Source organism: Anas platyrhynchos, chromosome 1 (genome assembly GCF_047663525.1).
Source record: "Anas platyrhynchos isolate ZD024472 breed Pekin duck chromosome 1, IASCAAS_PekinDuck_T2T, whole genome shotgun sequence".
Taxonomy (NCBI): domain Eukaryota; kingdom Metazoa; phylum Chordata; class Aves; order Anseriformes; family Anatidae; genus Anas; species Anas platyrhynchos.
The window spans coordinates 184571060-184630000 of record NC_092587.1 but is presented as its reverse complement, the minus strand read 5'-3'; the positions used below and the strand labels follow the sequence as shown (position 1 = coordinate 184630000).

General features: G+C 46.4%; 1 protein-coding gene and 1 long non-coding RNA gene across 2 annotated transcripts in view; one reads left to right on the top strand and one right to left on the bottom strand.

Annotated features, from left to right (window-relative positions):
• ALOX5AP (arachidonate 5-lipoxygenase activating protein) overlaps nt 1-5778 on the top strand; it is a 6589-nt gene extending 811 nt beyond the window's left edge. The window contains exons 2-5 of the mRNA XM_038174752.2: nt 2972-3071; nt 4151-4221; nt 4649-4730; nt 5353-5778. Coding sequence (XP_038030680.1) covers nt 2972-3071; nt 4151-4221; nt 4649-4730; nt 5353-5515 — 416 coding nt within the window. The 3' untranslated portion in view covers nt 5516-5778. The remainder of the gene's footprint in view (nt 1-2971; nt 3072-4150; nt 4222-4648; nt 4731-5352) is intronic.
• Nucleotides 5779-40221: 34443 nt separating this feature from the next.
• On the bottom strand, nt 40222-43852 carry LOC119715636 (uncharacterized). The gene is made up of 3 exons (XR_005262895.2): nt 42872-43852; nt 41502-41592; nt 40222-40551 (listed from the first exon to the last, which is right to left on the bottom strand). It is a non-coding gene; the product is annotated as an uncharacterized lncRNA (long non-coding RNA).
• Nucleotides 43853-58941: the final 15089 nt, after the last annotated feature.

Sequence of the window (58941 nt, the reverse complement as noted above, 5' to 3'; positions counted from 1 at the left end):
TTTTGCCCCGGGTGCACTGAGATTGTCCGAGTTCAATGCGAACCAGAAGCACGGTGGGGATCTGATGCAAACGCTAGAAATCTTCTGCCGAGGCTTCTTGGTACAAACAGGAGATTTTCACCGCGGGCAAACTTCACAATCGGACCTAGGAAATGGGCTGTGCTGCAGGGAGGGGAAGTGGTGGGAGCTCAGCGTGAGCCTGGCTGCCACCGGGCGGAAAAAGAGCGAGGACTGGTGAAGTTTTGACGTAGGCACTGAATGCTGCATCATTCAACCCAATCCTCTTTTCTGGTAAATGCCCGGTGTGCAATGTCAGGGGTGGCACAATAGGGTGTCACAGCACACACCACAGATAGAAAGAGCTTCCAGATGTGTTTGTCTGACCGGATGCCTGACCTTAAATGCTGCTCTGCCCTCTCCCTCTCCGTGCTGGCTTTGCCTTATCTTAACACCCACCCAGCCGCTCTCTCACTCCCCTCCTCAAAGGGACAGGGGGAGAAAATGCAATGAAACAGCTCGGGGGTGGGTAAGGGCAGGGAGATTGCTCACCAGCTCCCGTCATGGGCAAAACAGACTCAGCCTAAGGGAGAGCAATGTAATTTAGTGCCTGTTGGGAGCGGACTAGCGGGCTGTGCTCAGCCCATGGCACGTTGTCTCCAGCCCCCCTGCTCCTGCGTGGGCTCCTCTCCACGGGCTGCAGCTCTGGCCCGGGGCCTGCTCCTGCGGGGGCTCTCCATGGGCCGCAGCCTCCTCCAGGCCACATCCACCTGCTCCACCGGGGGCTCCTCCACCCATGGGGGGGCTGCAGCGTGGAGATCTGCTCCATGGGGGACCCATGGGCTGCAGGGGGACAGCCTGCTCCACCAGGGGCCTCTCCACAGGCCGCAGGGGAACTGCTGCTGCCTGCCTGGAGCACCTCCTGCCCTCCTGCTGCACTCGCCATTAGGGCAGCAGAAATGCTTGTCAAGGGCTTGCAGTTGTGCTAAACTCTTGCTGTGGTTCCCGTTCAGCACAGCAGAAAGAAAAGCCGACCTGGTGAGCGCTGCTGCTCCAAATCCGGGTGCAGGCTGCGGTGCTGCTCCCCACCCTCATTTTTTGCCATCACCTTGCTCATGTCAGGAGTCTCCGCATCCTGCAGAATGACTCGGGTGGCCGGAGGTCTCTGAGTCATGCCTGTAGCTTTGGTTTTGTTCTTGCATCACTGCGATGTTGCAATCCAGCAGCTCTGAGGGCAGAGCAGTGCTCGCTGCCCAGCACATCAGGGCAGAGGAAGCCACGTGAAGTGGAAGGAAGGGGCAGCCTTGTACGCTCGCCAGTTTTTGCAGCCGTGCATCGTGCAGACGAGCCAAATTAAACCCTTCGGCCTCCTCTCTCCTCACACCTTCCTGCTCTCCTCACTGGCCTTGGCTTGTGAGAAACCGCCTTCTCACCTTGGCAGCCAGAGAAGAGCAGGAAATACAACTACAGTGTTACGAGCTGCTTCACACCGCAGAGTCTCCCATTTCCCCAGCCTAACAGGAGCACGATGCTGCTGTTCGGTGTTTTGGGTTTGGTTCTGCCAGCCCAAAGCCACTGCAAGGGCTTCCTCTGGGTGGGACCTGCACATCACATCAGAGATGTTGAGAGCTTCCAGGAGAGATGCCTGGATTTCCACAGCCCAGGAGACCCAGGACCCCCAGGCCTGTGCAGCCCTGATGCTGGAGGCTGGGAGTGGCTTCCCATCACAGGAGCTCTGCACTGGACAACAAAAAAATGTCATTTGTCTTTGACCAGGTCCTCCTAGACCCCATAAGAAGGTTAATAAACCAAAGATTGGGTCAGCGAGTGGAGGGGGACACCAGGAGCTCTTGGTGGCTGTGCTGCTTGATGGGGTCAGCTCTGGGCTCTCCAGGGCCAGGTCCTCCAGGACACCGTGCTGGTGGCTTTTAGTGAATGCTGACTTAAAGCCCTGGGGGTTTTTCCGGAGGAAGGCTGTGCATACTCAAGGAATCACTCAATATTGGAAAGCAAATATCTCAGAAGCTTTTACTGAAGGCAGTAGCAGTACAAAAGACACACCCCCAGCATCCGTGAGGGGGAAAAAAGAAGTAGCTCATTAGATTCCAGGGAAAAAATCCTATGGATTATCAAATCATCCTCCTATTGTTGCGATATTTATTTATTCATTTTTTTTTCTGCTGTCTTCTCTTTTATACGCATCTTCGGCTAATATTCTAAACCACGGGGTGCCTTGGGTGCACTGAGATGGGGCGCGTGATAACACAACGCTTGCAGCTTGTAGCCTGCCACAGCTCTGCCTGCTGTGTTTAGACCCGTGATGGATGGTCTCCGTTTTCGTGGCGGTAGATAAAGCAGGTTTGTCAAGCGCACCAGACGTTATCTCGAGGCACGGCGTTGTTGCAGCAGCTAACATCCTGACACCACACCGTTGCTTAAAAGTGGGAAACACGACATGGATGCGCAGAGATCTGTCACCCAGACAAGGTTTTCAATGAGCCCATCAGGGAAATGAACAGGTCCTGTAGGATGGCCTTGTTTTGGGAAGTGGGTGCCACTGATAGGGAAGGGAATCTCTTTTCTCCCTGCTCCCTTAGAGAGTGAGGATGGAGTTTGGTGGCTCTGCCTGGGAAGTTTTTCCCCCGGGGGCACAAATGCCTGAATTGTACCTCTGCAGGTAAAGGAATTGAACAGGGCTCAGGGCTGCTGGTCACATGTGAGAGCATGGGGACCCCTGAGGTGACAGCACATGAAACCCTTGCACAGAAGGTGATGTTTCACCATGGTAAAGTGAGTGTGCCAGCCACATCCTGCACCGCCGCGCATCTCCTGCTGTCCAGGCACACATGGGGATGCTCACGACAGCAGAACCGAGCCCACAGGGACCAGCTGCAGAACTATCTCCAAATCACATCTCAGATCAAACAGCTTGTGTGCTTTGTGGTGTTTTTTTCTTCTTTTTTTTTCTTAACAGCTTTTTTTGCCAGCAAAGTGGAGCATGAGAGTAAACACTGCAACGGCAAAGGGATCCAGCGGCCGGGGTCCTCTGCTTTTGACCGTGTCTACACTGCCAAGTGAGTAGCAAGCTCATCTCCCTCTTCCTTAGGGCTTAATCCAAACCCTTTTGGGGTCCAAAGGTGGGTTCCCAATGCCCTCAGCTTACGGCTTTGCTCTGCAAATTGCCGGGTGCCTTGCAGCAGCGCTCAGACCCGCAGCTTTTGGTTGTGTTTGCTGGTGAATGCAGGACTTGCAGCCCTGGCGTGTAGGGTGTCCTGTCATTTGGGAAGCCCCAGGAAGCACCTAAAGCTGGATGGGTGCCACAAGCACATTGGTGTCCCCAAAAGCTCAAAAGGGAAGAGATGGTGACTCGAGGAGCAGGGGGGTGGCGGAGCTCCTAACAAAGCCCTGCTCCTCTCTGCTCTCCACTTCCCTGCCGCACTCAGTGCATCTTGTCTTTGACATCCCTTCAGAGGGAGCAGGGGGGGGAAATTAATTCCAAACCAGAGGAGAAAAGAACATAAAGTATTTTTTATTACCCGTGAAGTGGTGGCATGGTGCTTGAAAAGGCACGGGACATCAAAATGCTGCCCTTCACAGCTGTGTGACCTCTGCAAGAGGAGAATGCCTCCCTCTGGAAGAGCGTTCCCAGCTGACGGAGGGAGTTGGAAATAACTCCTGTGCACATGCAAGGAGACACATTAACTTTGTCAGAGCTCCTTTCTGCCATGCAGCGCTCCTCTTGTTGTTTTCACTCGGCTCTCAGTGCCCTTAACTTGATTAATACGACTTAAGCACGAGGATTTCCCGAGCTGACAAAGCACACATTGTCTGTTACGCATGCTAGAGGAGGCAAACGCATTTCCCAGCTGCCAGGCACATTCGTGGGGCGGTTTGTTTCCCCGAGCAGGCAGAACAAAGGTGTCCATTCTCTGCAGGAGGAGGTGGCAGGTAAGCAAATCCGTGGGCGAGGTGGTGATGGTGCTGGGGCACCGGCATGCGAGGAGCTGCCTGCAGCATCCCTGTGCCTGCGTGTGGCCATCGTGGAGCTCACACTGCCCAAATCCACCTCACCGTCGCTCGTGGGTGAACCAAAATGATTTTCTTTCTGTTTTCCCCGTGTTCTGATTTTTCTCGCTCACAAATTCCTTCCTAGCCAAAACTGTGGGCATGCCTACCCTACGTTCCTCGCCGTGCTTTGGTGCGCCGGACTCCTCTGCAGCCAAGGTAACACTTGTTTTTATTCCCCCTTCTCCCTGGCATGACTTCCAGCAAGGGATAGAGGGCATTTTGGTGCTTCGGACCATTCCCAGAGGGTCATTTCCCTCTGCTCAGGGTGGAGGGTTTGGTGCTGGCTGCTGGGCATGCCACCCTATTCACCCTCAGAGCTGGAATTGCCTCATTTGATTAAATCACCAGAGCTGCCCTGGAGGGGGCTGTTCTTTCTGGAACAGGGGAGCTTCATGGCCAGGGGATGAGGTGTGGGGAAAGCCGTTCCATTCATTCCTGGGTTTCTGATGGGACCAGGTGCACCTTTTGCATGGCTGAGGGCAGAATTACACCCAGAAAGTCCTCAGGGAAGGGGGAGTGTGGACAGTACACACGGAGGGATCCAAGCTGGTGTTGGTAATGTGTTCTTCTGTGCTTTATGCAGCTCCTGCTGCTTTTGCTGGCCTGATGTACTTGTTTGTGAGGCAGAAGTACTTCGTGGGCTACCTGGGGGAGAGAACGCAGAGGTAAGACTGTGCAGAGCCCTTCACAAAACCCAGGCTGCTTCAGCAGCTCCTGCTCAGAATCACAGAGCCACAGGGTGGCTGAGGCTGGCAGGGCCCCTGGAGGCCCCTGGTTCCCCCTGCCCAAGCAGGGACACCCAGAGCAGGCTGCCCAGGCCCACGTCCAGGCGGCTTTTGGAGCTCCCCAAGGAGGAGACCCCACAGCCTCTCTGGGGGTCACTGAGCAGAGCCTGGCTCCAGACTCTCTGCACCCTCCCGTCAGGGATTTAGGGACATGGATGGGATCCCCCTGAGCATCCTCTTCTCCAGGCTGAGCAGCCCCAGCTCTCCCAGCTAGTATTTGCACAATATCTTCCTCTCATCCTAATCAAGCAAATTAAGCACATGAAGAATAAAACTGTTCCACAGCCGTTGATGGCTGTGAAGATGGACCAGGTCCCTCTGAATGGCCTCTTCTAAGAGCTTGCAGGTGGCAGAAGTGCAAGACAGAGCAGGAATTCTCCCCCTCTGTCACAACCCCTGGGCTGCACCAGCCGGCCTCAGCCACAGCAGCTGGAGGCCGAGGCCTCCTTGAGGTAGGTGGCCCATGATAACCAGTTCCCTCCCTCCCTTCCCGTCTCCCCAGCACTCCCGGCTACCTGTTTGGGAAACGCATCATTTTGTTCCTGTTCCTCATGTCCGTGGCTGGGATACTCAACTACTATCTCATCTACTTCTTTGGAAGTGACTTCGAAATGCACATCAAGACGATAACCAGCGCCATCTCGCCGCTGCTGCTCATTCCCTAGCTCCCTGCAGGACGGAGGGGGGCAGCCTGCTTCACGTATCGATACCCAGAAGCAGCTATAATTCAGATGTTTTAAAAATGAACCTATAACCCTTTCAGATTGCTGTAAATCTAATGCTCAGTGGGCTTCGTAGTTTGATTTAACCTTGCTTTTTCCTTCAGGAAAAAGATTTATTGTGAGCGCTCAGCATGCCCAAGGAACGGTAACAACTTCCAGTTAATTCTTCAGAGGTTTTTTTCTATAAACTGAAGCTTGAAAGCTGACTGCATGACTGTAAGGGGTATTTTATGCTTCCATTGTAACCGTGCTGTCCTTAGCTCCTGTCATGAAGAGTAGGAGCTTCTCAGCCTCACCCCTGAAGGATTGTGCAGCCACAAACATCTCCCACATGCATGCAGGTTTTCAGCATCCTCCTGCACCCAGCTGCCCACACAAATGCACAGGGCACCCTTTCCCTTGCATTTGTTGGTGACTGAGAGCAGGAGGACAGCCAGCTGGCCCCTGTCTGGTCTTCTTTGGTCAATACACGTGTGTGTAATGCTCCCAGCACTGATCCCATCCACGCCTTGGCCTGGGCCTTCTCCCAGAGCTGTGTCTTGAGTCAATGAGCACCAGGTATATTGCGAGGGGTGGGTTTGTTTAGCTTGGCTTATTAAAGCAGCCTAAAAGGATGAAACCCCTTCACTGCCATCTTTTCACTTTGTGGAAAGTACCCGGAGGCTCGGCAGGACGCGGGCAAGCGACACAGCCCCGGGCTCTTGCAGGAGCTGCTGGTGGCCGTGAGCAGCCCTGAGGGACGTGTCTTTCTCACCTCCCTCGCTAATTAGCAAGCTCAATTTGCCACCTCCGTCACTAACGATGTGCCCCTGCATGCCCATGCCAAGCAGCAGCCTGATGAGAGAAGCAAAGCGAGGCGGGCAAAGAGCCCGGCACAACCTTTTGTAGGCACTGCTGCCATAAGAGCGCTTAAGCTCTTAAGCCCGTCTGATTACCACATGCGGGACGGGTAAAGCTGCATTTTATGACTCCTTCGGGAGGGACGGAGTCGTGGCTACGTGAGAAAAGGGCTTGCAGAGCTGCGTGCTGAAGACAGCAGCCTGCCTGCTTTGCACCACACTCCTCTCTCCGTACCTCAACAGCAGCCACCCACCCTCGGTGGTGGCCACCACCCTTCCAAGGGGCCAGCTCTTCCACCAGCACCCCCGGAGAGAAGGGGCACCTCCTCGAGGCCTGGAGCCAGCACTGTGGCAATGTTCCCGCTGCCGGCACCGTCACTCGGTTCAGAGGAGGGGATGCTCTCAGGGGCTCCACCAGCACCACGGGCCTTGCTCTCCAGGCTGCCTGCTCGCCCTGAGGTCTGAGTCCTGGTTATGGAGGCCATTGCTTATTGGAGGTGGCTCTCCCAACCCTATGTGTCCGCCCTGTGGGTGTCAGCAGCCCGGTGAGGCTCCCCTGGCGTTCTTTTTGTCCTCTGCAGCCCACTTGAGCTCCTTCTCACAACTCCCCCTAGCATGGAAAGAGAAGCACCACCACCTTCCTGATTCTCTCAGCTATAAAGGGTAAAAGATGAACCAAATGTCTCTTTGGGGTCAGAAAAGCCACCCCAGCACTCTCAAGGTTCTCCGTAAATGGCTAGCTTCCACACACCTGTGTGTAGGTGAAATCATTTCAGGTCTAAGTTATTTTCCAAGGGAACTAAGTCAGGCCCATCTTCTGTAAGCATTTATTTTGCAAGAATGTCACCTACTTACTTCCTCAACGCCTTTCTGATAACAAAAGAAATGAAAATGTAGGCAAAATCTATTTTCCATCTCTCTATAAATGGAAGCGATGAGAGCCCCAGACACACAAACAGGTGGTGCACGAACGGAGCGCTATGCAAATCCTCCGTGAATGTCACACTCTGTTTTCTGTGCTGCCAGCAAGGCTTGTGGTTGCATTTGCCTTTTTGCTCTTTCTATGAGGAGAGGCCGCTCCGGCTTATTTGGGCTTTCCCTGCCGCGCTGCACAGCTCCAGTTTTGGCTTTCTGCAGGCAAAACCACCCCATTCTCGGTGCTGCAGCCGCCAGCGCGTTGCACACCGGCACGCCAGGAAGATGCAAGCGTACATCCACCTGCAAAAATAAATATATTAGCATAAAAGTCATGTGGGTGCATATTGGGGTCATATAGATGTGGACCTACAAGGACTTTCTGTGTGGGACATGGTAACAGAGCCCTGTGCTGGCTCTACGTGATGTGTCCATATGCAAAGGCACAGGGTGTTTGCTTACTACATCCATATGGACATATATAGGAGCTGCTGAGTCACACAAATGCTGTTTTTTTGGGAAAGGCAGGGAAAAGGGTCGCTCGGGCAGCAGACCTCCTCCCACAGCTTGCAGGCTGTGCACATCAGGGACTGCGGAGGCTGCGGGGAGCTGGGCTATGGCAGGATGCTTTCCATCTGCTGACAAAGCGCCGGGGCGCACGCAGTATTCCTGCCACAGCAGCGCATCCCTTTCCGTACAGCACTACAACCCTCTAGTGGAAACTTGCTCCTATCGGCACGCAGGTGCTTCGGAGCTGCTCCTCGGAGATTTCCAGCCTGACAGTGATGTAACAGCACCTTACAGCTGTGAACTGATGCATTTTTACTACTGAATGCTGTTTTTTTATTATTCCACCACATCAGAACCCCAGTCTTGAAGCAGGACCCCATCCTACCCCTCACAGAGCAAGCAGTCTTGCTCAGCATCGAGCCCAAAAAAGCAGGTAGGATTAGAAATCTGTATGCCACCCACAAGAGTTTCCTGCAGCATTTGCCAGCTTCCCAGCAAGCACCCTTTCAGTCTGTGTTGTGTCTGCGCCGGGTTTCCAAACACATTTCTGAGGGCTGGGAGAGAAATTCTGCTGGCACAGAGCAAACACTGACCCTGGGCAGCATCTTCAGCCCCGAGATTGCATTTTTCTGGCAGAGAAGCTGGTTTAGCACCCACAGACACCTTTCAAAAAGCAACCCAATGCCTTGTCGGGGTGTGATGCTGCCAAGCATTTAGGACTGGCCTGGCTTTGCCATGCCCATGGCAGTGGTGCGCGTTTTGTAGCCCACAGCGGGAGCAGGATCAGGCCATGCAGGGAACGCTTGGCAATAATAGTCCATCCTTGATAAATGAAAGGCTAGCACAGAATGAGACTAGTGGTAAAACCATCCCCTGGGTTGTTCTAAACTGATCTCATGCTCCAGCTGGAGTGTATGGGGTGAGCATTCACATGGAGAAGCTGCAGATCCTGCCAAACCCCACAGAGCCCTTAGAGGACATGCTGGCACCCAGGAGGGTGAGGGACCTCCCTTTGGGGCACCCAGGGGACGTGCATGGGCTTCACCATCCCTTTGGGTGACAGCTCCTGTCCCAAGGCTCATCAGCAAGGTGCAGGACACCAAAGGGCAAGCAGCCTCCACAGTGAGCTCCTTTTATATAATAAATAACTTTTCAGTTCTACCTGCAAGGATCTTCTCGCTGTGAGATGATTTCATCAGGCAGATGAGCTTCTGGGGCTCCTTGCTGGCTTTTTATGGAGCTGCTCAGATGCCACCCACAGGGGACATCCCACATGTCCCCAGGGGCAGGGGACTGGACACCAATGGGCCAGCTACAATGTGATGCACAGGGAGCAAGCATGGACTTTTTTCACCTAAATAAATAAACAAATACATGAATACATAAATAAATAAAGGACTGGTGGTATCGCAGTGGGGGTTGAAATCTGGGTTGTAGCAACACCAAGTCCACCACAGTGTTTGTCTGCACACTGGGACCCCTCCTAAGGCCAGAGGATGCTTCATAAGGCTTAAAAGAAGGACTGATGCCTGCGGTGGTGCTGCTGGCCACCACTTGTACGAGCTGTGGTTGATTTGTTGTCCTTGTGTTTTCTCAAGAGCACGCCACCCCAGCCCCCATCACCAAACAATGTTATTCTGCGTTTTTGGCACCATCTTAGTCCTTGAAGGGGGGACACGCTCCAGCTCTGGGGTGAAGCAGGGCAGCATGGTGTCTCCTGGCCACTTGCTTCATGCTCCTCCTGTGCCACAGCACAGGAAATTCTTTTCCAAAGGCAACAGCAGCCCTCCACAGACAGGAGGGTGGTGCTTGTCTTCACCAGCAGCTGTGGTGCTGTGGTTCCACCAGCTGCTATGTCCTTGTGTCACCTCCAAGGAGGCCCCAAGTCCTCATGGTGGACGGATTTACTTCCTTCCATAAAACAAAATACCCCATCATTCATCAAAGTTTAGGTTAGAGCTTAGTCTTGAGCTATGCTCAGCGATACTGAGGTGTCTTGAAGCACGTCTCACTCCACATGCCTTCAGCAGACACTGGTGCCGAAAACAATTTTTGTGGCATGACCCCAACACTCAGCCCCACTCCAACCTCATTCCCCAAACCTCCCATGCCCCTGTCCAGCTCTCATCACATTTCCTAACCATCCCCTTTGGTGCCAGCCCCACTTTTCCATCCCTCTCCCACACTTGATCTCCCCTCCCACCTGTCTGATGGGTACGGACAGGTCCCTTGGTAGATCTGCCTGGTGAGCCAGTGCAGGAGCTGACCTGACTGAAGACAACATTTTTTTTCCTTTACTAAGTTATCTTCAACCCAGCTAAGCTCTCTGATCTGTCACAGCTGCAGTCGCACAACCAAGATGCCCGGGCAGATAGGAACCCCACAGAAATACGTGTGGGGTTTCTCCTCTGTCCAGTGTAAATGCTGTCCTGATGTTTTAGTCTCGAGGCACTCTGTGTGGGAGAAGTTTCCTTTCCCTGACTCACACAGAGAGTGGCCAAGCCAAAACCCTACTTCTCCCACCTCACCTAGTCCATGGGATTCACACAGAAAATACGATTGTGCCTGGTTTCTGCTAGCCTTTCCCTGCTGCTGGGCCAGATCTCCAGCAGCACCAACCCCACACAAGGCATACAGCTAACAAATGGAAAATAGCAGCAGGAAACTGTCCGGGCATGTTATGGGCACCAAAAACCCCGTGAGTCACTGCTTGTCCCACCCACTGTTGGTTTAATGGCTCCTGGACTGCTTGCTGTATTGCAGAACAGGACTTTCTTTTCCACAGCAGGGACTTAAGATTGATTTTTTTTATTATTTTCTTTTTTAACTGAAGTAGCAGGATGTAGCCCTTATGATGGGACCTGGCTGGCAGCAGCAATGTCACGGTTCGAGCTTGCAGAGGTTGCTAATGAAACTCGAGTTCTCTGGCAAACACAGCTGAGCTTTTCCTGTCCCCATACACGTCAGACTGCCTGTGAAACAGTGCTTTATTGAAAGGGAGAGCTGAAAAGCAGGAAGGCAGATAAACAGGGATGCCTTTTTAGCAGAGAAACACCTCGTGTAGGATTGTTTCACACATGTCCACCACATCCTCTTCACCTCCTCTTCTCACAAGGTGCCACCAAAGCCCCTGTGGGACATCCCTGAACCAGGCCCCACTTGGTTGCTGCTGACCCCGAGCACAAACCTCACCAGGGCAACCTGGGGTGCCCAGCTCTGGCATTTCTAAAAGCTGTTTCCAGGAGACTGCCCTGTCCCCTGTGGTTTTGGGGGCCCCACATCATGCTTTGCCTCATGGTGGGCTCCTTTCATGGGGCCAGGCCGCTGCTGACCTCCCAGGCCCCATGAGGCGGCTCCTGGTTTCCCCAAGCCATGTGTGGTCTCACAAGCTGCCAGCCAGCCGTGTGTGCCCTGTCCTAACTGGAAACAGCACAAACCCACCCCAGCCACATTCCTGGTATTTATCAGGTGCTGGGCACAGGGCGGAGATGGTCACCCACATGGTTGTGGGCCCACTGTAGGCACCGGTGTACATGGGGTAACCCAAAGGAGGCCGTGAGGGGTCTGGTTGGGACTTCCACGTGCAGCCACCATGCAAGTGATGAGTAAGGAGTGATGGCTGAGATGTGGTAACACCGCACACAGAGAGGCAGCAGTGTCACAGAGAGCATTTGGTAGCTTGCAGACACCGGGAGGAGACGGCTCTCAGCTCCCTGGGCTTTCCTGAACCCCCTCCAGCTCTGGGGACGGGGTTGTCTCACCCCCACCTTTACATAGACACAGACAATCCCTGGAAGTCTTTAAAAGACGTTTAGATGTAGAGCTTAGGGATATGGTTTAGTGGGGACTTAGCGTTAGGTCAGAGGTTGGACTCGATGATCTTGAGGTCTCTTCCAACCTAGAAATTCTGTGTGTGATTCTGTGATGGTTTCTCCCTCAAATGGCACAGGTCTGCCCATTTCTGCGGGCTGCAGCAGCCTGCGGAAAGCGTCTGACAGAGGCCAGAGCTGTTGCAAGACAAATTGCAGGAGGGGGAGGCGCAGAGTGCAGCCTCTGCCCGTGGCTGGATAGTTACGGTGCTGGAGATGAAATTAGTGGAGTCACTCTGAGCAGGTTAAATGCTGCTTTTAAATACAGCTGGAGATTATAGGAGGCCTGGGGAGTATTGCTGTGTTTACCCTGTGCTTGCACCCGTTCACAGGGATCTATCTGCTCTCATCTGCTGTCAGAGGCAGGATCCTGCCTGCAAGCATTTCTGGTTTGACTCAGTACAGCTGATCTTATGTTTTTATGCATTTCTTCTCGCTTATTTTGCAAAGCACACCATGGCTCTCCACCAAGGTGAGGGGAACAGCGCGGTGACACATGCTGGAAATCAATTAAGAGACACCCTGCCAAATCTGGTCCTTTGTCAAATGATTCAGCAAGCAGCTATGGGATGGTACAAATGGGTTCTATCAGCATAGCATGAAAAAAATAAATAAATCAGCACTGCTAATGAAAGAAAGATTAGTCCACGGTCCCTCTAGACCATAACTGGGCAGGGCTTGCTCTCTCCCTTCACCAGCAGATGACCACCTGAGACCTGAGGTGCTGGACAGACGTCCCCTGCTCCCAGTGACATCCTGCATTCTCCACTGAAAAGGGATCCCACATGGGTGCTCAGGAACATCACCCCATCCTGGGGTCCTCCATCCACTGCTGCTGCACGCACTGCTGGTGCTCAGCATCCTTTGGCTGCACCTAGACCCCATGGCACATGGTGCTGCCCTCTGAATCTTTGTCACCAACAAAAAAATTAACAATGCAGACAGTGGCACCAGCTCCAATCTGAGCCTGTTTTCTTCCAGGGTGTCTGGAGTGTGTAGGAGTCAAGCTGTGCCCTATCTGCCACTTGTAGGACTGGTGACACCTGTGAACCCACAGCGCTGGACCTTCTGAAGCTTGCACAAGACACTCAGTGATTCTGGGCGTGGGTGGGCTCATTTTTGGAAGAAGTGGCACCCTGGGCTTGTCATGCTACCTTCACCCAGGTGTCTTTCAAGCAAGTATGACAGGAGCAGCCCAGCAGGGAGCCGTGCAGAAGACACGAATGAAAAGATGAATGCCCCACCATGCCACACAGCACACCTACACCGCTGCACCCCCAGCATCCCATGCTCAGCCTCCTTCAGCAGAAATGCCTCCGAACGCAGGCTCAGGGCACACCTTGAGGCAAACACCTCCGTAAGAACCAGCATGAATTCAGCACCAGCAAATGCAGAAGCACAGCTCAGGGCAGCACTTGGCAGGCTGCTCGCTGCCTCCTCCCTGCATCCCTCCTGGGCTGAGGAAGCACAGAGGGTGATGCAGCAGTTGTTTTTCCAGCACAGTCAGTGCTGCAGCTCTTTATTTTGTAGTGGGGGTGTAGCAAGCCTGGAAAAGCGTGTGAACAGCCTCAGAAACCAACTACAAACCAGCTTGCAATGGTCAGGTGCTCAGGAGTTCATAAAAGTTTTGTTCCCTTCATGACAGCGTGCTTTATCCTTGCTGTCTGGAGTTTTCTAGCCCAGATGGCAAACGCTAATTGGCTTTTTGCTATGGGTGACTACTGTACCATGCTTTATCCTAACAAGGGCTCTAAAGTTCCTTACCGATCCGGTTTCTTGGGCTTTCATTACGCACAGCAGCAGAAATCTGTGGGAGGTATGCTAAAGATACCCCTACCCTAAGTGTCCATTTGTGGTATAGCCCTGCAGGAGCCACGCAAGGGTACATAACTCCCTCTTTATGTTCACCGTCAGTATGGTTAAAACCAAATTGATGGCACACAGAGCCAGGCCAGCTTGTGGCATGCATCCAAAACTCTTACACTGGTACCTCGATCGCCATGCCAGGAGACCCCACAGAGGTTATTGCCTTGCTGTGTGCAGAGGCAGCCTTGGAGCTGGGGTAGGGTAAGCTGTGAGCGTCTGCCTTGCACGCTCTTTTTCTGCCTCAGCACATCTTATATCACTTAGGCCAACGCTCTTCCAACAGGTCTGAGGATTTAGTGCCGTTCGTATTTGATCAGGCAGATCCCTGAGGAACCATTTGGATAGTGGAGGATATGAGCGCAGAATATGAAGGGAACACCTGGGTCATTAAACCCCGTTCCCTGTCGTCCCTGGCAACCATATAATAGACATTTAATCCAGCAAGGCCCAGCTACCTCCTTTCCTCCTCCCCTGTGTGGCCGGAGCCTGAAACATGATATTAAAGCCATCGCTGAGAGCACATTTCTTGCTGCAAAAAGGCAGCGCTCCCAGAAAATGGAAATTCTCTGGTGTCTTTGGTCATAATATATCGGCAGGAATAACACCGCTCCTAGCAATAGCATTTCACACAGCCAGACTTGGCGTCTGCCCAAACACTTTCTCAGCCATTTTAGAGATTTATAACTAATAATTGCATAGCTGGATAAATAATTAGACTCTGAGGTTTTGTCTTAGCTTTTTCTTTTTTTTTTTTTTTCCTGATAAATAAATCCCTTATTCACAAGCTATATTAAAACACCTGTCAGTAGTATAATGGACCCTTCATATTGGTGACTTGCTTATTTCCTGCCTGGGTACATTGATTTCATTTCCATTATCCGTCCTATTTTATTCATGTAATTATCAGGCCTATCTTCTGTCAGAAATACATCTGCTGTGAGTGTATAGGTGTCTGAGTGTCCATAGGGATATACTATATCCCTATATGGGATATATATGGGAGATAATTCCCATACACAAACACACACTTGTGGTTACAGAGAAGCTGGTAGGAACCCACCAGGAAATGGTGGAGCCATTGTACATTAAGCCTGATCTCCACGTGAATGCCAAGATATGGTGGAGATATGGCAAAGAGCCAGTTGAGACCTGGCAGCCACGTTGTCCCTTGAAGGGGGACACAAAGCATCCCTCAAGCTGCACCGAGGAGCTCTTGGATGATGTCTGGAAATAACTCAGTGCTGAGAATAGATGAGCACATCACCTTTTGGTGACTGGAGGCAGGTGTGTTGGAGGGAGGATGTGGGGGCTAGGAGGGGTGCAGCATTACCATCTTCTTGGGGAATGTGCTGGTAGTGAGAAAGCAAGGAAAAAGCTGTCTAGCAGTAGACTGCCTCCTACCAAAAAAAAATATGTATATATATATAAACTCTGAAGACCCAGAAGATGCTGGAGCCAAAGCCTGGGTTTTGTCTGCACTTGATTCCCTTTGCATTTCAAGCCAGCTGGGTGCTGTGGTGAACCAAAGCTGATGGTGCTGCAGCAAGGGGGGCAGGAAGACCTGCGGCCATTGCTTGCGTTTCGACCTCACTACAAACCTGTGTGTAGCCAACATGGACCACCTGAGCTCATCAGTGAAAACTGGGCTCATTTTGGGTCTGATCAGCTTGATTTCATGGCTGTGTGGGGACACAATAATAAGTAAAGGCACTGGCTTTGGGCCCGGCATCTTGTGCCTCAGAGGGTGAGAGTTTATGTGCAAGAAGTATTTCTTAGTGACAGCAATTGCCTTTTGTCCACCTGGGAGCTTCTGGCACAACACCAGCAAGTGGCAGCAGCCGTGAGGTGGATAAACATTGCTTTTTCCATTTTTATTCCAAGGATGGACAAAGTTTGCATCATGCAGCTATAAAAAGCAAACCCTGATGGGTTGAGTCAAGCAAAAACAATCTACAGGATCTTACTAATTCCTCATAACCACTTTCTGCTTTTCGTCCTTGGGCCCAGGCCTTGCAGCAGGAGTCATGGAAATGCTTTTTAGACAAACCCTCGAGGCAACTCTGCAGGAATGCCACCAGAAGTGAAAGGGCTGAGCAGAACCCCAAGGACTTTTCAGAGCTCTCCTTTAACGTTGTGTTTTTGCTGGAGGTGCCTTTGCCTTTTGCCGAATGTCAGGGGTGAGCTGCCCACCCCTTGACAGCCATGGCAGGGTGATGGTAGGTGGCTGGCTGCTGGACAGGGTCCAGGAGAGTTTCAGGAAAGATATTGGTCACACCACTTCCCAGAAAACTCGTCAGTAACCACCAAGTGCTCTCGCAGCCCTAAGGGGTTTTCTTTTCATTTCCTTGGCCTGTTGGGTTTTATTTTTGATATTACCTTGTGAAAACTCCTGCCCTTAGCAGCTGAACCTGTCACCACCTCTCAGAGCGGGCAGATTTGCCCCAGTGCCCTGCAGAGGGATGCTCTTCCCAAAGCCGTGGTGCAGCATCACTCACAGAGTGCCCGGACACTGCAGTCACATCCCTTGCACTCATCTTGCCTCTCAGAACAGCAATTTTGTGCTGTTCTGATAAAAAATCAAAGTACTATTTCAGCCACTAGTTGACCTCATGGGTCTTTTCCCTCTACATGTAGACAAGAATGAGAGGGATCATGTTAACCTGGGTTTATCATAAATTTTCACATAATTAGGACTTTCCAACCAGGCCTCCAGAGGCCTGAGCAGCCAGATGTAGTCAGAGAAGCGTGGTGAGAACAGCCAAGATCTTCTCTAATGAGGTGAACTGTGGGACCTAGAGGCTGGAGCACACTTCGTACAGGGCTACTGTGTCCAGCTTTAGGGAATTGCACTGCAAAACCTACATGGAAAACATTCCCAATGATGCCATGCCACGTTCTCTCTTGGATGGGATGGAGGTGGAGAAAAGGTGGAGAGGAAGAACTAAAATGATGAAACATTTTAAAGTAAGAAAAAGCTAAAAAAGCTAAAAGCTAAAAAAGAGGTATGACTGACACTTGCAAAATCATAAAGGCAGTAGATGAGGTGAATGCAGAACTGTTATTTGTCATATCCTGCGTACTAGAACTTGGAGGGGGCATGATAAAACTAGTAGTAGATTGGGTTAGGATAGATAAAAGGGCTTCTCTAAATAGAGTAGTGAACCTCTGAAATTTGAACATGAAGGGAAAGGGGATAGGAAAAAAGGGGACTAAACACTCTTATGGACAACAGGTCCATAACCTATGGTAAATGAAATACGGAGGGATGCGCCATCTACCAGCCCTCATACACCAATTGCAGCTGCTGGGGGAGAACAGGGGAGAAGGGCTGCAGAAAATCTCTGGTCTCACGTGTGCTCCCTTAGAAGCATTTCTTACTGTCATGGTCAGGGACGGGGTCCTTGGCTAGAAGAAACGTTGGTCTGAACATTCAGGACATTTCTTGTGTTCTTAGAGAGAAACATGTCAGGGAAAAAAATTAAAAAAAAAAATTAAAAAAAAATAAAGAAAACCACATTTCTCACTGATGTTTAAGAATGACTCAGACAGAAAATGTTTCCCATATGCTTCTGTGCAGAAGCTGATTCTGGTCCAGACAAAGGGAAAGAAAGGGCTAAGGCACAATGGCTTTGAAAGGGGGCAATGAAATTAAAACCTGCTGGAATTGTGTTTAAAAGAGTGTCTACAGGGAGTCTGACCTGATTTGATCCAGTTTGTTCCCTCTGAGCTGTCCCCAGAGACCTAATTGGGCTTTTTCTTGGAGAGAGCTACCTGGACCACATGCAAAATTGAAAGAAGGTATGGGCCAGAAGTTAAGCAAGGGGTCGGTCAGGGGTGATGAGGGTCCAGTATCCCCTCTTTTACTTATCACTGTCAACATGTCCATTGTGCATGTCTCTAACCTACATTCACTGACAATTTTGCAAAACACCATGTAGGTGCTCATCTATTTGGCTTATTATAACACATCCTCAACCTATAATTCTTGCACAAAAAGTAAAATAAGAATTAGGTATGAAAAGCGGTGATTTACAAGAATGAGTAAGCCAGTGTTTAACCTAGCCAGCTAATTTTCCTTTAAGTCTCTGCTGAAAGCCACAGGCAGGCTTCCAGCATGTGAGTCTTTCTTCAGCATTTCCTAACAATTTGAACAAGAGTTCATTTGGAGTTAGAGATTGCTAGGGGAAATTGGCTCTTCTCCGTCTGGTTTCCACCCATTCTGCAAAGATCCCACAAAAAAATTGAAAAGCATTTCCTAAAATTTCAACGTGTGCTGCAACCACTGGAAATCGAGTGGGAAACACCAGTGCAATAACCAACAAATGCGGTTGTATGGCAGAAGGATCTTGACCTTCAGCTGCAGTGGGACTGGAGTACTGTTTGGGGCAATGACTGTCGGTCCCTTACAACTAAGAATCCTTCAGCCTGTGGAGAAAGCTGAAGGGACAGCATTTATCATCTTTCGGGGCCAGGACTGTCAGCCAGAAAACAGGGCAAAGCTACAGGTAGTGAATGTGATTTTTGAGCTGATCTGGGTTTGGAGGGCAGAGATGCTAAAACCCAGTTAGTTACAGCCTTTGGACAGGCCTATGAAACCTATTTTTTGACAGGTTGGTCCAAAACTTTTACAAGTTTGGGCTACACTGACAGCCCTGCTGACATGGGCAGGCATTTCTCATTGCAGCAGCATTCAGCAGCTCCCCCAGGTGCTCTCCTCCATCAGCTGGGCTGTGTTTGTGGGAGGACATACAGACGGGTCCGGGCAATGTATGCATCTCTAAAATAGTGGTTATTTATTTTTTTTTTATTTTTTATTTTTTTTTAAAGAAAGGGGAGTGGTTATTTCCAGTCCATGTGAGTTTGCTTGTTTGGCCAACAAGGCCATCCCAGGAATAGTATTTAGTAAGAGCACAGTTGTGGGGTGGCCATGAGCAATCAGCAGGACCAACTGCTGGAGCTGGCACTGCTAAAAAGGGAAATATTTGTAGACCACAGCCGGCATTTTTGTACCCCAGAGGTGGTCTGGCAAGACCCAAGACCCCAGGTGGGTGCCTGGTCAGGGTCTTGGGGGCCCAAGAAAGTCCCCAAAGGCATCATTCAGCAGAGCCCAGGTCAGGTCCGCACAACACAAGCGACCATCACTGTGGAAGGAAAGCACATATTTAAATATGGGGAAATGTGGATTCAGAGCTGTGTGCTGAAATGTGTTAAGGTAAAACATCATCTTTAAAGATGCAATGGCGACAAAGTGAAGAAGTCTGTGGGTAGAAATAACCACAGATGTTCTCTGTCACAGGTTTTTTAAGGTCTGTGTACTATGCCACACGTCATTTGCATGTTTTCTGTGGGTATTTCCTTTACTGCATAGTAATGCAGTCTCTGAGGTATATTGGCACTTATTATCCAATAGTATTTCAAAATTTTGCGAACTTTAACCGTGAAGTTCAAATTAATTTCACACTTTCTGAAAATACAAAACTTTAGCCAAAACTTCAGGAAAGGTCTTGAGCTGATATGCAGGGCAGCCAGGACATAATACAATAACGCAGACTAATCACTTGGTGCCCCCTCCCCATTTCCAAAACATGATCCTATCAGACTTGTCACTGCAAACAAAATACCCTTGTTGCAGCAGATCTACATCTTGGCACTGTCCCTTCGAGGACTCTTCCTGTTCCCCATGTGATTCCAACCAACAGATGGCAGCAGCCCTATTGCTAATGGCATCACAGCTGCGATTTTTATTCCCACCGAGGCACATGGTTGCCCAGCTGCGGGATGCTTCAGGCCTCACCCATGAGCCTGTGGTCAGAAGGGCACCAGAAATGTCCCTGTAGCAGAGCAAGTGGCCGTGAAACACAAAGTGTCTCCACTTGAAGTAGTCCAGCAGCGCTGGACTAAGAAAGAGAAAAAAGAAGAAGAAGAAAAAAAAAAGAAAACAAACAAACAAACAGAAAGGGTGGCTGAATCCTACCAGAGACAGCAAACTCCACAGCCCTGCTGTCTGCGAGGCAGCTAACTTCCAGCATTTCCAGGACCCTCATAATCATTTTTTTTTCCCGTATGTGGACCCTGGGTGTTTTATGTAACTCCGTTATTTACACGCTGCACCCATTCTGTTTGCCAAGCAGTGCCTGGCAGCAGGCACACGTAGGTGGTCCTCGTGGTGAAACACCGCAGGCGCTGCTCCCTTCTCCTGGCTCTTTGCCTCCTGTCCTCTGAAGGCATGTGGCTCTTCACACACAGCCACAGGCTTTTCCCTCCTCAAAACCACTTGAAACTCAATCATCTCCTCACATAAAAGTTTTCTTCCTCAGCCAGCACTTACATTTCACACCCGCTCTATATTTCAGATGTACACTGAAGCTGACCGTGAGGATCAGTGGTATAAAATTCATTTTTCTGCTGACATCCTATAAACACCCCACAGATCTCATATATATTTTACTGTATATGCAACACACAGCCCGAGGGCTGGACGGGGCCTGCCAAAATTTTCCTTGGCCTACCACACTGCATTGGAGAAGGAAATTACGCAATTTCCCTGACTGTGGCCAAGCATGGAGTGGATGGGAGAGCCAAAATCTTTGTGGCACTTGGCCAGTAACCATCAGACACAGGTTTTTGGGTACCGCGCGGCTTGTGGTGCACGGGGAACGATGGGGAAAACATATCTGTGAGGTGCTCAGCAGCTCCTCTGGGACCAGTGGTGAGGAGAGGCGATGAGTGGTGGCCCGGTGGCTTGGCTGGCCCATGGCTGGCCACAACTTTGCATCGCTGGGTGAGAGCTGCCACACACACGGGATGCAGTCTGGGCTCTGTACAGGGCCCTGGACTGTGGCAGAAGAAGAAAGGAGACCTCAGAGAGCAGGGGCAGGAAAAGAGGCCAGGTTAGGCTGGAGTTACCTCACTGCTCATCGGTGTGCTCCAAATCTGAACCAAGGCCTGCTATTCCAGTAAGCAGGGGAAGCAAAAGCCTTGAGGGAGATGGTGCCCTGCATCTGTCACCTATACAGCATGTGTTTCCTTAACATGAAAGGTGCTGCAAGAACAAATCCATCCAGGTAAGGCTGGGGGTCTGCGGGTGGGCATACAACTGAGCAGTGCTGAATCCAGTTCTTGCTGTAAGACACCTCAGGGAAAGGTTTGAATGAATCTTTTCTCCATTCTTAAGCATTGACTAAGCCAATTTTATTCAAATTTTGCAACCCCCTTCCTTTCTGGACAACTTCAGCATTAAAGATGAAAGATCTGGGAAATTGCCCGTGTCTGCTGGATGGACAACACAGCAGGGGTTCAGCAATGCAGGAGGTCTCTGGAGTACAGCGACTGAGGAGATGGTGAGGGCAGACTCCGTGCTGGACCTCAGAATCACAAACAAGGAAGACAAGAGCAGGCATGTGAAGGTCAGGGGCAGCCTTGGCTGTGGTGACAATGAGATGATGGCTCCTGATAGGAAGGAGCAGGGCAAAGAGCAGAACCACAGCCCTGGACTTCAGGAGAGCAGGCTTCAACTCATTTGGATTGCTGCTTGGAAGAATCCCATGGGATACAGCCCTGAAAAGAAGAGGGCTGCTTGATTTTCAATGCTCACCTCCTGCAAGCTCAAGAATAGTCTATCACCGCATGCAAGATGTCAAGCAAAGGCAGCAGGAGGCCTGAATGGATGAACAAAGAGCTCCTGAAGAAGGTCAAACTTAAAAAAGAAACACACAAGATGTGGAAGCAGGGGCAGGTCACCCATGAGAAATACAGAGACACTGTTGGAGTGTGCAGGGATGGGGTTAGGAAAGCCAAAGGCCACCTGGAGAAGCCTGAGGTGCTCAGTATCTTCTTTGTTCTGGTCTTTCCAATAGGACCAGAAATCAGAAATCCCAGGTTCCCGAGATTCATGTGAAAGTGTGAAGCAAGGAAAACTTGCTCTCACTGGAGGAGGACCAGTTCACTGAACATTTAAACAAATCGGACATGTGAAAGTCCATGGGACCTGATGGGAACCACCCACAAGTACTAAGGGATTCAGACTCTTCTCTGTGGTGCCCAATGGAAGGGCAATGGGAAAAAAATGAAACACAGGAAATTCCCTTTAACATAAGAAGTGTATATATTGTATATATATTTTTTTCTCTAAGAGGGATAGAATACTGAAATGGGCTGCCTAGAGAGGTTGTGAAGTCTCCATCCTTCAAGATACTCAGAATCCAACTGGACAAGGTCCTGGGCATGGGCATAGTCCAGCACTGTCTGACCCCGCTTTAGCAAATGGGTTGGAAGAGATGATTTCTAGAAGTGCCCTCCAATTAATATTCTTTGAATAACCTTGTTTTCAACATAAGTTAAAAGCATACTTTTCCTAAAGTGAGAGCTGAGGCCAAGAAATGACACAGAAAGATGAATCAGTGAGATCTTATGATTTTAGATTTTTTTTTAGTGATTTGTCTGTTCCTTAAAGTAATTGTGTGATTAAGTCTTATCGGTGACTTTATTCCTCAGAAACGGAAAGCCTGCTGAATTTCAATCCACATAAAAATCAACATTGCCAATACCCCAGACACCAGACTAATAACCTGTCTCTTCCATCACCCTTTTGGGCTAAACGAAACATATTAGGCATCTTAATTAAGTATAGGCAGACATCTTGGAAAGCATATAGAAAATGACCTAAGCCACAATTAGCTCACCAGGTCTGGCTGCTAAGGGGATTTTCTTACACTCTTGATTATGCTGCATACATTACTGCACCACTGCAAAGCACCTCAGGGACTGACAGGAATACACCAGCACACATGTGAATGTACTGTCCTTGTCCCTCTGGTTTTACTGCTAATCTGTGTCCCTGTGGTATGCCCAGAACTGTGCTGGTGTGTGTCCCAAGCACAGTGCAGCCCTCTTGGCTCTGCTGTGCATAAATACATCGAATTGCTGTCCTTCATCTCATTTATGTGTTCTCCAGGGAGCATTATTGGTGGTTGCCTTGGGAGAGGATAGAGAAGAGAAAGCTTACCCTACTAGCCTCGTCCAAGGGTCAGGTACGGCTGCAACCCCTGCACTTAGAGGAGGATAACACCTGGTGCCCCTGGAAGGAGGGAGGGAGGGACAGGCATGGCTGTGATGCTCACGGAGAGAAACGAGGTGAGAGCAGGGGCTCGCAGGCACAGTTCTCAAAGAGAAAAGGGTCCTAGAAGACATTTCATTTGCTTTCGCTCTTTTGAGAGAAAAAAAAAAAGTAAATCAAAATAAACATTCCAGCTTTTATGGGTTCAGTGAAAAACAGCCCAGCTGTAATAACAACAAATCATACACAGTGCATAGCTCATTTTTCCTTCTGTAGGTTAACCAGCGAAGGTCACAGCAATCATGTTTAATAAAAGAAGTCTTGCCTTATTTTCTGGCACTGCCTCTGAGCAATTGGCCTGCAAGTGTTGCTTCTAAAATCATTCTTCAGTTATTTTGCCTCTTTTCTGCTCATCATTCACTGAGGCACTTGCAGCCAAGTAAATTATGTCTCAAAAAAAAAGAAAAAAAAGAAAAAAAAAGAAAAAGATTATATTAATTTAGCTCAGATTTCAACCAACACACATTGTAAGTCTCTGCAGATTGTATATTAGCATGGGAATTTTGAATACACAGTAATTGAAATATATTATATTCAAATAAAGCCTCAGGAGGGCTGCTTCAAATGATGGTTTAATTCTTCTGCATTTTTAGAAGGCTGTGCATGTTATGAAAATGTCACTGGGAGTCTCTCCCTACACTGATGAACTGGTTTGCTATTTCCTCCTAATGGCACCTTGTGTCTTTTTTTTTTGACATCTTCGTCCAAGTATTTGGCTTGGTTATCGGCGGATACGTTGAGCAGTCGGTGTTGTGAAGTCTGTCAATATTCCATGCCATGAAATGGTAACTCTGGTAATGGCCGAGCCACATTACCCACAGCTACATCCATCATCTGAGAGCAGCCATGCTCCCCACACACCTCACAGAGCTCTTGTGGATCTGCTCGTGGGATGGCCTCTCTGTTCTCTTCTCAGGATGGCAGCAGGCTCTGCAGACACCCCGCTTTGTCCTCCAGACACCCCAGCTTTGAGGTCCCTTCACCAGGACTGCCAGCAGCCCGTGCAGTGAGCTAGCAAGTGCCACCAAGCCCACGGAGCTGCGTCAGTGCCCACAGAGATGACTCACGCAGACACAGCTGTCACTGCCGCCTACCTAAGGAACCGAGAGCCGTGGTGATGGAAAGCAAGCCCGCAGCTTGTCCTAGGAGCAGAGCCTTTAGGGAGCTGGAAGTTGTGCCTGTGGTGTGCCACCTCCATGGGTTTTCCATGAGGCTGCCCCCCATGGGCCCCAGCCACACGTGATGCCACCCTTGGGGCAGTTTGGTCATCGTTGGGATGAGAAGCTGCCACGGGGACATCATCTGGATGGGGAAGGGAACCATGTAGGCCTTCCCAAAGCCACTTCTTTCCTAGTCACAGCTGCCTTGAGGGGGAACAGCCCCTGATGAGCTGAAGGACAGAAGCCTGGGGCCTTGCACCTTCCCTCAGCCCAGACACACCTACTGGCTCAGGTTCTGCAGGGCCCAGGACTCTCTTGCATTTCTCCAGCCTAAAGCAACCTGAAGACCACGGAACTTTTACTTCTCCTCCCCCAGGCCCATTTACATGTCTAGCAATTAAAAGAAAACAACATTTTTAGTCTGTCAGCTGGGCTCCGAGTTGTGCCAGGTGCTTCCTCGGAGCCTCTGGGGGCACGATCTGGAAAGCAGGAGACAATCCCTGATGTGTCTGTGCCTGCGTTTCCCCACCCCAAGGCAGGATGGGTCTCATGGACAGCCCCTCACTTGGCACGTTGTGGTGGGAACCATGCAAGTGAGTCAACAGGTGCCGTTATGGTGCCTTTGGCCTTATGGAGCGGCAGCATTAACAAAACTGCCTTACATATTTACTCCTCTACAGTCACAGCACCTTCTGCAAGATGCCAAGCAAAGTGATAGAGCCCAAACCATTCAGATTTCTGAGAAATAATTTAAATATTCACACAGGCAATTATACTAGGGCTTAGAAAGGAATGGGGTATTGCAGCCAATTAGTTTTTGATGCCACAAAGCGCAGGTTTCTGCTCCAAACCACAACAGGACGGCTGAAATCATCACCTCTTACAATTCTGGCTGAGAATATCTGTACTGTAAGGATATACAAACTCTATACATTAACTCTGCTAAGTCTGTGCTGTAAGCAAGGAGGAAAGGTCGCCATGATCAACAGGATGAACAATTATCATTTAAAATAGTAATGGGGAACAAGGACAGAGGGTACTTAGAGTGAAATGATGATATGATGAACAGAGGGTGTCGTTTTTTGTTGGTTAAGTAGTATTGCAAAGAAGAAAGCATTGGCAAACTTCAAGCTGAATTAGAAAGTGAACAGCAAAATAAGAAAATCATGGCAAAAGGCTCTTTGAGCAAAGGGGGCTGCTTGCATCAGTGCAGGGTAAAGATTACACATTGCGTAGGTATGGCCCCTGAAACTAACACCCCTTTACAAACACATGCTGAGACGTTATCTGGAATACAGTGTACTATTCCCATAGATCATCTTCAGGGAACATCTGAAGTGGAACAAACACAGAGTATAAATGTCAGGGAGAGAAAAGAGCTATTCTAAATGGGAAATTGGCTGCAGATGAGTCTTGGCTGGAAATGAGAAGACAGTTTCTAGCTCTTAGAGAGAGAGGCTCTGTAATAGATTTTCAGGAAAAGTAGCAAGAACAAATAGGTTAAGTCATTTCAAACCTGGGCACAGCAAACCATGAAGGCATTTTTAGTTCCCAAACCTGACAATCTGTTTGGTCAGAGTGACACATTTGTAAGGAACTAGCAAAAAGATGAGTTTCTTATGGATCAGGTTGGGCGTATTCAGGTTGCCCAGAAGTCAAGGTGCAATGCTCTCAGCTTCCCCAAAACACTCAGTATCTGGTCACTGCCTCCTTAGCTGGATTTATTAGGCACGGAAAGCATCACTCTAAAGTCTGATGGGTAAAGCTGCGCTGTGTGAGTGTTTCAGCAGAAACAGACATGTTAGTGTGGAACAGGAAAGGCAATGCCAAGGTGTCGGTGATACAGAACAGGACAATTTAAGATCTAACCAACCATATGAAAATGGCATCCCTCGCCCAAGTTCTTCATGGACAGGGGGTAATTCTTTGTGCTGCTTTGGGTTAGGCAGTTGAGATTCATGCCTCTAAGCCCTGAGAAGTTTAAGAAAATTCTGTGGTCATTTATTATTAACACAGTTATCTTCACATTGGATAATCACTGCTTTATCAGAGCACCCTGCAAAGACACTGTGAAGACCTCAGAACGAGAGAGGATCAAATCCTACAAATCTTTTCAAAATACTCATGAAGAAGACATTGCTATAGAAAGCATATTTTCACTGCCTGAAAATCCAGAGCACCAGCTGCAACAGCCCAGATGTTATCATCAATGCAAATAAACTTGCATGCATTGTAAGAAGGTTCAGCTCCAATGAAAGAAACAGATGATATTATCTCTTAAACATTTTCACTCCGTGTCAGATAGAAGTACTGTGTTGACAAATTTTGTATTCAAATATTTCAGTCCAGTGGGTAGAACACAAAAAATATTGGACCCATGAAAGTGGAGCGGTTCACCATGTGGATTACAACCTGATTGCCAACTGTCATAGAAACCACCTCTGGAAACGACAAAAAAAAACATTGTTTTGGTTTAATGAATTTCAGAGCACAACTCTTCACTGCAATAATTTTTGAGTTTATATATTTCCAATATCCACATATGCTAAGTACCAGTTTTGCTATGTTTTCAACTCAAGTTTCCTGAATTGTTCTCAGTAGAGTATTTGCAATACTGTGAAGTTGAAGCCGTTTAGTTTCTCCAACTAGTTACTTTGTTCCCTGACGGAGAAAATGCCTTGTATCTTTTACTTTGCATTACTTATTACCCATATAACTGAGGAAGAAAGGAAAACCACAATCAGTGCTTTGTCTCAGCACCTGGGCTGTATTCTGGATATTCCTGGTGCAAAGGCACTGCAGAACAGCCTGTCCGATTCGAAACATGCCTTGTGCTTCTTGTTCTCCATGAGGCTGCCTAGCTCCCTGGACCACGGACAAGCTCCTTGGGCTGTGTGGGCACCATAGCCAGGAATGCAGATGTCTTCTCCTCAGCCTGGGACAGCAGCTCTTACTGCCATCCTCACTAAATGTGGCTCCACACGGATTAATACCACATGGCCCAGCAGGACAAATCTGATCCTGATTAAGAGTAAATACTCGATTTCCCTTCTGCTAGATTAGCTTAAGCACATCAGGATATTTATTCTGACTTTATGCTTCATCCCATCTTCTTACGTGTTGTGGAAGGTGCCTTTTCTGGTGCACAAGTGGCTGCCTACGAAACCCATTCAGTGTGAAGTGGGCACATTTGCAAGGGTGAGTGGGCACTGCTTCTATACTTCTTACCATATGGCCATAGGAGTTGTGATTCATTACTAGACCTTCTAAAACCAAATTACATCACTTAGAGCTGCTCTGCTCCTCTGAAGAATGCAGAATGGGGCCCAAATGAAGTACTGCTGCTCTTTAGGAAGAGTAATTCATTGTATATAACCACAGTACAATAGTGAAGTCCTTCAGCCTTCAGCCTCATGTACCACAAGTTCCTTGAAAATCAGCCAGCTTTGGAAATAAAATCTTTAGTTGCTTTACATTTGAAAGAAAAAGCTCCTAAGGAAAAAAGTGGAAGCATATTTTTGCTTCATGAATAGTCTGGCAACATTGGTTGGTGCTCAGAAATGTCTTTCTAAAATGTTTAATGTGAATTCGTGGTGATATTGTTTTGCTTCTATCACATATGCTCCATCCATAAGATTTCAGTCATTCTCACAGAAAACAGGAGGGTCTCCATGGTGACAAACTCCTGTGGTCTGAAAAAATGTGACATTTTCTCCATCTCCTAATGTTTTCATTTGATGACTTTTTTTTTTCCAGAGCTGAGTTTACAGTGATAAACATGTAAAAGCATGGTTTTTGATATTCAGTGCAAACAAAATCTTCCTGAATGTGTATTATCTTCTCTTATGTACATCTGAAAAAAAGTTACTAATGTGTCCCCATGTAGTGAAAACTGTCTCGGATGGGTTTCTTGACACAAACTGCTGCAGACTCACCCACATGAGGACTACCAGAGCTGGAGAACATGATTTCCTTAGCCCTCCCTTATGAAAAATAAACACAGAAATATCTCTCTCATATACCCTACCAAGGTGGATTTTGCAGCAAGTTTTGTGTTTATATAGCTTTATTTTTGCCGTAAACTCATCAGGTAAGGGCCAATATGAAAGCATCCACTTCTGGTCTGCTGGTGGCCCCAAAAGGCTGTTGAACACACCAATGTTGTCCTGCCAGCATCTCCAGTGATGCAGTGTGTGAGCCATCCTTCCCTCTGCTACCCATTCCTCTTCCCCTCCAAGTCCCTTTCCCTCCTGCTACATCAGCCATAATCACAAGAGGGTATTTATGCCCGTCCCAAACCACTTCCCCCCATGTCCAATGGCATGTGTGTAAGCTCAGGAATAAATTCACACGACTGAATTACTTTGCTGGGTGAAAGCACCCTTCCACTGGTGAACAATGGCAATAAGGCTGCTCTCAGCAAACAGGGTGTCGGAAAGCCCCACAGCCCCCCGGCAGGAGTCCTTTAATGCCCATATGAGAAGCCACCATGCAAAGGTCTGTAGAGCCGTCAGAAGAAATGGACCATTTCTCCCATGGGCCTCTCATTCACACCTGGTGATAAAATCTGAGCCACTCTCCCCAGATCACTAGAAATGGTAAAAGACAGAATATCCATTCAAGTTAGGGAGAAAAAAATGCCCTCTCATCCTTCACACAGACTCGGAACTGATCTGTCTCAAAAATACCACGAACAGCAACTGTGCTTTTTGTAGATCCAACTTCATTATATACGCCAAGTAATTCTAGCAGCTGCCCTGCTTTCAGTACGTCACATAGTCTGTGTGAATAAAATGACTTGAGTTTTTAACTGGAGGATGAGATGATGCAAAATATTTGGCAGAGAATCTCCAGTTGGATTTTGCTCCTCCAGTGTCTTTACTCACACTAATCCCGTTAAAAAGGCACCAGGACTTTCAGAGCCCCTGCAAGAGAGCAGCCAGCTGAGGTTATATCATTTCTTTTTACTCCCAACAAGTCCAACATCAAACCGACTTTTATTACAGCTTCTTGAATCTACTCCAGATCTTTTTTTTTTTTTTTCCCGAGTAATTTATTTTAATTATTTTTTCAGTCTCTGTAATTAGGATTGCACAACAAGTTCCCTAGGAAAATGGCAGCTAACCTTACACAGGCTTTATAACAAAATATTGCTATTTATTCAGTAGGGTAGGTCCTGATTTATAATGGATTCTTGTAAAGAGAAAGAAAAAAAAAAAAAAAAACAACACCAATGAATTATAGGATTTTTTCTTTTTTAAACTTCAGTTTTGGGGGAAAAAATCTGGAATGAATAAACACTTTGTAAGCGTGAAAATGAGTAACAGATAAAATCCATTTGTCAAGGACAATCTGTCAAATTAACCCACATCTCTTCTGGGTGATAGGCCTCGTGAGTAGGGGGAGAGAAATAGAAGTTGTGCATCTGGAAGTCAGTAAGCCTTCGGCTGTCTCGCACGATGTTTTCATTGGCAAAGGAGGGACACACGCGGTAAATGAAATTATGACTACAAGGTGCAAAACTAATTAGATCGTGCACCAGACGGTGAATGTCAAAGATTAACCCATCAAACGAGTGTCTGTACTGAGTGGAGTACTTCAGCCGCCAGCCCTGAGGTGTTTTTGGCCACCCCAGAGCAGCGCGGGGAGGCCCGACAGACCCACCTGTGATAAAAAACCATCAGCAGAGGCAGATCTGCGGCCTGAACCAGCTCTGGAGATGGTCTAAAAGAAATCAGTAGAATTTCCTGGGTACCCATGCTGAGGTACGGAGCTGAGGCCAGAAATACCCCTTTGGGAAAATAGAGGGGAAAGCTGGTTCAATAGCAGTTCTTCTGGAAAGTATCTAAGGGTTATAGTGGATCCCAAGATTCAGGTGCATCAACGATATCCTGGTTTGGTGAAAACAGACAAGTTTCATGCTGAGGTTTTAGACTGCAGGTTGCAGCTTTTGTAGCTTGACAAAGTGCCTGCCAGACGTGGCACTAACACTGCTGATACTACACCCCTGGGGCTGGGGATGGGCTCTGAGGTAGCTCAGCTCACCTGTTTCCAATGGTTCTTTGCTGGATGCTTCTCTTTTCAGCAATGAGCATTGACTCTATCAGTCCTTCTTTGCTCTCAGCAATAGTATAAAGAATGTAGAGTCCGTCAGGCCTACAGCTGCCAATGACTTCAAGGAGAGTGATGCTGCCCTGCTCTTGTTGTCAGTGCTAGTGGAGATACTGTGTTCAGCTCAGTGGGCTACATGCAGGGTTCAGAGGGTGTGTGGGGTTGGCAGAGGATGCGCAGCACACATGAGAGACTGAACTCATAGAGTCATAGGAAAATTAAGGTAGGAAAAGACTTTCAGGATCATCTGGTCCAGCCATCACCCTACTACCAATATCACCCCACTAAACCTTGTTCCTACGCATCAGGTCCAACCTTTCCTTGAACACCCCCAGGGACGGTGATTCCACCACTTCCCTGGGCAACCCGTCCCAATGCCTGACCGTTCTTTCTGAGAAGGAATGTGTCCTAGTTGTTTTAACTGTTGAAGAGTAGTGCTCTTTGTCCAATTCCTTGTTTTTATTGATGAAGAGTAGGGGCATGACGTTTCCATTTTTCTACTCATCAGGGACATCGCCTGAATGCCAGGACTTTACGGCTATGATGGAGAGAGGCTTGGCAACTCCATCAGGCAGTTGCCTCAGGACCCTGGGATTCATGTCATCACGCCCCACAGACTTGTACCTGTTTAGAGTCACCAGGTGGTCTCGAATGTGCTCTTCATTTATGGTGGGTGGGACTTTGATCCCCGAGCCTCCATTTATGGGTTCAGGGAAATGAAAGACTTGGGAAGGCCGCCTACCAGTGCAGATGGAGGCAAAGAAGTTGCTGAGTACCTCAGCCTTCTCCATGTCCATGTGGCCACTGTGACCTCAGCCAGCCTCTGTGATGGAGTGGCCCACGTGTGGCTAAAGGCGGCTGTGTTGGGAGCGGCCTGGAAGATGCCCTCACATGGAGGAGGAGGAGGGTTGGGGGGCTGAGGGTCCCTTTTCTGGGCCATTTGGCTTGCCAGAGAGAAAGGCTGCCCCTCGGCCACAGGGACTGCCCTGCACCTCCCATCCTGTGCCCTGGGTATATTTTTAACACAATTTTTTAGGTAATTAAAATTAATTTACAGAAAAGAACAGAAGCAAGGTGAATCTTCAGCCCTAATTCCCATGTGCGCTTTGTGCTCTGAGTGAAGAATTTCTTCCTCACATCACATCTATTCTAAATCTCCCCTCCATTTGGTAAAAGCCATTATTCCTTGTTCCGTGGCTACACTCCCTGATAGAGTCCCTCTCCAGCTTTCTTTTAGGTCACTTTTATGGGTTATGTTAGGTGGCAAAACTGCAGGACCCTGTAAATTGCAGTCTTACCCACCTTGTTCCACATGCTCCACATGACGTTTTCCAGCTCAGGCTCTAGCCTCTCACCAGTGTAACACAGAACCACAGAATATGAGATTATTTAATTTCCATAATGATTAAAATTTATTATTGCTGAAGAGTCACTGCAAAACACATGAATTGCTCAACATGTTTTAAAGTTCTCCCTTAAGTACAAGAATGTGTCTTAAATGGGCTTCTAACATTTTACTGTTATTATGTAAGATACATGAACATGAAGGCAGGTATCATCAGTCTTAAAGACTTATTTTGAAGAATTAATTTAAGAAGTCTTTAAGAATTTGCCCAGACACTAACTGGGGTGCCCTGGACATCTCAAACAGAACTGGATGCCTATTTTTAGCCAGTGGAGCCTAGCAGACACCCTCACTTGATTATTTGACTCGCTCTCTGGACTATCTTGATGGTACTAATTTTACCAAGTCGACAAAGACCCTGACTGTTGTCTTCAGGAAGCAGATGAATCCCAATTCAGATACTTTTCATAGAAGTTTCATCAGACATTCATTCCTAAAAGTCAAATACCAAACCATTAAAGAGAATAATACTTTTGTCCTACCCTTCACAGGGAGCAAGCTGGAAGAAGCTGGTCTTGGGTACAGTGCTCCTTCTTTAGCTTCATTTTATGGCTCTACTACTGACAGATGGGAAATATTAGCTTCTGTTAAGCCTTTTCCCCCATTACCTCTAAGCACTATACAGACAGGAATAGACAATCCTGCCTTTCTTCAGTCCCAGAAACAGAGACACCAGGACATGTTCCCAGGTATGTGGAATATCTGTGCAAAACTGAGAACAAGACCACAAAATCCTCAGCATATCCACTCGTCAAGCCCTGCTGAGCTGTGATACATTTCAACTGCAAGATAAACTTTTTGCTGATCTAAATGAAATCTACATTAATATGCTGTGCAACAAAACTCAGAAGCAATAAATAAATAAAAGATGCAGGAAGAGGAGAGGTGTTAACCTGCTGCATATGTATGCAAAGTATCACTGCTGTCTTGCGCTTCTCCTCGGGGATTCTAGCTCTAGACTCTTTGCTCACAAAAAGTTTGAGACCCTATAATGTGAAATGGAAAAGGCTTGGTGTCTCCTTTCCCTCTTCCATTACATAAGGTCTGATCACATTGTGTGACCCCCAAAAGGACCAGAATGAGGAAAGAAGAGCCCAGCCGTATTGCCATGGTTAAAGCACTCATGTTAGTTAGATCATGGTGGGGCAAAAGTACGAAAAATGGAGGCTTCCAGCCAAGCAAAATATATCACAGAGTACTGAGAAACCGTAAGTCATGAGATGTATGATCCAGCATCACCCAGCTTTCTCGCTTTCAAACGGCAGTGAGATCTGAAAATTGCCCACTTTCACATCATTTACTGAGGGTTAACAAAAAGATCCATTCTCTCTCACACTGTGCTCCCCAGAGAATTTATTTCTAATTCACGTGGTTTAGCTATTGTGGTCCTTCTCTGCTTTCAGAAATGTCCCTAGAAAAATGTCTGCTTTCCCCAGATGCCTGTTAACTGTGCACAGTTTACTACAAAATGATTGTTTTTTTTTCTTCTTAATGGCTTATCTTGCAAATCAAACAGAGATTGGCTCATCTATCTGAGCTCATGCTTTCACGCACATTAACAACAGTGCAGAAGGAAGCAAAATTATGCCCACAGTTATTGCAGGCAGTCATGGTCTTCCAGCTAATCTGAGAGTAATGTCCCTGGAATCCCATTATCTTGAGTAGTAGAGATTAGGCTGAATTAAGCAGCTATTTTCCACCAGTGATATAGAATTGAATCCAGCTCCGCCTCTAACATTTACTGAATTTGCCGAACTAATACATAGTGTTAAAAGCTTTCCAACACAGCCCAGTTTTAGGGTTTCAACTAACAATGCATTTTCTTGACTACAGTTACAGAGTATGTGTTCATTCAAAAAGTGAGATGCTGGGGGCAAATTTCATCCACTTTAAACTTTGGCAGTACAGAACTATTCAGTTTAAAAATGGTAAATATAAACAAGCACCAAACAGATAAAAACTAACCATGAACATGTCCAGAAAATGATCTCTAACCATCAGAACAATGAGGCACTGAAACAGTTTTCTTCTAGGAATATCAGGTACTGAAGTCAGAGTAGCTGAAGTGTAACCCTGGTGCTTTATGAGGGCCACAAGAGCAGTGTGTTCCAGTCTGCCCAGCAATGGACAACCTCTGGAGGTGACTCCAGATACGAAGGATGACTCCACAAGCATGTGCAGCCACAGAAGAGACTGCAGGCTTCCTGCCTCCCCACCACCTGCCTGCACCTCTCAGCCTGGGCTCCTGGAACATCCTTAGAGCTGCTCTTTGCTAAATACTCTTCTTTTGTGACTAAAGTGATGGTTCATCTGGGCTGGCAATTCGTACTCCTAGAATGTGGATTCCAATTAAGTTGGAAAAGGAAAACTAAAGTAACTACAAATTGATGCGAAAACAAAAACAGCCTGATTAGCAGAACCTAAAGAGTATGAAATTTATTTTAACACTTCTGTATGCATACAAAGGGACTGAAGTATCTCTACAAATCTCTAATTGCTGCTATAACAGAGAAAAACTCACTCACAAGTGATCAAGAAAGTTGTGTTGGTTGTCAACTTGGTATTCAGGCATCTGCAGATTAATTTGACCACAAGCATTCATTTTTTGTCATCTAGTTGCTTTCTTTAACTGTAAATTAATTTCAATTTTCAAAGTTTGTATGACAATATCTCTGGCTGCACCCAAAGGACCCTTCAGTCTGCTCAGAGCTTTCCAAAGTTAGTTACAACATATTTTGTGCCAAGACATGTTCAATAGCTCAATTAATCTGTCAGTCGTGTTAAACTGAGGTACCTGAGCATGAATGACTGGACGCCTCAAGAAAAGCACTTCATAGCTGAGAAGTATAACCATAACTTGGTTCTTCTGGAGTTAAAATTCTCCATTTCTTTTTATTACACATGTTAAAACTCAAATGCGTTCTGAGATTAAAACACCACCCCTTCTACTGCTACCACAGTTCAAAACTGCACTCACTGAGATGTCAGGATGTCATGTGGAAGGGAAGAAAAAATCTTGAAAGACCCCAGAATAGTAGAAATTTGTAAGCTGGGGGACCCCTGTCTCTTTAAGGTGGTCTGTGCAAGCTCAGAAAGCTCCTTCCCAAATTAATTTTGCATACTTCTAAAGGCCACTGATGGATGTGAACACTGATGTTTACTTTGGCAGTGGCAAGTAAAGGATCATGCATGAAGTCTTACTGGAGCTGGCTGTGGGCTGTGTGGTCTAACCGAGCTATTAAAATACCTAGATAGTGCATTCAGTGCAGCGTGTACAATTACCTCATCTTCTTACCAGCTCGTAATCTTGAGACTTTTCTACAACAGAATCTCTGTTCTGGCTTTTGAACACAACCAAACAGCAACAATTCTTCAAAAGGCACATTAGGTTGCCTGGAATAGCTTCAGTGTTGTGGCATTGCTTTCACACTGAGAAATCAATGAAGTCTTTCCAAACACCCATAAATCATCTTGAAATATTTCTTAATAATTTCGATTCATGCCCAGCTCTGCTGAAGTCAACAGCATTAAACAGGGCTGGCTGTATGGCAGAGCTCAGCTAAGAAGAAGGGGGAGATTTGGGAAGAAAATAAGAGACCTGAGCAGTGTTCACAGGCACACAGTGATGCTGGGACACCTCCCGAAGAAAACCATCAGCAGAAAGCAAATTTACATTTAAAAAAATAATAATCCTGAAGTTTTACCAGTAGAGGGAAACAGAGCACCTTGACTGCAACCTGCTCAGAGAGGCAGGGTTGTGGCATCTTCAGTTTCCCTTTTCTTTGATGATGATCCTGAGTTTCCCTTCTCCTGCCTCTTTTTCTGGTGGTCTCCCAGGTTGACCCCTTGCTTCCTGCAGCCCTACACCGCGTGCAGGTGGCCCCTTGTCCAGGAGGTGATGAGGTCCTGGCAATGGGTCATCCACCTACTCCATCTCAGGGCACCTTCAGCTTCTTGCTGTCCCAGCTTCTCTCTTCCCAGAAATGGGGTAGTCTTTGTCCTTGGTACACAAATGAAAACTGCAAAGTCTGCTTCATAAAGTTAGGTTGCTAAATCTTCATTAAGGCTTTTATTTACGAGTCACTCAGTCTTCAAAGCTGTTCCGCACCTCTGACTTAATGGAATTTGTGACTTCTTAGCACTTCTGAAAATTAGGCCCCTGAAGATGTTCTCCAGCACTTATATTTGGCGGTAGAATTCTGGCTGGAGGGATGGAGTTGTTTTTTGGGGGTTGATTTGTTTTTCAGAGTCCATTAAGAAATATCTAATCATTTTTATAGGCAAATTATATATATATATAATGCCTATCTCAGAGTAATGACTGTGGTATACAAATTTAGGAAAAAAAAAAAAAAAAAAAAAAGACTGTGAGTCTGTATTTTGTATGGTACAAATAGAATAATAATTACTTGAAAGCAACAAGATCATAAATTTTCAAAGAAAAAATATATATAAATCCTTGCTTTCCCAGGGATGGATCTTATATTTGGAATTTACCTGATCAGAGAGATTTTCTACTCATGCAGATTTGTGTGTGACCTCTGCACACAATCCCAGCTTTCTCTTGTCTATCTCACATTCTGCAGTGCCACCTTCACATCCCAAAAAATAGACTCCTGTTAGCAATGGTAAAGAAGGCAAGCCAGCAAACTGTTTAAAATCTGCATTTATTAGTCCAGGAGATGAACAGAGTGATGCCAGACCTGTTAACAAAGGTTAACAATGAGTAGGAAGTTGTTTTTTAACAACTTGCAGTGGGGTGAGGTGTTGCTGTTGGCCAGGACTTTTTGGGAGGCAACGGTACAGGTACCAGCATGGAGCAGGATGTGACTGGGATGTGCACCTGGGCCCGAAGAGCTTTCTTGGATCCCACAGCTGAGAGGATGCCTGGAAACAACCCAAAAATGTGACCCATGGTCTGCATAAACAAATACAAAAAAAAAAAGTCCATGTAACCACTGGCTTACGGCATACAGCAACCACAAAGTGTGAGTTTTCACAGAATCATTTTTTTCTGTTTTTTTTTTTTTTTTTTTTTTTCTGTCATTTTTAGCCCCATGTTTATTAACATGGTCTTCTTGAAGGAGTTAATACTCTATTGCCATTCAAGAGCCATTTAAAAATGTATCTCATTAACAGGGTTATGATTGCTCAGATGAGATCAATAGGCAAAGCTGATTTTTCCAGGAATTGAGGTCACGTGGGGGTTTAGTCTTGCCATTGAAAAATTTTCTTGCATTGAAAAACTGGTCTTACAGAAGAATGATGGTAAGTTAATGAAAATGAGAGAGCCTGAAAGTGTTGCACAGGATAAGTGTATTTTTTCAATTGCATTCTTATATGCTCATCAGGAGAAGACATAGGTGTAGCACCACATCTTTATTTCATAGGGACCAATCTTTATTTTTCTTCTTTCATATAAACTACATCATTAACATAATCATTGCTTATCATGAAAATTTCATACTTGGCTAGAAAAATGCAGAGCAAATGACACAGGACATTAAATTATCAGTATAATTTGTTTTGAAGTCAGAACATACAAAAGATTATTTTAAAACCTGCATTTCTATAAGCTTTGTCTGGTTTTGTTCTGTTGTTTTTTAATACTAGCCTTTGCAGGAAGGATAGAGAGAAATTGTCATAAGCTTTTTTTAGAGTGGACTATGCAAGTAAAATGCAACAGGTAGGATTATATTAAATTGACTCAATCATCAAACATTTTCGTCTCGTTATCTTTTATGGTAACAGGATTGCTTCTTTGATTCATTTTTGCTTCTCGTTTTTTTTGTTTTTTTTTGGAAGGAGAAAAAAAAAAGTTTTCCTTTCCTTTCCTTTCCTTTCCTTTCCTTTCCTTTCCTTTCCTTTCCTTTCCTTTCCTTTCCTTTCCTTTCCTTTCCTTTCCTTTTCTTTCCTTTCCTTTCCTTTCCTTTCCTTTCCTTTCCTTTCCTTTCCTTTCCTTTCCTTTCCTTTCCTTTCCTTTCCTTTCCTTTCCTTTCCTTTCCTTTCCTTTCCTTTCCTTTCCTTTCCTTTCCTTTCCTTTCCTTTCCTTTCCTTTCCTTTCCTTTTTTATTTTCCCTTTTTTTTCCCCAAGTGAGTGGTGGCATTAGATAAAAATGAATCTGCTATTGACAGAGTCAGCTGTTACACAATACAAATTAGCTCCCCAAAATCATAATATTGTATCAAAAATATTTCATTCTAAATCATTTAATCAAAATATCTATTTTCTTCTTACAATATTTGGATCATGCTTTCAGATTTTTTCTCAAAATTACGTGCACAAGGAACTTCAGTTCTAATAGAAGATTTTTTTTTCCTGTTTTCCTCTGTCTCTAGGGAATGAATACTTAGTACAGTAAGTCCTAAGATTTTGGAACACAAATTAACATTATTATCTAGATTTTCAAAGGCAGGTGGGTAAAACTGAACCTCATCAAATGCCTTTTATTTAGCCATGTAGCTCCTGTAATGATAATTTGCAAAGAATTGTATCCTTAAGTGATTTCCTAAGTGTCTCCATTTCTGTGTGAGTTTAAATGAGGGGAGACTTACATAAGAGAAACTTAATTATATGTTGTTTTCTCTTTCAGAAAATGTTCTCCCCATGTTAAAAAACAACAATGACAACGAAAACCCTACTTAAAACCAGAAAAAAAAATATAAAATAGTTCAGTTCCAAAATAATAGCTGATAGTAGTAGCTAATGGTGCTGTGTTTAATAGGGATGTAATACACACCAGCCATGGTGAGTATGAAGACTATGGAGAAACCATCCTAGGCAGCCCATTGGCGTGCTCTACAAAAATCAAAATGAAAAATGACTCCTTAGAAACTGTGTATTTTTTATTCCACATATTTTCTACTTGTATTTAAGCTCTTCCAAGTGAAAATGAAGAGCTCAGTTGGTGTGAGCTGCCCCAGTAGGAATGTGCCGTGTTGATCATTTGGCTACGGTAACGCCGCTTTCATTTACCTGTAGTTGTTGTAAATGTTGACTACTTGATCTGAAGTTATTTCATACATTTTTTGCTAGATATTTTCCACATGTTCTTAAGATTTAAGCGAACAGTAATTCAAGCCCTTTGAAATCCAAATAAAATGCAAAAATACACTTCATATTTCACTTACCTGATTTATATTCCAAGTGGCTATTCGCTGGATGATGTGCTTTCCTATGGAAATAGGCTTCAACAAAAATGTACCCTGCTATGGCCTAGTGAAAACTAGGGTCTTTGCAAATGTTTTCACACATTCTTTGAGTGCTTTTCGCTTGTAAATTATTCAGGTAGAAACATTATAAAGCATATGGTGTCACTGAAGAGTTGGAAAATGAAGAGTGCTGCACTGGGATTGAAGGAAAGCGTGCATAAGAGGCTTTGTAACTGGTCTTCTCTTTCTCTCAGAACACCAAATCTGCAAGGATTTCTGATGTTTACAGGAAAAGAAATTGCTTTTGGGTGCTTTGCTTGAAACAGAGCACTCTCATCACCCTGCCATGCCATTGAAGCATTGTAGCAACAGACAAATACAGCTCCTAGTGGATGCTTCTGGGGTTCTATGCTATTCGGTTCACTTCACGACACTAAGAAGTTTAATATTAGACCAGCTTTCTGCTCTCTTGCTTTGGTATTATGGTGACTCCACAAAGGTACACATACAGATATTTAAATCTACTAACCGGAGTGACATTTCAGTGCCAAGGTCAGAATGATGTGGTTTTTTAACCTGACAATAAATAATGATCAGGTTTTTTTTGCACACCCTGCTCTTGAGCTTAATTAGTCTGCTCTGAAGCAGGGATTAATGCCTCTCTTTAGGATACTTATAAAAATATTTTCTATTATTTCTTAAGAACTAGGCTTAATGCCATGAAGTAAACACCACAGTGAGTTTTTTGCAATATTATACATAAATAAAAATGGATAAACAAGGCAACAGTTCTCTCTTGGAAGGTGCCAATTTTTTAATATATAAAAAACATTGAAACATGGAGTATCAAATCATGACAGAACTAGATTTGAAGGCAGCTATCCAGAAGGTTTCCTCATTCTTTATAGAGAAGATTTCAAGGGCAAAATGGATCCTTTAGCTCCCATCCTGGCAGATAAGAGGTAGCTTTCAGTGGGATTTTATTTTTTTAATATGTGTTATATCTATATATAATGCAGATGTTTTGTTTCAGGCTGTTGCAGAGAAGTTCAGGCAGATGAGCTCTGATAGAGGAGGACATACCCAACCCTCACTTCACTTCTGTTGGACTTTTCTGCCATACACCAGAGTCAGAAGACAGGGACATGCCCCATACTCTACCCACCCTGGAGAAGTAGCCTAAGCCACTGATGAGTGAAGTACGAGCACATGTCCATCACACGATGATTTTCCACTGCATGATGTTGATATCCAAGTAAATAGCACAGCAGGTTAGTGGTTAACATCTTAATTCGCTGCAACTATTTGCTCGATGAATGTGGAACACGAGTTTCTCATCTTGCTGACCTTCTTTGTGTCCCCTGAAAATTCCACTTGGTACAACAGGAATTCAGTGTTTTTGCAAATTGAGGTAGAGCTGAGCAAGGGCTATCAGCTGAAATCCTAGGGCCACAGATCTGGCATTAGAGCTCGTTTTGAATGTTTATATTTTAGTAGCAAAATGACCCAGCAGGTGTAATGTTTTTAGCAAGATATGTCACGCATTAAAACAGGGAAGTGTTTGCTAACCATTAGTAAATGACTGATGACAGTACGTCTTGGAACAGCTGTTAAGGAAAAGGTAATGAATCTGTTTTGAAGATTTTTATAGTTAGTTTCTTTACAAAGAAGATTGTTTAACCATAGGCAGTAAATGGCTTTGCAAGCTCGGGCTAGAGGTTTATTGAGGCACAAAAACTGTGAACTCAGAGTCATTCTGTTAAAAGTTGCAGCATACAAGGAAATAAGTACATATTCATTTAAATAAATAAATAAACGAACACAAAAATAGAGGTAACCCTCCAGAGCATTTCCACTCCTGCTCCATACATGTATATACTGGATGCATGGAGAAGTAGCTATGGAGTACCCTAACAGCACAGGATGCCTCTCTTACAGATTTACCAGTGAATTTAATACAGGATTTGCGTGATGTGCCAGGGGCAGAGAGGTGGCCACGGTGCGGGGCCATGCAGTCCCCCTCTTCCTGCATGATGCCTAGAGATGAGGGAGATACTCAGGTTAGAAATGTTTGACCCTGGCAGGTAAGAGAGATGGCTCTTCCCTCCCATTCCCCCCAGATACCCACATTTATTTCAGGCTCTCACATCTCCCCTATTTGGTTCACAAACTGGAAGTAAACGGGTGCGGATTCAGCCCTGGAGTGCCTCGTTTGTTGGCAGGAATCGTCATTGCTCAGCAGCTGTTTATGGCTGTCAAGGAATCAAAGCCACCGCTCCTGCTCTCCAGAAACTGAAATTTCCCTCTCCCATGAAGATGCTCTGTTGAGGAGCTGTGCACATTCACTTCCCTGCATGTGCATTTTTGCATATAAATGCAGCTTCTGCAGCAAATGATGTTTTTGGAATGGTTTTGTTAGACCAGCTGCTGCTTCGGAGCTCCTATTCTCACAGATAGCTTCTCCCTAGAGCATCGTTTGCCGCAAGAATGCTTGCTCTAGTTTCTAAGAAAAACAGCTGAAAAGCTGCACATTGCTCATGGGTGAGGGGGGAGGCTGTAAAGGAAGGAATAAACACTTGGCACAGATAAGTGGTAGCAGGTAGTTCACAGAACTGGCACTGGTCCTTGTGACCCATTTGTCTTCTGTGGTATCAGTTCCCTGTAGAAGACTTACCCAGTTTTACAAATTCAGAAAAATGACTAAATGTTAAAATAGTTTATGATAGTAATGTTCAAGTGAGGGAGCAGTGCTTTATAGGTCATAATTACAGACTCCAGTCATCCTCAGTAATCAGAATCACTTAGAAAACTGTGTCCTCACCCCAAACCTCATCCATGGGCAACATGCTGCTGTGTGCCCCCAGTAATTCTGGGTTTAATGGAGTTTGACTAAGAAAGCAAGCTGTGACAGGCTTGTAGAGGAGGAGTGCACTGGGTGCAGGGAGTGGACACATTGACCATGCTGTAGGAAGATGACAGAAACCCACCTTGTTGGTACACTCCCTGATGGGAGCAGCCATAATCGTGACCCATAAAGGCTTCCTCAAAGTGCAGCTGGGTGCCTGAGAAGCAGACTTTCTGGAGGTAGCATTAATAAGGGAAAAAAACAAAGAACTTCTTGTTGGGATGGGCGAAAATAGTTAGGAAAAAGGAAAACATCCTCAGAAAGTAGGAATCATCAACTGCTATTAGATGTTCTACCTGAAAGAAAAGGAAATAGTCTGGTGAAAGTACATTTTTTTTGTGTGTGTGAGAGAATAGGAATCATCATCTATTGGTTACCTCGGGAGAAAAATAGAAATTAGCAATGTCCATTGGCTGCTATAAGAGATGGCGTCCTATGCTGTCTTATGTCTTGGTGACATAAAAATGACTCATTTTCTACCCAGAATGGAGTCTTTTTTTTCTGAGAGCTTCCTCTGCTACACAGTTTTTTTTTTTTTTTTTTTTTTTTTTTTTTTTTTTTTTAAATTTTACTACAAGATTCCCTACACAAATTGAACCTTCACTGGGAATGCCTGGCTGACCCTGACCTCCATGATGTGCATCATCTTCAAAGTGAGGCTGCTACTTTATTGGGCCCCTTCCTGGGCCCACTTCTGGGGTCAGTCCTCATTGAACCTTTCCTGAGGTCAGTTTGACCTCACTTCTGGGATCATTTTGATAGCACTTGTAACCTGTAGCACTCTGGAAAAAAAATAAATATATATATATACACACACATATATATATACACATATGCATATAAGTATTCCATCATAAGTATATTTGCTACTTCAGTAGTGATAATTTTGCAGCAAGCTGTAGTATTTATATATATATACATATATATACACTTGCTGCTATATTACAGATTTTTGCTACTACTGATAATATAGATACAGGTTTTCATTCCTAGTAATAATTCAGAATAACTTGATATCTACCTGTTTTGTCAGTCATAGGTATACTTGACAGTCAGAATTCGTAGTAACCTGTGATAGAGAAATTTAGGAAATAGAGCTTCTGTGCCCTTGCATGTTACAGCATCCTGCAAACCCTGTTGTATACCTGCAGGCTGGGTAACCCTGTAGGTCATGACACCCCAAGGTGTCCACACCTGGAGCTGAATCTGGTCCCTTGCTGCCCATTTCAACAGATTTACCATGCCACAGAGGCTGGACTATGTGGTCAATATGTCCTTAGCTGCTGTCAGCAGACATTTCCCCTCCACTTTCTGCTTTTAACTTTCCTGTCCACAGCAATAAAGAAGCAGAGAAGTGCACTCATCCCTGCTATCCCTGTTTTATCTTGCAAGCTTTTTGTGGCACTTAAGACAGTGGAGTAAAGTATCCAATTAAAGACAAAATACAAGCACCTGCTACTGCTCCATCTTGGCTACAGCAGTCTCTGGTAACTGGCTTCTCCCTGGATGCGACACAAATTCCAGTTTGAAGTGAAAAGAGCTTAGGACTCAATAATTTTTGGCCTGCTTGTAGCTTTGTGCATGTATTTCACGCTACCAGCTCAACGTGGCAGTCACATACAGCCTCCCCCCACCTCCTCCCCCGCTGCTGCTGTGTTAGGAGAAATAATTCTCACTCCATGGCTGCAAAAGATAACACAAAAAATCTCAGGAATGCATCAACCAGGCACCTCCTCACCATCTCAAGCCCACATATGCTGACAAGCCACGACATTGTGCTGCAGGATGCTCTCACGGGTGACCTGCAATGCTACCTGCCATATGGATCACTGCTCCGTCGCACCATTTTGTAAGGATGCTCACAGGCAGGATTTACAGGAGGCAGGGATTGTTAGTGCTCTGTCAGTCGTAATCTCTGCTCAAGTGTGTATCAGCAATGGCTTTTTTTTATTTTTTTTCTTCTGCATGCTGAAGCTTGGAAGAAACAAGTTGTTTTCTGATTATAGGGATCTGAGCTACATGCATATTATTCTCCGTTACACAATGTGTTTGATTACTAACATCCTGGAAATCACAGACTTTTCTTCTGGCAAAACCAATTATTTTCTGTAATCTCGCAGCATGGGTATCATTGTCGTCTGAAAACGGCTTTTCCAGGATTGAATTTTATACCACAGTTTTCTCCTTCCCTTAAATCTGCTTTTATCTGTGTGTTTCACAGATTCAGCTAAGGTGCATGCTGGAAAACCCCAGCCAGGGCATCGGTCTGTTGCTCACAGTATTAAGGATGTTCCTGTTAACAGGAACTGCTGTGACACGCGGGAGCCCTGACTCTGAACCAGGTTCCCACTGAGACAGTGCCTCCACAAACCCAGAAAGTGATGAGCTACACCATGGGAGTTTACAGCTGAAGAATAGGTAATAGGCATATATGAAACACATGAATACAAGTGAGGATATGCAATGTGGTAAAGGAGGAAATATAAATAAGGCAATTCTAGTGAGCACCACAGAGAGTGTTCTTGGCACATCATCGGTCTAACTTTTTGGTCTGCTTTTTTTCAACTGGTCACGGTAGTAGGGGGAAGGTAGTACTGGTTTGTAAAGGTAATACTGGTTTGCAACAAGACGTGAGCTCTTTGGACATAATGACTTTTTTGTGCCTGTGCTGTGTAGTCATGAATGCTAAACATTCAAAAGAAGAGCAAGAAAGTCTCTCTGTGGGCATTAACAGGGAGTTTTACCCCTGTGGGAATGATGGCAAAGAGGAGGGAGTCAGATGAAGAGACACTACTGGACATTACTGGAGCAGTTATGCAGAGAGGAGAATCCCCATCCTTGGAGATTTGCAAGACTTGGCTAGACAACGCCAAGGCTGGCAGGGTCAAGCTCTAGCTTTGAGCAAGAGGTTGGACTAGAGACCTCCAGAGGTCCCTACCAGTCAACATATCCATGGCTGCAGCATGCTCTGCTTGCACCCAGAGCTTCAAATAACTTGGCTGAGGAAACATGAACACTGCACTAGCACTGGCTGCCAACGTAGGATACGATCTGCCTCACTATCCCCTTCCAAAAGCAGTGGTGTTTTCTCTCTCTTCTCTCATATCTCTACTGCTGAATAAATGAAGGGTAGGGGCTGATCCCTGGCTCCAAGGCTGAAGGGCACAGGCAGTATCCTATCGCCACTGCTTTGAACTTGTTTCTCCTGAAGCAGGCTGGCTGCTTATCTGCCACATAGCACTGAGCCACACGTCTCATCAGGACTCTGTGTCATGCCTCTAGGCCATAAGATGTGGTTATTGTTTATGGGAGATTTTTCCAGTTCAAAGCATGTGAAATAACATAAAGGCAGCATTGCGGCACACGGTGTGCTCCGAATGTCCTGTAGTGTGGCAAGAGGGCATGTGGGGTTATGTGGGGTGAAAAGCCTGCTAAGATGATGCTTAGGGATTGTAAAGGAAAGCAAGATGTCCATGTTCCCTTTTGGAAAAGGTCCTCTTTTGGACTGTCCTCAGGCATCATCTGGGAAAGAGCTGGCTGTAGTGGTCCAGATCAGAGCCAGGAGACAGCAGTGGAGCAGAGGGGTCATCAGAGAGCTTTCGTTCTGCCCTTTCAGACAGATGCAGTATTTTAAACCTGCCCAAGCGTCTTTCTTTACCCATCTGTAGTAAGACATTGAGCTCCTACCACTACTACTGGCACTGCCAGTGACACCTCCCCAGGCTGGTGAAGGAGGCAGGTTGGGAACAAGCCCAGGAGGCAGGCGACCTGCTCCAGGCATGGGAGGAGGAAGGATGGGTCTCCTGTCCCAAAAGTCTGGTGAAGGAGGTGTGGAAAGGGTGATGGAGGAGTACCTGCCTCGGGTTTGTGGAAAACACACCAGTGTGCAAGTATTCAGCATCCTGGTACAAAAAAGGGATCTCCTGGAAAGAGTCCAGTGGAGGGCCACAAAGATGATATGGGGCCTGGAGCATCTTCCCTGTGAGGAAAGGCTGAGAGACCTGGGGCTGTTCAGCCTGGAGAAAAGAAGACTGAGGGGGGATCTCCTCAATGTATGGGAGACAGAGGGATTTGGGCAACCTCATTTTAGTGGTTTGTGGGGACAGGACAAGGGGTAATGGCCACAAGATGGAGCCCAGGAAGTTCCACACCAACATGTGAGAGAACTTCTTCATGGTGAGGGTGACGGAGCAGTGGGACAGGCTGCCCAGGGAGGTTGTGGAGTCTCCTTCTCTGGAGATACTCAAGGCCCACCTGGATGCCTACCTGGGCAGCCTGCTCTAGGGAACCTGCTTTGGCAGGGGGTTGGACCCGATGATCTCTGGAGGTCCCTTCCAACCCCTACAGTTCTGTGATTCTGTGATCATTTCAGCCCTGCAAAGTTTCCGTCAGTAGCAGTTTGTGAGAACTTAATTACACAACAGTGTGGAAAAAAACAAACTGTTTATGACTTGCTGGATTACAGACGTAGCTCTTCATGTGGTAGGTAGAGTATGAGCTGGCCCAAAACATATCCGAGTGGCTTTCCAAGTCAAATCTCAAACAGCCATAGCTCTTGGCTCTGCAACAGGCAGATCTGATCTGGCAGAGAGCTCACACCTTCCGTCTTCATCCCGTGAGCTGCCCAAACCAAAGCCTGCTGTCCAGGCAAGTCATTTCCAGGCTCCTGCCTGTGTCAGCCAGGCCACGAGCCAACAGTGAACCCATCACGTGTGGAGCTGAGAGAAAACTCTCTTTCTCCTGACTGAACTAAGCCTCCAAGGGATGGAGGAGAAAATACAAGAACGTGTGGGTGGCAGGTAACACTTTCAGAAGGAGAATTGGGATGCTGGAGAGTACAGGATTGCCTGAAGCGAAGAACAGCTAATAGGATAAGCAAGCTCTGGCAGCAGATAGACAGGTGTAGGATAAACACAGGATTGAGTTAACCGGAGGAAATTTCTGTCCGTGAATGTAGGCTGATTTGTCTCCTGAGCAGGGCTGGGTGTCCGTGAGGACACGGCAGTATGAACACAGAGGAATGGCAGTACTTAGGGCTGCATGCAGGACCTGGGCACGCATGGTTTGAATAACAGATTTCCACACGTCTGAGCACTCTGAATAAAGAAGCGCTTTCTCTCTCATCAGCCTGTTGTTATTTATTCACTTTCAGGAAAGCAGGACGGGGAGAGAAAGGAGACTGGCAGCTGATATTGGTATTCAGGAGCTGAATGAGGATTTTAATGTATGCCTGCTAGTCAGGAGGCAAAATCCTCAATATAAATGCTAAGCATTGCATGCTCTTATGATGATGACTGCATGAATATGCATTGTCTCTGCTGGCATGTGGAGTCTGTCTGATCGTCCTTGTGCTTTGTCACAGTCTGGACGTGCAAGAGAGAGCTGTCAGGGAGCCAGCCTGTGACTCCACCAGCAAGACAAACAGCCAGTGCTGGGATGGCTATAAAGTGGGCTTAAAACAGAGCTAAAGGCAAGTCTGGCTGAGAGCTCCCAGTGCAGGGGAAGCCTCTCCCTCCTCAAACTCTGGCAAAAAGGAACCTTTTGTCCCCTCTCATGTGGTGGTGAGGACAAAAAGAGTTGGGAAGAGCTGATGGGGGAGCCAGCTGGAGGTCTCACCAGCAGAAATCGTGGCTGTAGCTGGTGGAGCTGGGCTTCCTGGTCACTCGGAGATGTCCATACAGCTCTTCGGACTGCCTCTGGAGGAGGAAGGGCTCGAAGCAGACTTGCATCTACACCTCCTCAATTCCCTTCCCAAAGTTTTTCTGTGTTTAATATGAATGTGTGTCTGGTCCGTTTGCTGCTCTCACACAACCAGCTCTCTTTTAGGATGTGTCCAGGGTCCAGTCCACTCTGCCAGACCCCAGCTCTAGTGCCAATAGTCCCACCCGAAGTACACTGATAATGAAGTGTTGCTTGTTCCAGTGCTTACCATCGCAGTACCTTCTTGGTTATTACTGCTCAAGGAACATTATCCATGCAGTAAATTATTGACAAATGCAGCTCTGTGGAAATTCAAAACTGTTGTCTGTCATTCTGCTGAATAAATAATGGTATTTGGAGCACTTGCAGCAAACATCGTGTCTCCCTGATCCAAACAAAAGGAGGGAAAAATAGACAAATGCACTTTCCCTGGATGACTTCAAAGGCAGAGAAAAATATTTTGCTTCTCAAGATCCACACTTGATTTTACTAGGAACTGCATACAAAATAAGGGATGTAGAGAGCTCCCAGCAGCTATTAGAAGACCCTTAGCTTGCAATGGGAAGGCACCGCTCCCTTCATAGTGTTGAGTCCTCATTTATCTTCAATAGTTGCAGTAAAATTTTATTTAGGGGACTTGAATAGATGGGACCTTCTTTGCATAGATACAGTAAATTTGTTTAAGAAAATAATCTGACAGGAAAAGGCAAAAAGTGTCTGCTAATTAATTCAGATCTGCCCCTTCTAGAAGCCTGCACTCCAGGCACCTAAATAATTCATTGCACAGCATTACTCTGTGTGACTAATAGCACTGTGGGTGATGCTTTTTTTTTTTTTTTTTTTTTTTTTTTTTAAACACCTGCTTTCTTTTGTTACTTTGCAAAACTAAGCAACAAAAGAAGGTCTTCAGAGACTGCATTCTGCATTTCAGGTATGATTGTCAGGGAAATTTTTCTCTCATTGTGGCACTGATCAGAAAGATGCATGCTCGTATCACACACAAAAATGGCCAGATACATTTTGTATGTGTTGTGTATTTTATTTCTATTTAATGATTCTAATCAGCACATTCTTCCCAGTGATCATCACATCCGATCAGCTTTGGGATAGGAAACCTTGGAATTTATGAAGCATATGACATCAGTTATTTCTTTCTCTGAAATGTGCATGTTTTACTGATGGCTTGACCTGGAAGGCTCAAAGAGTGTCATCAGAGCATGCTCTGTACACAGGCAGCTCATTTCCAAGTGGTTGCCCAAACAAATATTCCCCTGCCCAGTGCCTTATAACCAACCAGGAAGGTTGTTCTGGGGCTCCCCAGACACAAAAGCATCAGAACAAATGCCCAGAGAGAGCAAAACCCATAAATCCCAGTGACTGGGTGCACTGGGTGGGACTGGGCCAAGCATTGCAAGTGATGCCTGCATTGCTCCAGCCTCCCTGGGCCCTTCCCAGGTGGAGATGGAAGGAAAGAAGCCTTCTCATAGTGGTTGTCCAGCCTACGGATGCTGATGATGTGTGCTCTTTGCTGCTGACAGATTTACTCTTCCTCAGTATGATTCCTGCTGTTGGGACAGAGAAAAAGCTTAGGAAAAGAAATGGCAGCTGTGCTCTGGGATCGGAGTCACAGCTGCTTCTGTAACAGGGAAGGAGCCAAGTGCTGTCAGAAGGAAATATCTCTGCTGGAGGATGAAACGTGGCACCCATGGAGAAGGAGAGGCAGCTGTAGGCTGGGCAGCCTGCACTGAGGGACATGTGGCACAGCACATGCAGCATTGTTCCTATGCTCACCCTCCAAGCTGCAAAAATACACCGAAATACATCCTTGCTCCTGCTGCAGTTCAAGGGACCAGGGCCTGGATGTGCCAGGAGGTGCTCGGCGGGGCTGTGGGTGAGGAGAGAAAAGGTGATGAGGTCTCTACCTCTGCTCATGGCTCTGCAAATTGCTTGCCATGGGGCCACAGGTCCGGCTGCAGATGAGGGGGGCTGTGCAGATGAAGCACCCGCCCCAGCAGCACCCTGACAGCTCTGCAGATGCTACCAGCACTGGCAGGGCACCAAAACCTCCCTGCTGGCTGCGTTCAAGTGCTAGACGTAGTGCTGAGGCCCTTCAAATAATACACGGGCAGCGCTGTTTTCTAGGCCACCTGATGTGAGCACGCCTCAGGGCCCTCAGGGCTCAGACAGGGACATGGCTATCCTGCTGCCCACTGACTGAAAGTTGCTCCACACGTTCACCTGACAAGCCCCAGGAGGACACAGGGGATAATCCATCCCTACAGTGGCTTCAGGGGAATCGCTGCCTTCCTTGCCACACCATCCATTGCCTGGGCAGATGGCAAACAGCACCAGCCACTCCGTCCTGGCCCCCTTTGCCAGCCTCCTCTGTTCAGACAGGCTCACAAACACATTATCCCTCTCTCAAGACCAGAAGAGGATGATCAGCACATCTTAATCCAACTCTACAGCCCAAATCTTGATCCACCGGGTCTGAGAGCCTTTCAGAGACACCTGCTCTATCAGAGGGGCCTCTCTGTCAGAGAGGTGTGATGGAGGTCTCCATTATGGCAGCTAGTGATAGGACTAGAGGGAATGGCCTCAAGCTGTGCCAGGGGAGGTTCAGGTTGGAAGTGAGGAGACATTTCTGCTCAGAAAGAGCAGTCAGGCACTGGGACGGGTTGCCCAGGGAGGTGGTGGAGTCACCGTCCCTGGGGGTGTTCAAGGAGAGGTTGGACGTGGTGCTTGGGGACATGGCTCAGTGGGTGACATTGGTGGTAGGGGGGTGGTTGGACCAGATGATCTTGGAGGTCTTGTCCAACCCTACTGAGTCTGTGATTCTATGATTTTATGATCCTGGAGGTGGCAAGAGGGCCTCTTTTGGGTAGCCATTAAAAATTGCCCCACAGTTATACTTGGTACACACAAGATCCATAACTTAACTGGGTCCATAGGATTTTTAAAGCAGTTTGACTTACTTGTACAGACTTCTCACCAGCTGCAAAATATGTTTTTCTCAACAATAGCTGTATTTCTAAGGAGCCTGAAATTACCGTAATTTGTTTCCCAGCACAGAGAAAGCCCTGGGTATATTTCCTGGCTTTTGTTTTCCTTCATTATTTAACAGCAATGATACCACTGTATCCAGATGACTGAACAGTAGCCAAGCAGATTTGCATTTTATTAAATGGTATAGTCAGGCTGCAAGCAGCATGAGAGATTAAACCCAGTTGTCACAATTTCTCCAAGTCAGGTGACAGGATCCATCCCAAGGTGCTAATACAAAGCTGTATTTTCTTGCCTACTAGAATAATGAACTCAGCATGGATTTAAGAAAATTATTGTATTTCCAGACAATTTTTTTTCAGAAGTGTAGGCTCACATTAACACACTTACTAATGAATGATTTTTAAGCAAACCAAATGCAATCTTTTTCAGCAGTGTGTCCTTTTACTGCCAGGAGCTGGAAAATAAGAACAATAAATCATTGGGTGCAGAGAAGCTTAAGCAGATAATGAAGAAGTGTATGAGTCCACATAGCACAGTAAGTGAAATACAATTTTAAAATGCTTGAAAGGCAAGACAGCAGTTTGTTAAAACCTGGCTCTACTCTGTGGACCTAATCCTGCAGGCAGGAGAAATCACTCAACAGTTCTGTGCTGCTGCAGCCACTGAATTTCTCCAGAAATCCTGATTATTAGGCATTCAAAAAAATACGGAATATAGAAACAAAATTATAATATATTTAAAAAGTATTATTTGTGCTTGTATCCAGAGTGGTTACTTGTTTGTTGTGGAAAGATGGAAGGAAGGCTGTTTGTCTTAAGTGAAAAAACAGGATTGTAGAATAACTCTGTAGATAACTCTGAAAACTGAACAGAACAGTGTTGGGGCCACATTTTGCTCAGTCATGAAGGGTTTGGCACTTTTATGCAAAATGAACCCTTAGCTGGATTAATCTGATTCATGTTGGGGAAAAAAAAAAAAAAAAAAAAAAAAAAAAAAAAAGGCACTTATTTCTGAAATTCTGGTACTCATCCAGAAACCAATATTGAAGCTGAGACTGCAAAACCCTATTATTTCCAGCTGACTAGAAATCTGCTGTGAAAACAATGCATGCTAATACAGTTCCTCTTCTCTTATTTGTCTCAAAGTCCTATCAGCCACACTTTTAAGAGTCACGAGCGAGTTGAAAGGCATTTCATGAAAATAGACCATGCTATGACAGGGGGAATTCATTGGGTGAGAGTGTATGTGGAACAGCCTTGGGGCTTTTTAATTTCTTTTTCTCTAACTTGGAGAGCAAATCTTTTAGTCAACCAAAAACAGGAGTGAGAACCTCAGCCTCAGAGATTCATTAGTAGGATTTAAGTCATGGTTTATGGTGTATTAGACAGAGGAAATGTTAAATGGGATTCAAATTTTCTTATGAAAAATTTTCTGTAAAATACACTTTTTATTCTGTTTTACAGTTTGCTTGGTAGAGGATCCTAGCTTCTTTCTGGGTTTTGTACAAACTGAACAAGAATTTAGGAAAATGATCCTGAAACCCCAGTTGGGCTCAAACTACCCTAAAGCACACTGCACACCAGTGTCTCTGCTCCTATCCCTGCACTGCAACCAGGACTTGCTGGATGGCCACCCTTCCAAAAACCACCTGAGCCTCAGCATACTGCTCCCAAGTTTGATTAGATTCAGCCCTGCCTATGAGGTGCTTCATCAGGTGGGTTTATTCAGGATGAATCTCTCCATCCCAACGCCTTTGCCCCCACAAAGTGGTCAAGCAGCATCCCCAGCCCCACAGCCTGGTGTTCCCCTACATGGCTGGGAGCATGCCTCTGCAGCAGACAGACTTCAAAAATTCACGTTTTATGCCTTTTTTTTGGTTGTTTTGCAGTTGAAGGACCAGCACAGCAAAAGCTACATTTTTTTTCTTCCAAATGCAGCAGTATCCTGATCCAGGCAATCTCATACTGTGAACCTTTAGGTAGCTGAACATCAGCTTATGCAAGCTACAAAAATTACTGTTCACTTTAATAATGAGGAAAGAGTGTTTCTTCCCACTACCTGTGATATGGTACACTGCAGAGGAAATCTAAATTACAATAAAATCACAATAGAGAAATAACTGCAGAACTGTATCATCCTTCCTATGCAGCAAGTACAAGGCAGCGTACAGGCAATGTATGTGCACAGGCAGCGTGGTGCTGCTGGAAATGAGCATCATTTGAGTTCCCCAGTTCCCAGTAGCTGCTCTTGCTTGCAGGAGGACCTGAAATCCCTGAGGTACTTTGTTTTGCTGAAAATGCCTACCCTTTTCATTCCCTCCAGCATCTCCCATCTGGAAAGTGGTCCTTGCAGAAAAACATTCATTGCAGCCATGGTTCATGGGCACATCATGTTTGGATGGTAGGTGCTGATGCTCTGTAAAGGGGAGCTGCTGGTGGATTTAAAAAAGGCCTTTAATGGTTGGGAGAGGAGTTGTACTCACTCAGCATCTGGGAAGTCTTACCTCTGGGAGGACATGAGGAACACCAAGACTTCAGCAAAAGCAAATGTTTTCCTTGAGGAAAATAAAAACACATTAAGGCAAAAAATGAGGTGCATAAACTCTAATTCAGACAAGTACCCAGGGGAAAATTGTATAGGTCCACGTTCTTATATTTGATTGCAGTGGTGAGGCTTCGTGAAGGCAGGAGACAAAGGTCAGCACCACCAATAAGAGAAGATGTGGAATAATGAATTTGTCAGTGCTGCAGGTAACAAGTTCTTGTCCTCAGTAGGGCACAATGGCTTTTCATTCTCCACATATTCAATGGGATGCAGTCTACACTGTGCTCAGCCTGGGGAAGGTCCCATAACACTTGCCTACGATCTCAGCAAGGTGTTTGAGGTCCATGGAGGTGTCAGAGGGCAGCTGTTCACAGAGCCCAGGTTTGGGAGCAGCACCTTGTCATTTCTTGGAGTTCAGGAACAGCAACGTCCTCTCTCGCCATTTAGGAGAAGACGGGTGAGCATGGCTGCTCCTGCTGCCAGTCCCACTTCTGCAACAGCACACCATCCTCCCCCTTTTCTGTGTCACCATTCACACCATCGCAAATCTCTGGCTTTGACAGCAGTTATAGTCCCATGTCATACTTCTACTACAGTCACAGAATCACAGAATCACAGAATTTCTAGGTTGGAAGAGACCTCAAGATCATTGAGTCCAACCTCTGACCTAACGCTAACAGTCCCCACTAAAACATATCCCTAAGCTCTACATCTAAACGTCTTTTAAAGACCTCCAGGGATGGTGACTCCACCACTTCCCTGGGCAGCCTGTTCCAGTGCCTCACAACCCTTTCAGTAAAGAAGTTCTTCCTAACATCTAACCTAAAACTCCCCTGGCGCAACTTAAGCCCATTCCCCCTCGTCCTGTCACCAGGCACGTGGGAGAACAGGCCAACCCCCACCTTGCTGTATCATTAAAAAGATTGTTTGCTATGATATTAATTTTATGTGTTTAGCCACTTTAGTCTGGAGAAGATGAGGCTGAGGGGAGACCTCATCGCTCTCTTCAACTACCAAAAGAAGGTTGTAACAAGGAGGGTGTGGGTCACTTTTCTCAGGCAACAAGTGATAGGACACAAGGAAATGGTCTCAAGTTGTGCCAGGGGAGGTTTAGATCGCACATTAGGAAGAATTTCTTTATAGAGAGGGTGGTCAAGCACTGGAATGGGCTGCCCAGGGTGGTGGTGGAGTCTCCATCCCTGAAAGCATTCAGAAGATGTGTGGATGTGGCACTAAGGGATGGGACTCAGTAGGTCGGATTGATGGTTGGACTTGGTGATCTTGAAGGTCTTTTCCAACCTAAATGATTCTGTGGTTCCGTCATCCTGTGATATGCTTGGGTGTTTATTCAGCTTGAAGTCAGACATAAATAGTGGTGTGGGGATGCATCCTGGCCTTGATGGTGAGTGAGCACGAAAGGCAGCTAATGCTTGTTGAGAGACTGCCTCCAAAGTACTTGTTACCCATAAATGCTCCGTGCAAATGAGAGATGACACTGATTGACTACACAGCTTGGCCAACTGGCCCCGAAATTTCCTCAGACCAGTCACTTGCTCCTTTTTCCTGTGGGTGGTTATGGGGGGGGAAAGTGTTGCATCTCCCACAGAGAGGCATTTTGTTTTGATTCCAAAATACTACAGAAACATTAAATGGTACTCTTTCAAATCAGGTATAAGTATATGCATTTACATGCTGTGTGGACTTGTGCAAGCCCCTTGGGGTTAATTTCTGGCCATGCAAACTGGTGAAGTGGCTTGACCCTGGTCCCTGGGACCAGCCAGGCTGTCCTGGGGAAGCCGATCAGGGACAGCTTTAATCCTGCTCCCTTTCAGGTGACAAAAAGCAGGGCTGGACCCACTGCGGTAAAATGTCCCTGTTTACCACTGTGCAGTGTACAGAACAGCCTGCTGTTGCCATTAAATATTCATAACTAATCATTTTGTTAAATGAAACACACACTTTAGTGCACCTTTTATAATTAACAAGCCATGCTGCAGTTAATTTTGCACATGATGTTTATTACCAGGTGCTACAAGGATATATAGTAAGCACCTACAAAGAACTGCCCATATTAAGCTGCAGTATTGCAACCCAAAGCAATTAAGCTCTTGGGAAGCTTAGCATCACTCATTTGCAAACAGGACTAAAAGCGAGACCTTTGCCAAAGAAAAGGTTGGGTTAGTGGGATGATAAAGCAATCAGCCTCGCAATGAGCAAACACGTTATTGTGAAGCTACACGGATGGAGGGATGGGGATGTTTTAGCAGAGACTGTAATGAAGCTGGGGTTTGTTGACAGATAATGTTTAAAGACATGTGTTGGGTCAAGTTGTACTTAAAGATACATTTCCTGACCTGAATGCTGGCATTAAGACTGAAATACTGATTCGTGATCTGAGTAAGGCATCCTCAGTGCATTACGACTACATGAACACAGTTGGCATTTGCCATTAAGTTGTCTAATTGGCTGATTAGAGACTGAAAGAAGAGGTTTGAGAGCTTTGGGATGAGCTGTTCTCCCCAAGTGAAACCTCCAGCACTTGAACAAGTGGGGTGTCCAAACTTTTATTTCCCACCTGGTGCTGATGGAGCAGACAGCACCCAGAGGCTCTCCTGCTGCCCTCCTCTCCCGAGCTCATCCCCAGGCACTTGGGCAGCTCAGCTCCTGCCCCTTCCCGTGCTGTAGGGCCACACTTGAGTGGCCAGAGGTTTGTAACTCCCAGCAACCAGCAGGATCTGGCCTTCCTGTGCATTATCTGTCCTCAGGGCATTTTGTGTCTTGCTCCGAAGGCTGGGGCTGGCTCTGCTGGTTGTTTGGAAGCTGGCAATTCTCACGTATCCATTGCTTTTATTGGTGCTCTGGGTCTGCTCTTTGCAAATTGCTGAGCAGCTTTGTGAGGCTGATGTGTGCCTTCAGCTCTCGCTGCCTTAATCGCTGGTCCTTTGGTAATGAGTATCTACAACATGAATTAGCCATCTGCTAAATACTGCCCTGCTCCACGTGTGCCAAATCCCCACATCCTTATTTGGGCAAACCTGCCTTTGAGGAGGAAAAATGAGTTTCCCTGCAAAATGTTCCTTGGCTCTTTCTTTCTTTCTTTCTCTTTTTTTTAGGGCTGTGTTGATATAGGCTCATGTCCTTGGTGGGAGAACTCCCAAGGTAAGCATTTATATTTTGAATACAATGCAAAAACTGGTGAGAAGGTCTTCAGTGTTGCTCAGTTTGAACGCTAATTAAAATTCTTTTGATTTTTCACTGAGTTTAGCTTTCTTATATTTATCCTCCATTGCCTCTACCTGTCAGCAGGGTCAGTGATGCTCCCCAGACAGCCCAGCTCTAGTGAGCATCATCATTGCACCCGTTTCTTTATGTTTGCCCTGAAACTGGGGGCAGAACAGCTGCAGAGATGTGCAACCAGACGAAAAACAATTTCTCATCTCCTTTTTCGTGATGAAGCCAGCAGATGGTGCTTACTGTCTGTGCACGATTCTCGGAGAAAGCCTATGAGAGCTCCTGTCCGGCTCAGCTTGTTCCTCCGCTACCCACTCGCTTATTTATGGAAGTCACCCGGGGAGAGCGATGAGGCTCACAGCCGCTTGTCACTTTTCAGAGGGCTGAAGGATTGGACACCGAAGCAAAACACATCCCACAGCGTTGAGAGCTTTAGGATTTGAAACCCCTCTGATTTGGGCTGTTTTCACGGGCTGTTTTCTCAAAATGCTGCTTTGCTGCCACCATAATCATTTGTTTTTTCTTCTTTAGAATTGGAAGGTGGGAGGAGGAGAGGGAGTTTTATCATCTCCTTGGACAGGTTTCAAAATGCAGCTTGCAGGAGACAGCTTTTGCCTCTTGTATGAGGCTGCTGAGGCCCAGGGGAGCCTGTGCAAGCTGGGATAATTCACAGGGAATATTGATCAGCGTGCGCTTACAGGAGGAGTGCTCTGAGACCTCTTCAGCCTGAAAGAAAAGAGTGAAAAATGTCTCAGAAGAGTACCTTCCTGAGACATTCCCTGCACCGGTGAGGAAGTGCTACCCACCATAGAGTCATAAAATTGTCTGGGTTGGAAAATACTTTTAGGATGATCAAGCCCAGCCATCAACCTGACCTACCAGTTCCCACCACTAAACCATGTCCCTTGGCGCCACATCCACACAGCTCTTAAATACCTCCAGCGATGGGGACCCCACCAGTTCCCTGGGCAGCCCATTCCAATGGTTGGCCACCCTTTCCATCAAGAAATTCATCCTGATGTCCAACCTAAGCTTCTCCTGGACAAATTTGAAGCCATTTCTTCACATCCCATCACTTGTTAGAAAAGAGACCCACACCCACCTTGCTGCAGCCTCCTTTCAAGTAGTTGTAAGGAGCAATGAGGTGTTCCCTCAGCCTCCCCTTCTCCAGACTAAACAACCCCAATTCCCTCATTTGCTCCTCTTATGTCTTGTTTTCTAGTCCCCCCACCAGCTTCACTGCTCTTCTCTGCACACACTCAAGCACCTCGATGTCCTTCTTGAAGTGAGGGGCCCAAAACTGAACACAATATTCGAGGTGCCAGCTCACCAGTGCCGAGTACAGGGGGACAATCACTTCCCTGGTCCCGCTGGTCACACCAGTTCTGATACAGCCAGGATGCCATTGGCCTCCTTGGCCACCTGGGCACACTGGTGGTCCTTTCTGCCAAGAGGAGAAAACATTTGGATGCCCACCTGTGCTTTGGGAGGCTGGTGGAGTACCTGTGGAGGAGCACATCATGGCTCATGGCAGGCTGTTGAGTGTTTATGTACATGAGCTATGCTGTCATTTGATGAGCAAGAGTGTGAGCACAAGAGTGCTGAGGATGAAAAGCTCTATTGAATGTTTACACTATTCACACCCATTCAAAGACCTTAACCTGTCCTTATTTATTCATCTATGTGTTTCCTTTCAACAGACACACGAACAGAACAGAAAATAGCCCGTCAGACTGCGCCTTGCTGTGAGCACATCTTTTATTAAATATTATATTATTCTCTTTCTCTCATTCTTTGCAGCAGGATTATTAGGACTCCATTAAAGCAGTGATTTCTACCTCCAGCCATGAGTTGACAGCTTTAGTAATAGGTAACAATTTTGCTTATCTCTAAAACCAGCAGGAACTTCATTGAAGATAATGTGCATCCGATCCATTCTCCCTGCTTCCAGGCCTGCAGACACCCCGGGTTACTGTGGCCCCACCACAGCGGTGGTGCTACCTCCATTTCCAGTAGTAGCCTGAAGTTTGAATGTCTCCTTTGATGATGGAAGCAGAAGCAGTATTCTCTTTTTTTTTTGCATTTTTTTTTCTGTTCGAAGGATTACCTATTGTACAAGCCCAGCTAGGTTTCCTACATGGGAGGGCAATTTTAGAAACACATCAAGGCTGGCTAGAAAAGGCGCTGGTCTTGTGGTTGGCCTGGACTGGTTTCCTGACTGCTCTTACCAACTTTGGCAGCTCACCAAGGGCTGCAAGTAACCTTCTGCTGCTTGGTGCCTGCTCTTGACAGTCAGACCTTCATTCTCATGCTTTCTCGAACTACATCGTTTCTTCCTAGCTGCAGGTTAGCACTGGAAACTTGGTGAAATCTCAGAAATGTTGGTGGTTTTCTGAGACTGTCATCTGGTTCTTTTTGCCTCGCTGGAAATTATGCAAACTAAAAATCTCTGACTGATTAAAAACTGTGTGATCTGTTCCTATGTGGGTAGTGTGAATCAAACATTTTTCTAAATTATTTAGATGTGTCTAGATTATGTCTAGGCTTGAGCAGAGGAACTGAGGGGTTCCTCTAATCCTTGGTCTGCAAGAAAAAGGACTTTCATATTCAGCTCACTTTCTTTGCTGTGTCTGGGACCATGGTGCATGCACAGCTCCCATCACAGAAGGTGAAAAGTGCTCAGCAGCTCCGTGGCCCCGTTTCAACAAAGCACAAGCAGTTGCTAAACATTGAGCTCAGCGGGAGACATGCAAATGTGCTTCCTTGCTTTGATGGATTGAAGACACAGAAAGGTCTCTAAAACCCGCTTTGCTACCAAGGAAGTCAATTGCAGAGCTCCTATCGATTTCAATGAGAGAAAAACCCTTCCAAGGGTAAGTAAATAAATATAGCTCACCACTACAGTGATCAGCACTCTCACAGCTTTGAAATGTGAAGTGCTGAGCATCTCTAGCCTGACGGCGAGCGTGCTTCATCGCCCAGCCCAGACCTTCCCCCATCTTTCTGCCTCCATCTGCCCCCAGGAGCGAGCGAGAGGAGTC